General features: G+C 48.3%; 2 protein-coding genes across 2 annotated transcripts; one reads left to right on the plus strand and one right to left on the minus strand.

Moving 5' to 3' along the window:
* The first annotated feature begins 14,638 nt into the window (after positions 1–14,638).
* Positions 14,639–21,525, plus strand: LOC138351284 (trophinin-like). Its single transcript, XM_069302917.1, has 2 exons — positions 14,639–15,187; positions 21,490–21,525. Exons 1-2 carry the CDS (start codon positions 14,639–14,641, stop codon positions 21,523–21,525), a joined length of 585 nt encoding a protein of 194 aa, XP_069159018.1.
* Positions 21,526–21,622: 97 nt separating this feature from the next.
* On the minus strand, positions 21,623–57,080 carry LOC123763387 (serine/threonine-protein kinase WNK2-like). Its single transcript, XM_069302918.1, has 3 exons — positions 57,052–57,080; positions 56,049–56,553; positions 21,623–23,344 (listed from the first exon to the last, which is right to left on the minus strand). The coding sequence occupies exons 1-3, from the start codon at positions 57,078–57,080 to the stop codon at positions 21,623–21,625; spliced, it is 2,256 nt and encodes a 751-aa protein (XP_069159019.1).
* Positions 57,081–72,089: the final 15,009 nt, after the last annotated feature.

The raw sequence follows: 72,089 nt of genomic DNA on the forward strand, positions 1-72,089 counted from the left end.
CATCTATAATGATACATTTTCCAAAAATCTTCGACAAACATTCAAATTTCCCCATTGTCAAAATGGTGTTTTCCTCAGTAACCTGCTCGGCGCTGAGGCCACCGGGGGCCAGTTTCAGGCCACGTTGTGTCCCTTTGTGGCCTCCTTGAGAGGATTTCGGGGCTTAGCGTCCCCGCGGCCCGGTCCTCGACCAGGCCTCCACTTTATTACACCCTCCCCCACCCCAGGAAGCAGCTCGTAGCAGCTGTCTAACTCCCAGGTACCTATTGACTAATAGGTGAACAGGTACATCAGGGTGAAAGAAACTCATTTGTTTCCGCCTCCACCGGGGATCGAACCCGGAATCTTAGGACTACGAATCCCGAGCGCTGTCCACTCGGCCGTCAGGCCGCCAGGTCAGCTCGTCCTGCCTTTGGTATGGGTGTTCACCCATACCCATCCTGCCTACGGGATGGTGTATGGGTGAAGCATTATCAACATATGGTATCCATCCCATCAAGGAACCCACCTTATGGTAGCTCGTCCTTCACCTGCATGGTACTTCGCCTCTGACTTTCCTTATAGCACTTATAGGTAGCTGAGGTACTCTCCTTGGTACCCACCAGAGAGTACATAGCGTTTTGCACTATTACCACCATCATTGTAACCCTATCGTGTACACCCAGCCATGGTAACTCACTATCCCCCATCATGCTGCTCATTCATGGTCACTATCAAACTACCTCCGATCATGGGAAGCTCACCCATACTAGCCTCATTTTGTGTAGGCTGCGATCAGGGTTGCTGCTCGAGGTAGCCTCGACCATGGTGGCGCATATCAGGGTAGCCGGAACCATGGTAGAGCCAGCCATGGGAGCCCTGGTGATGGTGGTATGAGGGCATGAGGCAATGCAGCATGGGAGCCCTGGTGATGGTGGTATGAGGGCATGAGGCAATGCAGCATGGGAGCCCTGGTGATGGTGGTATGAGAGCATGAGGCAATGCAGCATGGGAGCCCTGGTGATGGTGGTATGAGGGCATGAGGCAAGGCAGCATGGGAGCCCTGGTGATGGTGGTATGAGGGCATGAGGCAATGCAGCATGGGAGCCCTGGTGATGGTGGTATGAGGGCATGAGGCAAGGCAGCATGGGAGCCCTGGTGATGGTGGTATGAGGGCATGAGGCAAGGCAGCATGGGAGCCCTGGTGATGGTGGTATGAGGGGCATGAGGCAAGGCAGCATGGGAGCCCTGGTGATGGTGGTATGAGGGCATGAGGCAAGGCAGCATGGGAGCCCTGGTGATGGTGGTATGAGGGCATGAGGCAAGGCAGCATGGGAGCCCTGGTGATGGTGGTATGAGGGCATGAGGGAAGGCAGCATGGGAGCCCAGGTGATGGTGGTATGAGGGCATGAGGCAAGGCAGCATGGGAGCCCTGGTGATGGTGGTGGTATCAGGGCATGAGGCAAGGCAGCATGGGAGCCCTGGTGATGGTGGTGGTATGAGGGCATGAGGCAAGGCAGCATGGGAGCCCTGGTGATGGTGATATGAGGGCATAAGGCAAGGCAGCATGGGAGCCCTGGTGATGGTGGTATGAGGGCATGAGGCAAGGCAGCATGGGAGCCCTGGTGATGGTGGTATGAGGGCATGAGGCAAGGCAGCATGGGAGCCCTGGTGATGGTGGTATGAGGGCATGAGGCAAGGCAGCATGGGAGCCCTGGTGATGGTGGTATGAGGGCATGAGGCAAGGCAGCATGGGAGCCCTGGTGATGATGGTGGTATGAGGGCATGAGGCAAGGCAGCATGGGAGCATTGGTGATGGTGGTATGAGGGCATGAGGCAAGGCAGCATGGGAGCCCTGGTGATGGTGGTATGAGGGCATGAGGCAAGGCAGCATGGGAGCCTTGGTGATGGTGGTAGTATGAGGGCATGAGGCAAGGCAGCATGGGAGCCCTGGTGATGGTGGTATGAGGGCATGAGGCAAGGCAGCATGAGAGCCTTGGTGATGGTGGTAGTATGAGGGCATGAGGCAAGGCAGCATGGGAGCCCTGGTGATGGTGGTATGAGGGCATGAGGCAAGGCAGCATGGGAGCCCTGGTGATGGTGGTAATATGAGGGCATGAGGCAAGGCAGCATGGGAGCCCTGGTGATGGTGGTATGAGGGCATGAGGCAAGGCAGCATGGGAGCCCTGGTGATGGTGGTATGAGGGCATGAGGCAAGGCAGCATGGGAGCCTTGGTGATGGTGGTAGTATGAGGGCATGAGGCAAGGCAGCATGGGAGCCCTGGTGATGGTGGTATGAGGGCATGAGGCAAGGCAGCATGGGAGCCCTGGTGATGGTGGTATGAGGGCATGAGGGAAGGCAGCATGGGAGCCCTGGTGATGGTGGTATAAGGGCATGAGGCAAGGCAGCATGGGAGCCCTGGTGATGGTGGTATGAGGGCATGAGGCAATGCAGCATGGGAGCCCTGGTGATGGTGGTATAAGGGCATGAGGCAAGGCAGCATGGGAGCCCTGGTGATGGTGGTGCTATGAGGGCATGAGGCAAGGCAGCATGGGAGCCCTGGTGATGGTGGTATGAGGGCATGAGGCAAGGCAGCATGGGAGCCCTGGTGATGGTGGTATGAGGGCATGAGGCAATGCAGCATGGGAGCCCTGGTGATGGTGGTATGAGGGCATGAGGCAAGGCAGCATGGGAGCCCTGGTGATGATGGTATGAGGGCATGAGGCAAGGCAGCATGGGAGCCCTGGTGATGGTGGTATGAGGGCATGAGGCAAGGCAGCATGGGAGCCCTGGTGATGATGGTATGAGGGCATGAGGCAAGGCAGCATGGGAGCCCTGGTGATGATGGTATGAGGGCATGAGGCAAGGCAGCATGGGAGCCCTGGTGATGGTGGTATGAGGGCATGAGGCAAGGCAGCATGGGAGCCCTGGTGATGGTGGTATGAGGGCATGAGGCAAGGCAGCATGGGAGCCCTGGTGATGGTGGTATGAGGGCATGAGGCAATGCAGCATGGGAGCCCTGGTGATGGTGGTATGAGGGCATGAGGCAAGGCAGCATGGGAGCCCTGGTGATGATGGTATGAGGGCATGAGGCAAGGCAGCTCAATATTAGCTCAGTGCGGGAGCGTGTGCCCGCCAGGAGAGGCAGAGCCTCCTGCTGCACACACGATTAAACTTTATCAATTAATTAAATACAAACACATATTTCAGGATTATGGAAATTAAATATTTGTGTTTCGTGAATGGCAGAGGAACTGTGAGTCGTGTGAGGGATTATAGAGGAACTGTGAGTCGTCTGAGGGATTATAAAGGGCGTTGCTGAGGGATGTATTGAATTATACGCATGTACTCTTGCCGGGGCGTTGCTGAGGGATGTATTGAATTATACGCATGTACTCTTGCCGGGGCGTTGCTGAGGGATGTATTGAATTATACGCATGTACTCTTGCCGGGGCGTTGCTGAGGGACGTATTGAATTATACGCATGTACTCTTGCCGGGGCGTTGCTGAGGGACGTATGGAATTATACGCATGTACTCTTGCCGGGGCGTTGCTGAGGGACGTATTGAATTATACGCATGTACTCTTGCCGGGGCGTTGCTGAGGGACGTATTGAATTATACGCATGTACTCTTGCCGGGGCGTTGCTGAGGGATGTATTGAATTATACGCATGTACTCTTGCCGGGGCGTTGCTGAGGGACGTATTGAATTATACGCATGTACTCTTGCCGGGGCGTTGCTGAGGGACGTATTGAATTATACGCATGTACTCTTGCCGGGGCGTTGCTGAGGGACGTATTGAATTATACGCATGTACTCTTGCCGGGGCGTTGCTGAGGGACGTATTGAATTATACGCATGTACTCTTGCCGGGGCGTTGCTGAGGGATGTATTGAATTATACGCATGTACTCTTGCCGGGGCGTTGCTGAGGGACGTATTGAATTATACGCATGTACTCTTGCCGGGGCGTTGCTGAGGGACGTATGGAATTATACGCATGTACTCTTGCCGGGGCGTTGCTGAGGGACGTATTGAATTATACGCATGTACTCTTGCCGGGGCGTTGCTGAGGGACGTATTGAATTATACGCATGTACTCTTGCCGGGGCGTTGCTGAGGGACGTATTGAATTATACGCATGTAGGCGATGAGTCACAATAACGTGGCTGAAGTATGATGACCAGACCACACACTAGAAATTGAAGAGACGACGACGTTTCGGTCCGTCCTGGACCATTCTCAAGTCGATTCTCAAGGCGATTGCACAATCGACTTGAGAATGGTCCAGGACGGACCGAAACGTCGTCGTCTCTTCAATTTCTAGTGTGTGGTCTGGTCATCATACGCGTGTACTCTTGCCGGGGCGTGAATACGTGCATGGACATAATAATAAAACCTTACGTCGCTGGAAGGCAGAAGAGTAAGAGGAGACATGATCACCACATACAAAATTCTCAAATAAATTAATAGGGTGGACAAAGTCAAACTTATTCAGCATGGATTGGAACACGAAGAAGGAGACACAGGAGGAAACTGAGTACCTAAATGAGCCACTGAGACATTAGAAAGAATATCTTCAGTGTCAGAGTAGTTAACAAATGGAATGCATTAGGCAGTGATGTGGTGGAGGCTGACGCCATTCACGGTTTCAAGTGTAGATATGATAGAGCCCAATTGGCTCAGAAACCTGTACACTAGGTGACTGACAATTAAGAGGCGGGACCAAAGAGCCGGAGCTCAACGCCCGCAAGCACAACTAGGTGAGTACCTGTATGAGTGGGAAGCGGGGAAGAGGTTCGAGCCTCCTATTGTCACATGGGATTTGAGAGTATACATGAAGGCGGAGTTGTACATGTATAAATACCCGTGAATGTATTCATGTATTCAGTGCTCCTTCAGTCATACATATTCGTACAACGTTGCTCTTCCACACACACACATGGCTCTACGAACTGTGTACGCTCTGCAGGAATTTAAGAATGGAAGATGTGTAGACGAGGCAGCAGCAGGAGAGGCAGGCACGTGAGGCAGCAGCAGGAGAGGCAGGCACGTGAGGCAGCAGGAGAGGCAGGCACGTGAGGCAGCAGCAGCAGCAGCAGGAGAGGCAGGCACGTGAGGCAGCAGCAGGAGAGGCAGGCACGTGAGGCAGCAGCAGCAGGAGAGGCAGGCACGTGAGGCAGCAGCAGCAGCAGCAGGAGAGGCAGGCACGTGAGGCAGCAGCAGCAGCAGCAGCAGCAGCAGCAGGAGAGGCAGGCACGTGAGGCAGCAGCAGCAGCAGCAGCAGCAGCAGCAGGAGAGGCAGGCACGTGAGGCAGCAGCAGGAGAGGCAGACCACTGCCACTCACTTCTTGTCGTCAAAAGACCTCAAGCCTCCGCTTCCCTCACTGGCTAGCTGCACGATAACTATTCCCTTCGTCAAGTTGATCAGCCAAGATAACCACCAGCAGGCACACCTGCGGTTGATATTGGTATTCCTTGAGATGAGGTACCGAGCCAGACACCTAGTATGTCTACCCTCCGCCAGGGGAAGTAAGTTGGCCCATAGCAGTACCTTCCCTGATGTACCAAGTCATCTAGCAGAACGGTAAAGCTGGCAAGTCCCCGTCTTACACTACACGCTAGTTGACTGAAAGCTAAGTGGTGAGACCATAGAGTACAGCTGCATTTTAACCCACACTCATACACTCCATCCACGCCCACATGCAGCCCCCGCCCCTCTACACGACCACAAGCAGCCCCCCCCCATCCCTCTACACGCCCACATGCAGCCCCCGCCCCTCTACACGACCACAAGCAGCCCCCCCCCCCATCCCTCTACACGCCCACATGCAGCCCCCGCCCCTCTACACGACCACGAGCAGCCCCCGCCCCTCTACACGACCACGAGCAGCCCCCGCCCCTCTACACGCCCACGAGCAGCCCCCCGCCCCTCTACACACCCACGAGCAGCCCCCCCCCCCGCCCCTCTACACGCCCACAAGCAGCCCCCCCCCCGCCCCTCTAAACGCCCACGAGCAGCCCCCCTCCCCGCCCCTCTACACGCCCACGAGCAGCCCCCCGCCCCTCTACACGCCCACGAGCAGCCCCCCCCCGCCCCTCTACACGCCCACGAGCAGTCCCCCGCCCCGCCCCTCTACACGCCCACGAGCAGCCCCCCCCCCCCCCCCCCGCCCCTCTACACGCCCACGAGCAGCCCCCCTCCCCGCCCCTCTACACGCCCACGAGCAGCCCCCCGCCCCTCTACACGCCCACGAGCAGCCCCCCCCCCCCGCCCCTCTACACGCCCACGAGCAGTCCCCCGCCCCGCCCCTCTACACGCCCACGAGCAGCCCCCCCCCCCGCCCCTCTACACGCCCACGAGCAGCCCCCCGCCCCTCCACACGCCCACACCGACAGACAAAACATTAAGGCATTACACACACGTCGCGATAATGAAAAACGGGATGAAGAGAAAATGGGAAAATGGCGTAAAACTCGCAAAAAGAGAAGACAATAGAGAGGAGGAGAAAGACATTAGGCTGAACTGGAAGAAACAGATGTGGTCTATTGTTCTATTGTCCGACGTCTATTGTCTGGTTGCCAACCCGTCCCTCACCCCCCCCCCTCACCCCCCCCCCCTCACCCCCCCTCACCCTCCCCCTCACCCCCCTCACCCCCCCCCCTCACCCCCCCCTCACCCCCCCCTCCACCCCCCCCCACCTCACCCCCCCTCACCCCCCCTCACCCCCCCCCCTCAGGTCGCTCCCAAACCCTTCACTCAAGACATTCTAATACAACTCTCCAACGTGAAAGTTAAAAATAAAAAAATTGATACAGTTTTGGGTTGGTTCGTGTGTGTACTCACCTATATGTACTCACCTATATGTGCTTGCAGGATCGAGCATTGACTCTTGGATCCCGCCTTTCGAGCATCGGTTGTTTACAGCAATGACTCCTGTCCCATTTCCCTATCATACCTGGTTTTAAAATTATGAATAGTATTTGCTTCCACAACCTGTTCCTGAAGTGCATTCCATTTCCCCACTACTCTCACGCTAAAAGAAAACTTCCTTACATCTCTGTGACTCATCTGAGTTTCAAGCTTCCATCCATGTCCTCTCGTTCTGTTACTATTCCGTGTGAACATTTCGTCTATGTCCACTCTGTCAATTCCTCTGAGTATCTTATACGTTCCTATCATGTCCCCCCTCTCCCTTCTTCTTTCTAGTGTCGTAAGGCACAGTTCCCTCAGGCGCTCTTCATACCCCATCCCTCGTAGCTCTGGGACGAGTCTCGTTGGAAACCTCTGAACCTTTTCCAGTTTCATTATATGCTTCTTCAGATGGGGACTCCATGATGAGGCGGCATACTCTAAGACTGGCCTTACGTAGGCAGTGTAAAGCGCCCTAAATGCCTCCATACTTAGGTTTCTGAATGATGTTCTAACTTTTGCCAGTGTAGAGTACGCTGCTGTCGTTATCCTATTTATATGTGCCTCAGGAGATAGATTAGGTGTTACGTCCACCCCCAGGTCTCTTTCACGCGTCGTTACAGGTAGGCTGTTCCCCTTCATCGTGTACTGTCCCTTTGGTCTCCTATCTCCTAGTCCCATTTCCATAACTTTACATTTGCTCGTGTTGAATTCCAGTAGCCATTTCTCTGACCATCTCTGCAACCTGTTCAGGTCCTCTTGGAGGATCCTGCAATCCTCCTCTGTCACAACTCTTCTCATCAACTTTGCGTCATCCCCAAACATCGACATGTAGAACTCTACGTCTGTAAACATGTCGTTAACATATACAAGAAATAGAATTGGTCCCAGCACCGATCCTTGAGGTACTCCACTTGTTACTGTTCGCCAGTCCGACTTCTCGCCCCTTACCGTAACTCTTTGGCTCCTTCCTGTTAGGTAGTTCCTTATCCATGCTAGGACCTTTCCCCCCACCCCCGCCTGCCTCTCGAGCTTGAACAGCAGTCTCATGTGCGGTACTGTATCAAAGGCTTTTTGGCAGTTCAGAAATATGCAGTCTGCGTGTGTGTGTGTGTACTCACCTAGTTGTACTCACCTAGTTGTGTTTGCGGGGGTTGAGCTCTGGCTCTTTGGTCCCGCCTCTCAACCGTCAATCAACAGGTGTACAGATTCCTGAGCCTATCGGGCTCTGTCATATCTACACTTGAAACTGTGTATGGAGTCAGCCTCCACCACATCACCCCCTAATGCATTCCATTTGTCAACCACTCTGACACTAAAAAAGTTCTTTCTAATATCTCTGTGGCTCATTTGGGCACTCAGTTTCCACCTGTGTCCCCTTGTGCGTGTTCCCCTTGTGTTAAATAGACTGTCTTTATCTACCCTATCAATCCCCTTCAGAATCTTGAATGTGGTGATCATGTCCCCCCTAACTCTTCTGTCTTCCAGCGAAGTGAGGTTTAATTCCCGTAGTCTCTCCTCGTAGCTCATACCTCTCAGCTCGGGTACTAGTCTGGTGGCAAACCTTTGAACCTTTTCCAGTTTAGTCTTATCCTTGACTAGATATGGACTCCATGCTGGGGCTGCATACTCCAGGATTGGCCTGACATATGTGGTATACAAAGTTCTGAATGATTCTTTACACAAGTTTCTGAATGCCGTTCGTATGTTGGCCAGCCTGGCATATGCCGCTGATGTTATCCGCTTGATATGTGCTGCAGGAGAAGGGTCTGGCGTGATATCAACCCCCAAGTCTTTTTCCTTCTCTGACTCCTGAAGAATTTCCTCTCCCAGATGATACCTTGTATCTGGCCTCCTGCTCCCTACACCTATCTTCATTACATTACATTTGGTTGGGTTAAACTCTAACAACCATTTGTTCGACCATTCCTTCAGCTTGTCTAGGTCTTCTTGAAGCCTCAAACAGTCCTCTTCTGTTTTAATCCTTCTCATAATTTTAGCATCGTCCGCAAACATTGAGAGAAATGAATCGATACCCTCCGGGAGATCATTTACATATATCAGAAACAAGATAGGACCGAGTACAGAGCCCTGTGGGACTCCACTGGTGACTTCACGCCAATCGGAGGTCTCACCCCTCACCGTAACTCTCTGCTTCCTATTGCTTAGATACTCCCTTATCCACTGGAGCACCTTACCAGCTACACCTGCCTGTCTCTCCAGCTTATGTACCAGCCTCTTATGCGGTACTGTGTCAAAGGCTTTCCGACAATCCAAGAAAATGCAGTCCGCCCAGCCCTCTCTTTCTTGCTTAATCTGTGTCACCTGATCGTAGAATTCTATCAAGCCTGTAAGACAAGATTTACCCTCCCTGAATCCATGTTGGCGATTTGTCACGAAGTCCCTTCTCTCCAGATGTGTTACCAGGTTTTTTCTCACGATCTTCTCCATCACCTTGCATGGTATACAAGTCAAGGACACTGGCCTGTAGTTCAGTGCCTCTTGTCTGTCGCCCTTTTTGTATATTGGGACCACATTCGCCGTCTTCCATATTTCTGGTAGGTCTCCCGTCTCTAGTGATTTACTATACACTATGGAGAGTGGCAAGCAAAGTGCCTCTGCACACTCTTTCAGTACCCATGGTGAGATCCCATCTGGACCAACCGCCTTTCTAACATCCAGATCCAGCAGGTGTCTCTTGACCTCCTCTCCCGTAATTTCGAACTCCTCCAAGGCCGCCTGGTTTACCTCCCTTTCTCCTAGCACAGTGACCTCACCCTGTTCTATTGTGAAGACCTCCTGGAACCTCTTGTTGAGTTCCTCACACACCTCTCTGTCATTCTCTGTATACCTGTCCTCGCCTGTTCTAAGTTTCAATACCTGTTCTTTCACTGTGGTTTTCCTTCTGATGTGACTGTGGAGTAGCTTTGGTTCGGTCTTGGCTTTGTTTGCTATATCATTTTCAAAAATTTTCTCTGCTTCTCTTCTCACCCTGACGTACTCATTCCTGGTTCTCTGGTATCTCTCCCTGCTTTCTGGTGTTCTGTTATTCCGGAAGTTCCTCCACGTCTTCTTGTTCAGTTTCTTCGCTTCCATACATGCCCTATTATACCATGGATTCTTTTGTTGCTTCTCGGATTTTTCCCTTTGGACCGGGATGAACCTGTTTACTGCCTCCTGACACTTTTGGGTAACATAGTCCATCATACCCTGTACAGACTTGTCTCTGAGGTCTGTGTCCCAAGGTATTTCACTTAGGAAACTTCTCATCTGTTCATAATTCCCCTTTCGGTATGCCAGCCTTTTGATTCCTAGTTCTTTTTGGGGGGAGATAAGTCCTAGCTCTACCAGGTACTCAAAGTGTGTGTGTGTGTGTGTGTGTGTGTGTGTGTGTGTGTGTGTGTGTGTGTGTGTGTGTGTGTGTGTGTGTGTGTGTGTGTGCATGTCTGTAATGTTCATCATTTTCATTATTATTTTGTCAAACCTTCATGCAAGTTGCAATCTCCCTTCCACCCCCCACCCCCCCCCCGCCTCTCATACCTCATGCAGCTTCTTTCCTTTCGTGTTTATTGCAAGTGTTGCACTGTACAGCATGTTGTATGATGCATTTTGTTGATATAATTATTGACACTAGTTCCAGTATTCTCTCTTGCAATTCCTCTGGCTTATTGTGAGCTCCATCAGCATTTGTACCGATTGGTCTTATTTATTATTACTGGAAGGTCGAGATCCATCCTGAGTGTCGCCAGGGTGTGTGTGTGTGTGTGTGTGTGTGGTGTCTCTCTTCCTTCTTGAGATGATTTCGGGGCTTTAGTGTCCCCGCGGGCCGGTCCTCGACCAGGCCTCTACCCCCAGGAAGCTGCCCGTGACAGCTGACTAACACCCATATACCTATTTTACTGCTAGGTAACAGGGGCATAGGGTGAAAGAAACTCTGCCCATTGTTTCTCGCCGGCGCCTGGGATCGAACCCAAAGCCACAGGATCACAAGTCCAGCGTGCTGTCCGCTCGGCCAACCAGCTCCCTTGTGTGGTAGTGTTAATTGCTACCATTAAGGTGGTCTTCATGTCTTCCGTGGCTCTGGCATTCTTTCAATGTTTCTCACTATTTCTTTAGTTGCCTTATCTAAGGCTACTAAATTTTCCTCTCTATGCTTTCGTCTTTGGTACACTACTCTCCTTCCTTTATATCTCGTTCCTTTATTGGTGTTTTCTTTATTTCTTTAGGATCTTATCTTCCTATCCTCCTTCTCCTCCTCCTCTACTGGAATTCTCTCCTTAGCTCTCAGAAGAGCCCATTACCTCCGCTGTCTCCTCTTGGAGGATCTTAATTACATCAAAGCTTTACTCATTTTATTCCATCCAAACTATCTCATATAATTTTCCTTGTTTAACAGTTATTTTTAGTTTTATCCTGTCTTATAATTTAGCTAGTTATTTCGTTTACTTATAATTTCCGTTATATCCATCATATATCCTATTTGTTTTTATACTTTTGTTCATTTTTGTTCATTTTTGTTCATTTTTGTTCATGCACTTCAGGCGAGCTGTGTGTTATGATTTTGAGGAGGTTGATGTTTTTTAATTCATTGTCTCAAGTTTCTAATATTTTTGTTCAAGTCTAGGTTTTATTTTCTAATTTTATGTTTGTTTGTTAGTTGCCTTATATTAGGTGGCACTCCTCCGCTCTGTCACTCCCCTCAGCCTGCCCTCAGTGCTCCTCCCCTCCAGCCTGCCCTCAGTGCCCCTCCCCTCAGCCTGCCCTCACTGCCCCTCCCCTCAGCCTGCCCTCACTGCCCCTCCCCTCAGCCTGCCCTCATTGCCCCTCCCCTCAGCCTGCCCTCACTGCCCCTCCCCCCAGCCTGCTCCTCCCCTCACTGTCCGTCTCCTCTCTGGCAATATCTTCCCAGGGCTCAGAAGGGGATCCCTGTATTAAATCATCCACAAAATTAAGTTATGCAGTCGACTCTGCCCTAGAACCATTATATCTCCCTCCTTCCCTTCCCTCTCTCCCTCTTTCCCTTCCCTTTCTCCCTCTCTCTCCCTCCTTCCACTCTCGCACTTTCTCTCCTTGCCTTGCTCCCTCCTTTCTTCTCTTCCTAGTTTCCTTCCTTCTCCTTCTTTCACTCCCTTCCTCCTCGTCTTATTTCCTAGGTCTTACTCTCTCTCTCTCTCTCTCTCTCTTGCCTTATCTCCCACTTACCTCTCTCTCTATATACTTAATTTTCTCTAACTCTTCTTCCTCAGTGCCCTACCTCTCCCCCCTCTAGCTTCTTTCCCTCTTCCTTCCCTCCGTCTATATAGTCCCCCCCCCCCCAGTTCCCCTCTCCCTCCTTCACGGATCATTTCCGGTTATTCTTCTCTCTCTATCTCTCTATCTCTCTCTTTCTCTCTCTCTCTCTCTCATCCACCCCCTCCTCCTCCTATCTTTCTTCTCCTGTTCTAAGGCTTCCTACTTCTTTTTCCTTGTGGGTTCTCTTCTACTTTTAGAACTGCGGAGTTTATTCACACATATACACAATGTTATATGTATATGTATATCTACATATGTATATCAATGTTCAATAAAGCTTTATGTTCAGTGATAACTGAAAGTTTGATGAGAAAATTCCTAGGAGGCATGATGAGGATTCGAACCTATGCGCTGGGTGTTCCCTGCACGCGCACACACGCGCGCGCTCTAGACCACTACGCCACGATATGGTCAAAAGAATTGCAACCTGGGGCGTCAGAGGTAGAATTCCTAGATGACAGAAGCCAGAGTGCATGGGGGGGGGCGGAATTATTTGAAGCTGGTGCAGCATACAGCATCACCAGCAGCTGGTGCAGCATACAGCATCACCAGCTGCTGGTGCAGCATACAGCATCACCAGCAGCTGGTGCAGCATACAGCATCACCAGCAGCTGGTGCAGCATACAGCATCACCAGCTGCTGGTGCAGCATACAGCATCACCAGCAGCTGGTGCAGCATACAGCATCACCAGCAGCTGGTGCAGCATACAGCATCACCAGCTGCTGGTGCAGCATACAGCATCACCAGCAGCTGGTGCAGCATACAGCATCACCAGCTGCTGGTGCAGCATACAGCATCACCAGCAGCTGGTGCAGCATACAGCATCAGCAGCTGGTGCAGCATACAGCATCACCGGCAGATGGAGCTGTATGTATTATGGATTCCAGGAAATATTATATACAGTTGGCTCCATATTTCTCACTTGCATCAACCCTTCTCTCTCTCTCTCTCTCTTTCTCATTTCTGCATCTCATTACTTTTTTCTATTTTTTCTTGTAAACATTAATCACGAACCTTACTTATTTTCCGCTATGGTTCACCCTCTCTCCCCTCCTCCTTCCCCTCTTCTTCCCCTCCTTCCCCTCTTCTTCCCCTTTTCGTCCAAGGATCCGGAGGGACGTGAATGATGGCAAGTAGAAAGGAGGGAAGTGGAGGATTGGGGAGAGGTTGATGAGAGAGGGGAAGGACGGTGGGAAGGAAGAGGGAGGGTGGTGAGAGATATAAAGAGGGGACTGGTGATCACTTCCCCTCTCCGCCAACTACACTACACTTCACGCCTCGGAGCTTCCTTCCCCCTTGACAACTCTTGTCCTGCCTCGTTGGTGGCTCCTCTGAGGGGTAGGATCCCCCCCTTCTGTGGTGTTCAGGACCCCCCCAACCCCCCCTTTTCTTATCCCTCCTCTCCTAACCCCTCCCCCCTTTCCCCCTTTGTGGTGGGTTCGTCTTCACTAATGGGTCTGTCACCGATAATAGGCGTCGTAACACTTATAAATGTACATTTTATGAATTAAGTTTTTTTATTTAGTTAGTGTGACCTCTCCAACAATGGGTTCCCTCTCCAACAATGGGTTCCCTCTCCAACAATGGGTTCCCTCTCCAACAATGGGTTCCCTCTCCAACAATGGGTTCCCTCTCCAACAATGGGCTCCCTCTCCAACAATGGGTTCCCTCTCCAACAATGGGTTCCCTCTCCAACAATGGGTTCCCTCTCCAACAATGGGTTCCCTCTCCAACAATGGGTTCTCTCTCCAACAATGGGTTCCCTCTCCAACAATGGGTTCCCTCTCCAACAATGGGTTCCCTCTCCAACAATGGGTTCTCTCTCCAACAATGGGTTCCCTCTCCAACAATGGGTTCCCTCTCCAACAATGGGTTCTCTCTCCAACAATGGGTTCCCTCTCCAACAATGGGTTCCCTCTCCAACAATGGGTTCCCTCTCCAACAATGGGTTCCCTCTCCAACAATGGGTTCCCTCTCCAACAATGGGTTCCCTCTCCAACAATGGGTTCCCTCTTCAACAATGGGTTCCCTCTCCAATAATGGGTTCCCTCTCCAACAATGGGTTCCCTCTCCAACAATGGGCTCCCTCTCCAACAATGGGTTCCCTCTCCAACAATGGGTTCCCTCTCCAACAATGGGTTCCCTCTCCAACAATGGGTTCCCTCTCCAACAATGGGTTCTCTCTCCAACAATGGGTTCCCTCTCCAACAATGGGTTCCCTCTCCAACAATGGGTTCCCTCCCCAATAGCGAGCCTTCTTCCATATATTTCCAGGATTGGTTTGTGTTCGTTAGTGTAGGAGGTTCAGGTCGACCCCATACTCAGAGTCTCAAGTTGTATGTATATAGCACTCGTGAATATCCTTTGTTCTAGGTGGTGAGGCTGTAGGCAGGTTTGTAAGTGTGTGCTGACGATGACAGTATGAAGTGGTTCCCTGGTGTTAGAGCAGTCATGTCGACTGTTCTCTTGATAGCTGCCCTCTTGATAGCTGCCCTCTTGATAGCTGCCCTCTTGATAGCTGCCCTCTTGATAGCTGCTCTCTTCACAGCTGCCCTCTTGATAGCTGCTCTCTTCACAGCTGTCCTCTTAACAGCTACCCTCTTCACTGCTGCCCTCTTCACAGCTGCCCTCTTCACAGCTGCCCTCTTCACAGCTGCCCTCTTCACAGCTGCCCTCTTCACTGCTGCCCTCTTCACATCTGCCCTCTTCACAGCTGCCCTCTTCACAGCTGCCCTCTTAACAGCTGCCCTCTTCACAGCTGCCCTCTTCACAGCTGCCCTCTTCACTGCTGCCCTCTTCACAGCTGCTCTCTTAACAGCTGCCCTCTTCACAGCTGCCCTCTTCACAGCTGCTCTCTTAACAGCTGCCCTCTTCACTGCTGCCCTCTTCACAGCTGCCCTCTTCACAGCTGCCCTCTTCACAGCTGCCCTCTTCACAGCTGCCCTCTTCACAGCTGCCCTCTTCACTGCTGCCCTCTTCACGGCTGTCTTCCTTCAATCTGTACTGTATTTGAGCTCTTGTCATTTGTTTTCCCAGACGACTGTGTGTGTGTGTGTGTGTGTGTGTGTGTGTGTGTGTGTGTGTGTGTGTGTGTGTGTGTGTGTGTGTGTGTGTGTGTGTGTGTACTCACCTAGTTATGTTTGCGGGGGTTGAGCTCTGGCTCTTTGGTCCCGCCTCTCAACCGTCAATCAACAGGTGTACAGGTTCCTGAGCCTATCGGGCTATATCATATCTACACTTGAAACTGTGTATGGAGTCAGCCTCCACCACATCACTTCCTAATGCATTCCATTTGTCAACCACTCTGACACTAAAAAAGTTCTTTCTAATATCTCTGTGGCTCATTTGGGCACTCAGTTTCCACCTGTGTCCCCTTGTGCGTGTTCCCCTTGTGTTAAATAGACTGTCTTTATCTACCCTATCAATTCCCTTCAGAATCTTGAATGTGGTGATCATGTCCCCCCCTAACTCTTCTGTCTTCCAGCGAAGTGAGGTTTAATTCCCGTAGTCTCTCCTCGTAGCTCATACCTCTCAGCTCGGGTACTAGTCTGGTGGCAAACCTTTGAACCTTTTCCAGTTTAGTCTTATCCTTGACTAGATATGGACTCCATGCTGGGGCTGCATACTCCAGGATTGGCCTGACATATGTGGTATACAAAGTTCTGAATGATTCTTTACACAAGTTTCTGAATGCCGTTCGTATGTTGGCCAGCCTGGCATATGCCGCTGATGTTATCCGCTTGATATGTGCTGCAGGAGACAGGTCTGGCGTGATATCAACCCCCAAGTCTTTTTCCTTCTCTGACTCCTGAAGAATTTCCTCTCCCAGATGAAACCTTGTATCTGGCCTCCTGCTCCCTACACCTATCTTCATTACATTACATTTGGTTGGGTTAAACTCTAACAACCATTTGTTCGACCATTCCTTCAGCTTGTCTAGGTCTTCTTGAAGCCTCAAACAGTCCTCTTCTGTTTTAATCCTTCTCATAATTTTAGCATCGTCCGCAAACATTGAGAGAAATGAATCGATACCCTCCGGGAGATCATTTACATATATCAGAAACAAGATAGGACCGAGTACAGAGCCCTGTGGGACTCCACTGGTGACTTCACGCCAATCGGAGGTCTCACCCTTCACCGTAACTCTCTGCTTCCTATTGCTTAGGTACTCCCTTATCCACTGGAGCACCTTACCAGCGTGTGTGTGTGTGTGTGTGCGTGTGCGTGTGTGTGTGTGTGTACTCACCTATATGTACTCACCTATATGTGCTTGCAGGATCGAGCATTGACTCTTGGATCCCGCCTTTCTAGCTATCGGTTGTTTACAGCAATGACTCCTGTCCCATTTCCCTATCATACCTAGTTTTAAAAGTATGAATAGTATTTGCTTCCACAACCTGTTCCCCAAGTGCATTCCATTTTTCTACTACTCTCACGCTAAAAGAAAACTTCCTAACATCTCTGTGACTCATCTGAGTTTCCAGTTTCCACCCATGTCCCCTCGTTCTGTTATTATTACGTGTGAACATTTCATCTATTTCCACTTTATCAATTCCCCTGAGTATTTTATATGTCCCTATCATATCTCCTCTCTCCCTTCTTTTCTCTAGTGTCGTTAGGTTCAGTTCCTTCAGCCGCTCTTCATATCCCATCCCTCGTAACTCTGGGACAAGCCTCGTCGCAAACCTCTGAACCTTCTCCAGTTTCTTTATGTGTTTCTTCAGGTGGGGGCTCCATGATGGCGCGGCATACTCTAAGACGGGTCTCACGTAGGCAGTGTAAAGTGCCCTAAAAGCTTCCTCATTTAGGTTCCTGAATGAAGTTCTAATTTTCGCCAGTGTAGAGTACGCTGCTGTCGTTATCCTATTTATATGTGCCTCAGGAGTTAGATTAGGTGTCACATCCACTCCCAGGTCTCTTTCTCGAATCGTTACAGGTAGGCTGTTCCCCTTCATTGTGTACTGTCCCTTTGGTCTCCTGTCACCTGATCCCATTTCCATAACTTTACATTTACTGGTGTTAAACTCCAGTAGCCATTTCCCTGACCATCTCTGCAGCCTGTTTAAGTCCTCTTGGAGGATCCTACAATCCTCGTCTGTCACAACTCTTCTCATTAATTTTGCGTCATCTGCAAACATTGACATGTATGATTCCACTCCTGTAAACATATCATTTACGTAAATTAGAAAGAGGATTGGTCCCAGCACCGATCCTTGAGGTACTCCACTTGTTACTGTTCGCCAGTCCGACTTTTCGCCCCTTACCATTACCCTCTGGCTCCTTCCTGTTAGGTAGTTCTTCACCCATACTAGGGCCTTTCCGCTTACTCCTGCCTGCCTCTCAAGTTTGTATAGCAGTCTCATGTGCGGTACCGTATCAAAGGCCTTTTGGCAGTCAAGAAATATGCAGTCTGCCCAGCCTTCTCTGTCCTGCCTTATCCTTCTTACTTTATCATAGAATTCTAAAAGGTTTGTTAGGCATGATTTCCCTGTCCAGAACCCATGTTGGTGCTGTGTGTGTGTGTGTGTGTGTGTGTGTGTGTGTGTGTGTGTGTGTACTCACCTAATTCCCCCCTTATTATGCTTACAGAGCCGGACGTGAGCTCCTGCTAATCTGTTTGTTTCATCTCTAAATCGTCTAATGCAATGGCTGCCAACCACTGGATTTCTGACATATCCAATTTTAAACCAGCGAATATAGTTAGGCTGGACTACTTCCTCTTCCGTCGACCAGGAGGCCTGGTCGACGACCGGGCCGCGGGGACACTAAGCCCCGGAAGCACCTCAAGGTAGCCTCAAGGTAGGTAGGTAGCCGCATAATTCCTTTTTCCTCACAAAAGTAAATCTTAACAAAAGTAACTATTTCTCTCGCCTGAGTTTCTAAAGTCCATCCACACCATGCAAATATTTTGGATGGATTTCTAGCCAAAATATAATAATGTATAATGAATATATAATGATATAATAATGTTTAAACAAGCGTTCCAAAGCAATTTGTATAATGTAACTAGATTTTTATTTGCAATGTTGTTGTCTTATGCTGTAGCAATTCGAGAAAACTGTGTTTTTGTTTAACAAGTTTTAAATGCTTGTATAAATTAGCAATCTTTAAGTCTAGAAACTTTAAAGTAACTTTAAAATACACATTTGTTATACATTTTATTCACTGTATAACTCATTTAGTATAACTTTTGTATTGTATATATAACGTTTCTTATCGTTTCAGTTTTATGTATTTAATTATTTTTTAACTTTTATTATAAACTCAATTTGTAAAATATTGAATAAGTTTATGCAACATTTGGCGAATATATTGTTGTAGAGGAAATAAATGAGTGAACCATAAGAGGGAAGACAGTGAGGGAAATGAAGATATGAGGGGAGAGTATGAGAGGGGAGAGTGTATGGGAAGGGAGAAGGAAGAGAGGAGAAAAGGGAGACATTATGAAAGGAAAGGTTAAAATAAATAAGATTGGGAGGGGGGGGGATATGGGTAAAGAGAGGAGATTAAATAAGGAACAGAAGAAGCAAATAATTGGAGTGAGAGAGGAGTAAAGAGAGGCGGAGGAAGTGTAGAAGAGAGAAGACATAATAAGAGAAGAAGAAGAGATAGAGACGGGGAAAAATCAAGTGATGGTTAGTCACCAGGAAAGGGGCCACGACTCACCAGGGGAGCACCCATGATTCACCAGGGGAGGAACTGTCACACACAAAGGGTCGGGGGAAACGTATCATGGGAGGGGATGCAAGGGGCCCCCATGATATGACATGAGGGGAAGCTCACTTGCCCCATTACTCATCTGCCCATTCCTCCCCCCATCTTCCCCTCAGTAATGTCTTAAGTCATTCTGGGGATTCCTGATTTTTTCTGAGAAGGGAGAGAGAGAGAGGGGGAGATATGGGGGAGTGTCAGGGGTTGATGGGGAGTGTCAGGGGGGGATGGGGAGTGTCAGAGAGTGATGGGAGAGTGTCAGGGGGGTGATGGGGGAGTGTCAGGGGGTGATGGGGGAGTGTCAGGGGGTGATGGGGAGTGTTAGGGGTGATGGGGAAGTGTCAGGGGGTGATGGGGAGTGTCAGGGGGTGATGGGGGAGTGTCAGGGGGTGATGGGGAGTGTTAGGGGTGATGGGGAAGTGTCAGGGGGTGATGGGGAGTGTTAGGGGTGATGGGGAGTGTCAGGGGGTGATGGGGAGTGTCAGGGGGTGATGGGGGAGTGTCAGTGGGTGATGGGGGAGTGTCAGAGGGTGATGGGAGAATGTCAGGGGGGTGATGGGGGAGTGTCAGGGGTTGATGGGGAGTGTCAGGGGGTGATGGGGGAGTGTCAGAGGGTGATGGGAGAGTGTCAGGGGGGTGATGGGGGAGTGTCAGGGGGTGATGGGGGAGTGTCAGGGGGTGATGGGGAGTGTTAGGGGTGATGGGGAAGTGTCAGGGGGTGATGGGGAGTGTCAGGGGGTGATGGGGGAGTGTCAGGGGGTGATGGGGAGTGTTAGGGGTGATGGGGAAGTGTCAGGGGGTGATGGGGAGTGTTAGGGGTGATGGGGAGTGTCAGGGGGTGATGGGGAGTGTCAGGGGGTGATGGGGGAGTGTCAGTGGGTGATGGGGGAGTGTCAGGGGGGTGATGGGGGAGTGTCAGGGGTGATGGGGAGAGTGTCAGGGGGGTGATGGGGGAGTGTCAGGGAGTGATGGGGAAGTGTCAGGGGGTGATGGGGAGTGTCAGGGGGTGATGGGGAGTGTCAGGGGTGATGGGGGAGTGTCAGGGGGTGATGGGGAGTGTCAGGGGTGATGGAGGAGTGTCAGGGGGTGATGGGGGGAGTGTCAGGTGGTGATGGGGAGTGTCAGGGGGTGATGGGGAGGGGCGTGGCAAGAGTTATTTACGCTAGACCAACGACGAGACAGTAATGGGGAAAGTTAAGTGACATGGGTGAGGGGACGAGGGTGAGGGGACGAGGGGACGAGGGGGTGAGGGGACGAGGGTGAGGGGGCGAGGGGTGAGGGGACGAGGGGTGAGGGGACGAGGGTGAGGGGACGAGGGGACGAGGGGGTGAGGGGACGAGGGGTGAGGGGACGAGGGGACGAGGGGTGAGGGGACGAGGGGTGAGGGGACGAGGGGTGAGGGGACGAGTGTCGCCGACACAATCACGGGGGGGGGGTGAGGATGTCGTTATTACTGCTTAATGCAGGAGGGGGAAGCGTAGTGAGGCTCCTGGGGGGAGGGGGAGAGGGGGGAGGGGGAGAGGGGGGGAGGGGAGGGGGGGTTAGAGGGGTGAGGATGAAGGGGTTTCGTGCTAGTAGAGGGGATCGCAGCTGTGATGGTCGTGTTGGTTAGGGGATGGAAGGGGGAGGGAGGATAGAGTAAAGGGGAGGCAGGATAGAGTAAGGGGGAGGGAAGATAGAGTAAGAGGGAGGGAGGATAGAGTAAAGGGGAGGGAGGATAGAGTAAAGGGGAGGCAGGATAGAGTAAGAGGGAGGGAGGATAGAGTAAAGGGGAGGGAGGATAGAGTAAAGGGGAGGGAGGATAGAGTAAAGGGGAGGCAGGATAGAGTAAAGGGGAGGCAGGATAGAGTAAAGGGGAGGGAGGATAGAGTAAAGGGGGAGGGAGGATTGAGTAAGGGGTGGTGAGTGATGGGTAGGAGAGGAAGGAGGAAGCGGAAGGGGCGGATAAAACGAAGGAAGGGAAGTGTGGGGGAGGAGGATAGGCAAGTAAGAATAATAGAATAAATGGCTCGATAGAGAACCTGAATAACAGTACTGAAAAGTAGGAGAATGGACAGCAAAGTATGGCTTAGTCGCTCCTGTTTTAAATTGTCGAATATCGCTGTAAGAGACAAATTAGTACCAAATTGGAAATTCTCGTCCAAAATAGGTTATTATCACGAATATTTCCTCCCCTGCTCCCCCTATTACCCTACTGAAGCTAACTGAAATTACATTTTTGTATATAACGAAAATGTGAGTTAAAAACTGTAGTTTTCTCTAAGTAAATACGTAGCAATATATATACCTCAAAATCACTGTTTTTTTTTTTAGGTCTAGTTATCTATGTTGTTTTAAAATCATCTCACCCTTTTGAATAATAAATTGAATTTAAACAAATAGGACAAAATATTAAAATATAATTAAAGGTAAAATTACCTGTAATCATATTTATAAAAATGCAACAAGCTGTATAAGATTGAATGTAAAAATGCATCACACGAACTCTGTAACAGCCGGAGTCAATTACTCTGTAACAAGGAGAAAATCATGAAGTTGTAATCCCTTTTATACTAGTGAAAATAGTATTAAATTGTACAATTGGCAATTAGTCGTCTCATACGGTTGAAGACCTAAGGGTCGTTTAGTCACGTCAACACTAAGTTAAAAAGCTGTAAATTGCTTTTGTGGTGTCTATTAAGACTGGTTCATCTGTGGGTCACTCTGGAGCTACGGTGTGACGTTCTAGGTTGGTGCTGTTACACTGTGGTTTGTCTTCATGCGTGGGCTGGCGTACAGGGCTGGCGTACAGGGCTTCGAGGGCTGGCGTACAGGGCTGGCGTACAGGGCTGCGAGGGCTGGCGTACAGGGCAGCGAGGGCTGGCGTACAGGGCTGCGAGGGCTGGCGTACAGGGCTGCGAGGGCTGGCGTACAGGGCTGCGAGGGCTGGCGTACAGGGCAGCGAGGGCTGGCGTACAGGGCTGCGAGGGCTGGCGTACAGGGCAGCGAGGGCTGGCGTACAGGGCAGCGAGGGCTGGCGTACAGGGCAGCGAGGGCTGGCGTACAGGGCTGCGAGGGCTGGCGTACAGGGCAGCGAGGGCTGGCGTACAGGGCTGCGAGGGCTGGCGTACAGGGCTGCGAGGGCTGGCGTACAGGGCTGCGAGGGCTGGCGTACAGGGCAGCGAGGGCTGGCGTACAGGGCAGCGAGGGCTGGCGTACAGGGCTGCGAGGGCTGGCGTACAGGGCAGCGAGGGCTGGCGTACAGGGCTGCGAGGGCTGGCGTACAGGGCAGCGAGGGCTGGCGTACAGGGCTGCGAGGGCTGGCGTACAGGGCTGCGAGGGCTGGCGTACAGGGCTGCGAGGGCTGGCGTACAGGGCAGCGAGGGCTGGCGTACAGGGCTGCGAGGGCTGGCGTACAGGGCTGCGAGGGCTGGCGTACAGGGCTGCGAGGGCTGGCGTACAGGGCAGCGAGGGCTGGCGTACAGGGCAGCGAGGGCTGGCGTACAGGGCTGCGAGGGCTGGCGTACAGGGCAGCGAGGGCTGGCGTACAGGGCTGCGAGGGCTGGCGTACAGGGCAGCGAGGGCTGGCGTACAGGGCTGCGAGGGCTGGCGTACAGGGCAGCGAGGGCTGGCGTACAGGGCTGCGAGGGCTGGCGTACAGGGCAGCGAGGGCTGGCGTACAGGGCAGCGAGGGCTGGCGTACAGGGCAGCGAGGGCTGGCGTACAGGGCTGCGAGGGCTGGCGTACAGGGCTGCGAGGGCTGGCGTACAGGGCTGCGAGGGCTGGCGTACAGGGCTGCGAGGGCTGGCGTACAGGGCTGCGAGGGCTGGCGTACAGGGCAGCGAGGGCTGGCGTACAGGGCAGCGAGGGCTGGCGTACAGGGCAGCGAGGGCTGGCGTACAGGGCAGCGAGGGCTGGCGTACAGGGCAGCGAGGGCTGGCGTACAGGGCTGCGAGGGCTGGCGTACAGGGCTGCGAGGGCTGGCGTACAGGGCTGCGAGGGCTGGCGTACAGGGCTGCGAGGGCTGGCGTACAGGGCAGCGAGGGCTGGCGTACAGGGCTGCGAGGGCTGGCGTACAGGGCTGCGAGGGCTGGCGTACAGGGCTGCGAGGGCTGGCGTACAGGGCTGCGAGGGCTGGCGTACAGGGCTGCGAGGGCTGGCGTACAGGGCAGCGAGGGCTGGCGTACAGGGCTGCGAGGGCTGGCGTACAGGGCAGCGAGGGCTGGCGTACAGGGCTGCGAGGGCTGGCGTACAGGGCAGCGAGGGCTGGCGTACAGGGCAGCGAGGGCTGGCGTACAGGGCAGCGAGGGCTGGCGTACAGGGCTGCGAGGGCTGGCGTACAGGGCTGCGAGGGCTGGCGTACAGGGCTGCGAGGGCTGGCGTACAGGGCTGCGAGGGCTGGCGTACAGGGCTGCGAAGGCTGGCGTACAGGGCTGCGAGGGCTGGCGTACAGGGCAGCTTGATCGTCTGTCAGTGAGTTATTAACAGACAAACACGCTTAGGACCACACACACAGCAGTATGCTGCTGCCCTTTAGTATTTAAGGGATTACAGAATATAGATCAAGAACCAGCTGCGAGTTCATCTAACATCACCATCTCACAGGATGGTTAGTCAAGCTTGGAATCGGGAGAATACATTAGATCCGCGTGTAATCAACTAGCCTGCACTAGCACACTCTTGGGTAAACACGAGAAGATCTTCCAATATTCGTGAATGCATGAAGATACAAAGTGTATGAAGCAGCTCTAAGTGTCTCATCCCGTTTGGTCATGTTATTGTTAACAAGACACTCATGTAGTGCAGGAGAGTGTATCCCAGCTCCTGTTCACAAAGTTTACAACTGGAATGTTCACCTTTGTGGGAACTCATTACCTTAAGCCACTTGCCATAAGTATATATATCCCAGCCTAATTCTGGTAATGCAGGCGATGAGTCACAATAACGTGGCTAAAGTATGTTGAGCAGACCACACACTAGAAGGTGAAGGGACGACGACGTTTCGGTCCGTCCTGGACCATTCTCAAGTCGATTGTCTTGACTTGAGAATGGTCCAGGACGGACCGAAACGTCGTCGTCCCTTCACCTTCTAGTATGTGGTCTGGTCAACTAATTCTGGTAATGACAGTGTCACACTGTCATTACCAGAATTATTGTCATCTTATTATTGAATTATTGTCATTACCGTTATTGTCATCTGACAACTATAGTTGTCCGGACATAACGTTCTCGGTTCTAGACATATCATAACTCTATATACCCGTCCTTTCCGCACTAGCAGTGTCAGTGATTGCTTCTTTGTCAGCCGTAGTTTCTTGAAATAGTACAGTTTTAACGAGAGGAATTGTAATGCCTAGAGGTATGATGTGGGGAGGTGGCTGCCTTGTTCGTGTCATCACGTTCGACAACACCTGTGTGAGATGGTGGCCACACCCAGGTACAGGTAGCCACACCCAGGTACAGGTAGCCACACCCAGGTACAGGTAGCCACACCCAGGTACAGGTAGCCACACCCAGGTACAGGTAGCCACACCCAGGTACAGGTAGCCACACCCAGGTACAGGTAGCCACACCTAGGTACAGGTAGCCACACCCAGGTACAGGTAGCCACACCCAGGTACAGATAGCCACACCCAGGTACAGATAGCCACACCCAGGTACAGATAGCCACACCCGGGTACAGATAGCCACACCCAGGTACAGGTAGCCACATCCAGGTACAGATAGCCACACCCAAGTACAGGTAGCCACACCCAGGTACAGATAGCCACACCCAGGTACAGGTAGCCACACCCAGGTACAGGTAGCCACACCCAGGTACAGGTAGCCACACCCAGGTACAGGTAGCCACACCCAGGTACAGGTAGCTACACCCAGGTACAGATAGCCACACCCAGGTACAGATAGCCACACCCAGGTACAGATAGCCACACCCAGGTACAGATAGCCACACCCGGGTACAGATAGCCACACCCAGGTACAGGTAGCCACATCCAGGTACAGATAGCCACACCCAAGTACAGGTAGCCACACCCAGGTACAGGTAGCCACACCCAGGTACAGGTAGCCACACCCAGGTACAGGTAGCCACACCCAGGTACAGGTAGCCATACCCAGGTACAGGTAGCTACACCCAGGTACAGGTAGCCACACCCAGGTACAGGTAGCCACACCCAAGTACAGGTAGCCACACCCAGGTACAGATAGCCACACCCAGGTACAGATAGCCACACCCGGGTACAGATAGCCACACCCAGGTACAGGTAGCCACACCCAGGTACAGGTAGCCACACCCAGGTACAGATAGCCACACCCAGGTACAGGTAGCCACACCCAGGTACAGGTAGCCACACCCAGGTACAGGTAGCCACACCCAGGTACAGATAGCCACACCCAGGTACAGGTAGCCACACCCAGGTACAGGTAGCCACACCCAGGTACAGGTAGCCACACCCAAGTACAGGTAGCCACACCCAGGTACAGATAGCCACACCCAGGTACAGATAGCCACACCCAGGTACAGATAGCCACACCCAGGTACAGATAGCCACATCCATGTAGCGAAACCACACCAGTATTCCCGAGTACCATAGCAGTCTACATGTCCCTATATCCGTATAACAAGAACTACGGGCTCGCCATAGACCGTACTACTTGGAGCTTTTTGTTCCGAGTAGCCAATCTTTAACAACAACGTATAACAAGTGTACCAAAGCTGCACTATACCTGCCGGTACACTCGTATACTCGTGTACCGTACCAGCACTGTACCGCACCAGCACTGTACCGCACCAGCACTGTACCGCACCAGCACTGTACCGCACCAGCACTGTACCGCACCAGCACTGTACCGCACCAGCACTGTACCGTACCAGCACTGTACCGTACGAGCACTGTACCGCATCAGCACTGTATCGTACCAGCACTGTACCGTACCAGCACTGTACCGCATCAGCACTGTACCGTACCAGCACTGTACCGCACCAGCACTGTACCGCATCAGCACTGTATCGTACCAGCACTGTACCGTACCAGCACTGTACCGCATCAGCACTGTATCGTACCAGCACTGTACCGTACCAGCACTGTACCGTACCAGCACTGTACCGTACCAGCACTGTACCGTACGAGCACTGTACCGCATCAGCACTGTATCGTACCAGCACTGTACCGTACCAGCACTGTACCGTACCAGCACTGTACCGTACCAGCACTGTACCGTACGAGCACTGTACCGCATCAGCACTGTATCGTACCAGCACTGTACCGTACCAGCACTGTACCGTACCAGCACTGTACCGTACCAGCACTGTATCGTACCAGCACTGTACCGTACCAGCACTGTACCGTACCAGCACTGTACCGTACCAGCACTGTACCGTACCAGCACTGTATCGTACCAGCACTGTACCGTACCAGCACTGTACCGTACCAGCACTGTTCCGTACCAGCACTGTACCGTACCAGCACTGTACCGTACCAGCACTGTACCGCACCAGCACTGTACCGTACCAGCACTGTACCGTACCAGCACTGTACCGTACCAGCACTGTACCGTACCAGCACTGTATCGTACCAGCACTGTACCGTACGAGCACTGTACCGTACCAGCACTGTACCGTACCAGCACTGTACCGTACCAGCACTGTACCGTACCAGCACTGTACCGTACCAGCACTGTACCGTACCAGCACTGTATCGTACCAGCACTGTACCGTACGAGCACTGTACCGTACCAGCACTGTACCGTACCAGCACTGTATCGTACCAGCAAGTTTATCTCCTCTACTTTTCCTGCAAAAATTGGTTATTCCCCTGAGAGGCATTTCCCTCCGAGTAAGGTAACGTGGTATATATATGCTTGTTCCTCTTCCTCAGCAAGAATTTATGTAGCAAGAGGTCACATATCAGGCCATGGGCGCGTGCCCTAATGACCTCCCTCGGGGCCCGATCATTGAATACAAGAGAATAAATAAATAAATTTTCCGTTTAGTCAGGAAGGTGAAACACCTTAATATTTTCTGAGGGCCGTTTTCTTGACAGTTAAGGCTCCTGGAGTTCTTTACCTACAACACCTGTTTTTCACGTGGATTATCGTGTAGCGTTTTCTTAATCTTCAAGAGCTCTAATAGAAATATGTGGTAAAGATTAGGGAAGGGATTGGGACCATTGATAACTAAGGCGTAGGTCCAGTAGTTGACAATAACGAAGTATTCGTTTACAGGCGATGAGTCACAATAACGTGGCTAAAGTAAGTTGACCAGACCACACGCTAGAAGGTGAAGGGACGATGACGTTTCGGTCCGTCCTGGACCATTTTCAAGTCGATTGTGAGAATGGTCCAGGACGGACCGAAACGTCGTCGTCGTCCCTTCACCTTCTAGTGTGTTGGTCTGGTCAAGTATTCGTTTAGATCGATGTTCTCTAAATGAATACTTCCTCACGGTATTCAGCTGTGACAATTTACATCCACCTCAACTTACTATTAAGGAACAAATCCACAAGGGCCGTGACGAGGATTCGAACCTACGTCCGAGAGGTATTGTAACCTACGTTACTATGAAGGTGTTGAAAAGGACGGACTAGTCTTGTGTTTACCAGCAAGATCCCCCACATATCCCCAGACGAACGACTTCTTACTCCTGGAGAAAATGTAATTTCTAGCCTTCTCATCCCATGCAATGCATATTTAATAAATTAAAGTTGAGCAGCGTTGCAGAGACACAGACGGTGGTGTGTGTGGGCCGTGTAATGTTAAACAGAAGGATAGCTCACTGGAATCACAGTATTAACCAATTAGTTCGCTGCCTTTTGTGTGATAAGTGATTGATTCCGTAATTACAAACACCAATGCTGCTCATCTTGAAAAACACAGATTATTGTAGGATTTACAGCATGGCTGTACCAGGGGTAGATTATGTAGCAGGGGGTAGACTGTGTACCATGGGTAGATTATGAACAAGGGCTACATTATGTACCAGGGGTAGATTATGTACCAGGGGGTAGATTATGTACCATGTGTACATTATGTACCAGGGGGGGTAGATTGTGTACCAGGGGGGTAGATTATGTACCAGGGGTAGATTTTGTACCAGGGGTAGATGATGTACCAGGGGGGGGTAGATTGTGTACCAAGGGGGTAGATTATGTACCAGGGATAGATCATGTTATCAAATCTACACCACAGTTGTACCCGAAGACTGTGTCAAAATATTGCAAAATTATCTACCAAGAATATAACAAAGACCTTGTCACTGTTTCTCAACCAAGTATGTTCACTGTACACTGTAACTCCCTGAACACTGTATCACCATCATTCTCCGTTGGCCATTACAGAGACACCACGCGATCATCACTCACTGTAATCACCACAGTTCACGGTATAATTACATTACTTCGCACACTTCTGCAATAGACTGTAGAGTGGTGTCACAAGCACTTATATGGTGAGGCAGGGTCGTGTGTGTGTGAGGCAGGGTCGTGTGTGTGAGGCAGGGTCGTGTGTGTGTGAGGCAGGGTCGTGTGTGTGTGTGTGAGGCAGGGTCGTGTGTGTGAGGCAGGGTCGTGTGTGTGAGGCAGGGTCGTGTGTGTGAGGCAGGGTCGTGTGTGTGTGTGTGAGGCAGGGTCGTGTTTGTGAGGCAGGGTCGTGTGTGAGACAGGGTCGTGTGTGTGTGTGTGTGTGAGGCAGGGTCGTGTTTGCGTGAGGCAGGGTCGTGCATGAGGCAGGGTCGTGAATGAGGCAGGGTCGTGCATGAGTCAGGGTCGTGCATGAAGAGGGGTCGTGCATGAGGCAGGGTCGTGCATGAGGCAGGGTCGTGCATGAGGCAGGGTCGTGAATGAGGCAGGGTCGTGCATGAGTCAGGGTCGTGCATGAAGAGGGGTCGTGCATGAGGCAGGGTCGTGCATGAGGCAGGGTCGTGCATGAAGCAGGGTCGTGTGTGTGAGGCAGGGTCGTGCATGAGGCAGAGTCGTGCATGAGGCAGGGTCGTGCATGAGGCAGGGTCGTGCATGAGGCAGGAATTAATAAAGAAGAAAATAAGCTGGAAAAAGGGAAAGTTTTTATTAGAGAAAGTTTGAGGTGTTCGCTGTTTGCGAGAGAAAGCTGCGAGGAAGTGAGAATTAGTGAGAGAGAATTAGTGAGAGATTACTAGTGTAGAGGTGAGAGAAACGTAGACTTCTACCAGAGTGGGAGTGTTAATGACTGGAAAGTGTAATGGGGTGTAGAGTGACTCCGTGACTGGCTGAGGGTGTTCGGGGTCTCGGGTTGGATACTGAACACTGCACACACACTCCCTCGGTGACTCAAAGTGCCTAGTGAGTTCAGGCGAGTTCCAGGTTGTGTAACTTTTAGCACATCATGGGTGCGGCGCGGGTCTGGAGGGTGACCTTAGGACGCAGGTTCGATACCGCTGTCCTGCTCAAAGGATTTCGTCATGGTGCGCGAGTTACAAAGTGGGTAAAGTGGTGGGTTACCCACTTTGTGACTGGTGGGATGTGGTAAGAACAATAATTTCTGTTTAGAATAGATTCTGGAGTGAGATTAGAGTGATACTAAGAAGCTTAATTCTGGCTGTTGACTCGTGTCGTTCTCGGTACGTAGTTAACTGATCTAACCTTCTTAAGAACCGTAATCTGACTCAGTTTTATTCCCTCTAGACCCTATTGTTATCTCCTATGTTGCTCCATCTTTTGTCTCTTTTTCACAACTTTCTCTACGCCATTAAACCTTCTGCAGTTATTGATACGTTATTATCTACTATTCTTGAGGTTATCTTGAGATGATTTCGGGGCTTTTTAGTGCCCCCGCGGCCCGGTCCTCGACCAGGCCTCCACCCCCAGGAAGCAGCCCGTGACAGCTGACTAACACCCAGGTACCTATTTTACTGCTAGGTATCAGGGGCATAGGGTGAAAGAAACTCTGCCCATTGTTTCTCGCCGGCGCCTGGGATCGAACCCAGGACCACAGGATCACAAGTCCAGCGTGCTGTCCGCTCGGCCGACCGGCTCCCCAAATATATTTATTAACATATATTATAAACTATGATATATTTCCTACCTTCTCGCCTCACTTTATGTATTGATGATCTCTGCCACTCATTCCTTACATGACGTGATGATGGACACTTCCTTGTCTCTGTAGTGTGGGGTTGTGGGTCCGTAACAACACGTTGCTGTATACGTGGGTTTGTGGAGAGGCTGAGAGTATGGTGTAGTGGTGGGGGGTGCTGGGTGCTCTGGGTCCCCCCTCACCAAAGTGATCACAATGATCCTATTTCACTGAGCTTCGCTACTCCTCCCTCTCTCATACCCGACACTTAGCTTCGCTACTCCTCCCTCTCTCATACCCGACACTTAGCTTCGCTACACCCGCCTCTCTCATACCCGACACTTAGCTTCGCTACACCCGCCTCTCTCATACCCGACACTTAGCTTCACTACACCCGCCTCTCTCATACCCGACACTTAGCTTCACTACTCCTCCCTCTCTCATACCCGACACTTAGCTTCGCTACTCCTCCCTCTCTCATACCCGACACTTAGCTTCGCTACACCCGCCTCTCTCATACCCGACACTTAGCTTCACTACTCCTCCCTCTCTCATACCCGACACTTAGCTTCGCTACACCCGCCTCTCTCATACCCGACACTTAGCTTCGCTACTCCTCCCTCTCTCATACCCGACACTTAGCTTCACTACTCCTCCCTCTCTCATACCCGACACTTAGCTTCGCTACTCCTCCCTCTCTCATACCCGACACTTAGCTTCACTACTCCTCCCTCTCTCATACCCGACACTTAGCTTCGCTACTCCTCCCTCTCTCATACCCGACACTTAGTTTCACTACTCCTCCCTCTCTCATACCCGACACTTAGCTTCGCTACTCCTCCCTCGAGAGTAACTTTTGAAGCGAATGGTGCTTCGAATGAATAACAATTATGAATAATGTGAATAACACTTGTTAGGAAAGTGTTATTCACACCTGTGAATAACAAGTGTGAACAACACCCAACACACTGCTTGAGGCATCACCTGCTGGGGTTTAGATAAATGTATACACAAAGTTTAGCTCCATCTTCCATGTGTATATTTTAGAGTTATTGTCTTATGTATGATCCTGTGTTGTGTGTGTGAGAGAATATGAGCAGCATCCTCACAGTCATGTTCTCACATAGATGTATTTGCGGAGCCACGGCTCTTGGGTTCCGCCTCTCAACTTTGTATCGACTGGTGTATATGTTCCCAGAAGCTATTCGCATTTACTCTTAAAGGTGTTTATGAAGTCTGTCACTTAGGCAGTGTAAGTGTAAGTCTGTCACTTAGGAGTTTAAGTGTAAGTCTGTCACTTAGGCAGTGTAAATGTAAGTCTGTCACTTAGGCAGTGTAAATGTAAGTCTGTCACTTAGGAGTTTAAGTGTAAGTCTGTCACTTAGGTAGTGTAAGTGTAAGTCTGTCACTTAGGCAGTGTAAGTGTAAGTCTGTCACTTAGGCAGTGTAAGTGTAAGTCTGTCACTTAGGAGTTTAAGTGTAAGTCTGTCACTTAGGCAGTGTAAGTGTAAGTCTGTCACTTAGGAGTTTAAGTGTAAGTCTGTCACTTAGGCAGTGTAAATGTAAGTCTGTCACTTAGGCAGTGTAAATGTAAGTCTGTCACTTAGGAGTTTAAGTGTAAGTCTGTCACTTAGGTAGTGTAAGTGTAAGTCTGTCACTTAGGCAGTGTAAGTGTAAGTCTGTCACTTAGGCAGTGTAAGTGTAAGTCTGTCACTTAGGAGTTTAAGTGTAAGTCTGTCACTTAGGCAGTGTAAGTGTAAGTCTGTCACTTATGCAGTGTAAGTATAAATCTGTCACTTAGGCAGTGTAAGTGTAAGTCTGTCACTTTACTTCTTAAGTAATTCCAATTGTTGACAACTCTGACACTGAAACATTCTTCCCAGTGTATCTGTGACTCATGTGGGTATCTAGTTCCCATCTGAGTCCCATTGTTCGTACATTGTCCTTGCTACATTGTCTGTCCTTGTCTGCCTTGTATGATTCTCTGAGTATTGTGTACGTGGTGATCATGTCCCCCTTATTTCTTCTCTCTGTATGGCAGTAAATGTGTGTAGCATCATCACTGCAGTAATTTTGTAAATAAAGATCTTGTAAATAAAACTTTCAACATCTTTATTAATACAAAAATTTTATACTACAAAAATCATCAACAAAAGTGATGTGTAAAAATAATATATTATGATAATAAGAGTAACGATGGTTATAATACAATACATTTATTAATAATAAAAATATTAATACGGAAATCAGCTCATAATATCCAGTAAAATATATAAATACAGTAAGAAGAACTTAACACTTGTAAGAACTTAACACTTATAAGAACTTAACACTTGTAAGAACTTAACACTTGTAAGAACTTAACACTTATAAGAACTTAACACCTATAAGAACTTAACACTTGTAAGAACTTAACACTTGTAAGAACTTAACACTTATAAGAACTTAACACCTATAAGAACTTAACACTTTAAGAACTTAACACTTGCAAGAACTTAACACCTATAAGAACTTAACACTTGTAAGAACTTAACACTTGTAAGAACTTAACACTTGTAAGAACTTAATACTTGTAAGAACTTAACACTTATCAAGAAATTTAAAAAAAGCAGCGAAAACCATTTCAACAAATAAGATTTTTTTCTCTCTTCAAGAGCGAGACGATGTTATCACCTCATTACCTGAGAGCCGTCACCTGCCACGCCACCCCCCCCCCTGCTGGGCTGGGATCGAACCCTGGCTTTGACATGGTGGAGGCGGGTGTGCACCCCCTTATACCGCCGCTACCTGGGATCGAACCCTGGCTCTGACATGGAGGAGGAGCGTGTCACCTACACCTACACGCCCGCCACTCACCACATCTCATTGTTAGTGGAAATTGGAATTGATATCACAAGTGAAATTGAATCGAAAGATCGAAGGATTTTTACCCAAAAAAGTTTCCAGTGAAGCAGCCAGCCGGTGGTGGCGTCTGTGTCAGACGTGGGACGTGTCAGCCAGTGGTGGTGGCGTTTGTGTCAGACGTGGGACGTGTCAGCCAGTGGTGGTGGCGTCTGTGTCAGACGGGGGACGTGTCAGCCAGTGGTGGTGGTGTCTGTGTCAGACGGGGGACGTGTCAGCCAGTGGTGGTGGCGTCTGTGTCAGACGGGGGACGTGTCAGCCAGTGGTGGTGGCGTTTGTGTCAGACGTGGGACGTGTCAGCCAGTGGTGGTGGCGTTTGTGTCAGACGTGGGACGTGTCAGCCAGTGGTGGTGGCGTTTGTGTTAGACGGGGGACGTGTCAGCCAGTGGTGGTGGTGTCTGTGTCAGACGTGGGACGTGTCAGCCAGTGGTGGTGGTGTCAGACGTGGGACGTGTCAGCCAGTGGTGGTGGCGTTTGTGTTAGACGGGGGACGTGTCAGCCAGTGGTGGTGGCGTTTGTGTTAGACGGGGGACGTGTCAGCCAGTGGTGGTGGTGTCTGTGTCAGCCGTGGGACGTGTCAGCCAGTGGTGGTGGCGTTTGTGTTAGACGGGGGACGTGTCAGCCAGTGGTGGTGGCGTTTGTGTCAGACGTGGGACGTGTCAGCCAGTGGTGGTGGCGTTTGTGTCAGACGTGGGACGTGTCAGCCAGTGGTGGTGGTGTCAGACGTGGGACGTGTCAGCCAGTGGTGGTGGCGTTTGTGTCAGACGTGGGACGTGTCAGACGTGGGACGTGTCAGACGTGGGACATATCAGACGTGGGACGTGTCAGACGTGGGACGTGGTCTTCACTCCCAATTGGAATTTATTACAATTAACAATCAAATAAAAGCGAGGATAGTTAAGAATAACAATTATATAATGTTTACAACAGAGATAAACTAAATAATTTGTATGACCTGTGGTGGGTGTGATGTGTATGTGTACTCACCTAGTTGAGCTTGTACGCTCAAGCATCTTGAGGTTATCTTGAGATGATTTCGGAGCTTTAGTGTCCCCGCGGCCCGGTCCTCGGCCAGGCCTCCACCCCCAGGAAGTAGCCCGTGACAGCTGACTAACACCCAGGTACCTATTTTACTGCTAGGTAACAGGGGCATAGGGTGAAAGAAACTCTGGCCATTGTTTCTCGCTGGCGCCCGGGATCGAACCCGGGACCACAGGCTCACAAGTCCAGCGTGCTGTCCGCTCGGCCGACCGGCTCCCATCTATGTCCAAGTTCCTGAAGGACAACCCGAACTGGAGGTCTGGTCGAGGACCGAGCCGCGGGGACACTGCAAAGCCCCGAAATCATCTCAAGATAACCTCAAGATAGCCAGTATGGCATATATATACTGGCCTCATTATTCTGCTGATATGTGATCCTAGTCTTAAATCTCCAGTTAAGTCTTTTTCAGAAGTTGGAAACTGGTTTCCTTTCATCTTGTTATGTTTCTGAGGTCTTCTTGCTATATCTCTTATCGTCATAACTTTGCGTTTCTATATCTATACCTTACGATTACTTTCTTGTGATCCCAAGATCTTTTTCTTCAGCTTTTTACCTCTGTGCCTATGTGTTTGTGTGCGTGTGTGTGGTGTTGTGTGTGTGTGTGTGTGTGGCCCCCTCGTATGTGTGCGTGTGTGTGTGTGGGCGCTCGTATTTGTGCGTGTGTGTGTGTGGTGTGGAATGTGTGTGTGTGTGGCGCATATGTGTGCGTGTGTGTGTGTGTGTGTGTGTGTGTGTGTGTGTGTGTGTGTGTGTGTGTTGTGTGTGTGTGTGTGTGTGGCCCCCTCGTATGTGTGCGTGTGTGTGTGTGGGCGCGCGTATGTGTGCGTGCGTGTGTGTGTGTGTGTGTGTGTGGGCGCGCGTATGTGTGTGTGTGTATTTAAATCACAGCCAAAACAACGAAAACAAAAGCGCTTTGTGACTGTCTCCTCTTCATTTCGTCCCAGTGAACGAAACGTGGATGTCAAAGTGAACGAAACGCTGACAATTTCCCCCGGCTAATTGAGTTGATTATAGGCAGCGCTGCCATAAAAGTTCGTTTGGTTGATGTAATTGTTACTTGCTTTGATGCCCATACACAGCTAATTGCCAGAGAGGCGCCGGCATCCCGCCCACACTACTCAAACAATTACAAGAAAATCAATAAATATTAAATAAATATAAAATGACAATAGATATTAAATAAAAATGATAATTTGATAAAATAATAATAGTGAATTTGCAGGTCTTGCTTCTCCTAACTTGGAGAGATTATGGTGTATAGTGCTGGGGTATAGTGAGGCTGGTTCTGGGGGTATAGTGAGGCTGGTTCTGGGGTATAGTGAGGCTGGTTCTGGGGGTATAGTGAGGCTGGTTCTCGGGGTATAGTGAGGCTGGTTCTGGGGGTATAGTGAGGCTGGTTCTCGGGGTATAGTGAGGCTGGTTCTCGGGGTATAGTGAGGCTGGCCCTGGGGTATAGTGAGGCTGGCCCTGGGGTATAGTGAGGCCGGACCTGGGTATAGTGAGGCCGGACCTGGGGTATAGTGAGAACATGAAAGATGCTAATAGGCTCACCACATGCATCAACTGGAGAGGAATGTGAGAGAACGGAAGAATTGTTGAATAAAGAGAAGGAATAGAAAAATGAGAAGTACAGAATAAAATGGCGGCGGGTTCGAACAGGTGAGAGTCTGTCTATCCTCCAGTCTGACATCCGAGACCTACCTTAGCAGTATTGCCTTACTGACTATACTGACAGTATTGAGAGAGAAATGTGTCAAGGCATTAATTTAAGAACGTTCGGAAGGCGGGGCTAGAACACCACCTCTAACCCCCCCCCCCCACACACACACACATTAAAGGGCGTACAAACACACAATAGAGCCCAATAGGCTCAGGAACCTATACACCTGTTGATTGATGGTTGAGAGGCATGACCAAAGAGCCAGAACCAATCCCCGCAAACACAACTAGGTGAGTACACACACACACACACACACACACACACACACACACACACACACACTCAGAGGATACCTTTGTGTGTGCGTGTGTATGTGTTGAATAGGAGAGTGCACACACACACACACACACACACTCAGAGGATACCTTTGTGTGTGCGTGTGTATGTGTTGAATAGGAGAGTGCACACACACACACACACACACACACTCAGAGGATACCTTTGTGTGTGCGTGTGTATGTGTTGAATAGGAGAGTGCACACACACACACACACACGAACTCTGCTTAATATAACAATAATATTATTTCCGAATATACGAGTTTGAATATAACACTTTAATAATCTACTTCGCAGAAAAATATTATCAGATCATTCATATCAAAATCAGAACTGTCATAATATGTGTGATAGGTAATGTAATATGTGTGTGTGTGTGTGTGTGTGTGTGTGTGTGTGTGTTGTCTCCCAGTTGTGCTTGCGGGGGCTGAGTTGAGCTTCGGCTCTTTGATCCTGCCTCTCAACTGTTACTCAACTGGTGTACAGGTTCTTGAGTCTATTGAGCTCTATCTGGGATCATCTGGAACCCCAGATGATCATCTGGGATTGTCTGGGATCATCCCGGACTTAGGTTCGAACCCTCATCACGGCGCTTGTGGATTTGTTCTACATTTGAAACTGTGTATGGAGTCAGCCTCCTCCACATCACTGCTTAATGCATTCCATCTGTTAACTATTCTGACACTGAAAAAGTTCTTTCTAACGTCCCTGTGGCTCATTTGGGTACTCAGGTTCCACCTGTGTCCCCTTGTTCGCGAACCGCCCGTGTTAAACTGTTTATCCATATCTACCCTGTCAATTACTCTGAGAATTTTGTAGGTAGTTATCATGTCTCCCCTGAGCTCTCCTGTTTTCCTGCGACGTGAGGTGCATTTCACCTCACGTGAAACACACACACACACACACACACACACAACACACTGTGTGTGTGTGTGTGTGTGTGTGTGTGTGTGTGTGTGTGTGTGTGTGTGTGTGTATGTGTGTGTGTGTGCGTGTATGTGTGTGTGTGTGTGTGTGTGTGTGTGTGTGTGTGAGTGTGTGTGTGAAGGGCAGTGTCGCTTCAACTAATCGAAACACATCAGCTGTAATGCCCTCTCGCCTAACACATTTCAGCCGGAAGTTCAGAACATTCTCCGGTCGACTCCGCGTCTAACGTGGACTGCGTCTACTAGGAAAGTTAGCCAAGCTCCCCGCCAACACTTCACGCGAGAACATCAAATAAACCGCCAAAAACCCGCATTGTTAGTGACGGTTCTCCTATCCTGCCTACCTCCTTTTCTTCCCCCTATTCTGTCTGTTTTTCCTTTTCACTTTCCTCTCTCTCTCACCCCTCTCCTCTCCCTCTCACCCCATCCTCTCTCCCTCTTACTACTCGCTCGCCGCAGACATTTCCGACAAAATAATGTTATTTAAGGACGAGGACGTTTGCCAATTGAGTTAAGAAGCCGTCGGCAGAGATAAGAAATTCCTGATTCAACACACACTAGCTTTTCCAGTCCTTTCTTCCTTTGTTATTTTTATGCAAATGTCTTCAGTTTGTTTTTTCACACTTTTCTTTCATTCTCTGTCGAGAATTTCGACTTTAATTTGGCATGGGAATGAAAGATGAATAACATTATGCATGCAGAGAAACTGTCACAATTAATTAGTTTAGTGAGGAGGCAGGTGGAGTTGAGATCATTTTGTGGGTTATGATGAGATGGTGGAGCCTGGTGGACCCTGTCAAGAGGTTGGTGGAGCCAGGTGCACCTTGTCAAGAGGTTGTTGGAGCCACGTGCACCTTGTCAAGAGGTTGGTGGAGCCAGGTGCACCTTGTCAAGAGGTTGGTGGAGCCAGGTGCACCTTGTCAAGAGGTTGGTGGAGCCTGGTGCACCTTGTCAAGAGGTTGGTGGAGCCAGGTGCACCTTGTCAAGAGGTTGGTGGAGCCAGGTGCACCTTGTCAAGAGGTTGGTGGGTACAAGTGCACCTTGTCAAGAGGTTGGTGGGTACAAGTGCACCTTGTCAAGAGGTTGGTGGGTACAGGGGCACCTTGTCAAGAGGTTGGTGGGTACAGGGGCACCTTGTCAAGAGGGTGGTGAGTACAAGTGCACCTTGTCAAGAGGGTGGTGAGTACAAATGCACCTTGTCAAGAGGGTGGTGAGTACAGGTGGACCTTGTCAAGAGGGTGGTGAGTACAAGTGCACCTTGTCAAGAGGGTGGTGAGTACAAGTGCACCTTGTCAAGAGGGTGGTGAGTACAAGTGCACCTTGTCAAGAGGTTGGTGAGTACAAGTGCACCTTGTCAAGAGTGTGGTGAGTACAAGTGCACCTTGTCAAGAGGTTGGTGGGTACAGGGGCACCTTGTCAAGAGGTTGGTGAGTACAAGTGCACCTTGTCAAGAGGTTGGTGGGTACAGGGGCACCTTGTCAAGAGGTTTGTGAGTACAAGTGGACCTTGTCAAGAGGTTGGTGGGTACAGGGGCACCTTGTCAAGAGGTTTGTGAGTACAAGTGGACCTTGTCAAGAGGTTGGTGGGTACAGGTGGACCTTGTCAAGAGGTTGGTGGATACAGGTGGACCTTGTCAAGAGGTTGGTGGGTACAAGTGCACCTTGTCAAGAGGGTGGTGAGTACAAGTGCACCTTGTCAAGAGGTTGGTGGGTACAGGGGCACCTTGTCAAGAGGTTGGTGAGTACAAGTGCACCTTGTCAAGAGGTTGGTGGGTACAGGGGCACCTTGTCAAGAGGTTTGTGAGTACAAGTGGACCTTGTCAAGAGGTTGGTGGGTACAGGGGCACCTTGTCAAGAGGTTTGTGAGTACAAGTGGACCTTGTCAAGAGGTTGGTGGGTACAGGTGGACCTTGTCAAGAGGTTGGTGGGTACAGGTGGACCTTGTCAAGAGGTTGGTGGGTACAAGTGCACCTTGTCAAGAGGGTGGTGAGTACAAGTGCACCTTGTCAAGAGGGTGGTGAGTACAAGTGCACCTTGTCAAGAGGGTGGTGAGTACAAGTGCACCTTGTCAAGAGGGTGGTGGGTACAAGTGCACCTTGTCAAGAGGGTGGTGGGTACAAGTGCACCTTGTCAAGAGGGTGGTGAGTACAAGTGCACCTTGTCAAGAGGGTGGTGGGTACAAGTGCACCTTGTCAAGAGGGTGGTGGGTACAAGTGCACCTTGGGAACTCTATCAAGAGCATAATATGGTACTTAATAAGTCTTGTGTCATCGTGTCTCCTTCAGCAATCTCTATATGTCTCTATTACGAATGGGCTTCGGAGTTTTTAAATTCTCTTTTAACACCGTGCAGAAGTTAATGGTCTAATTATTTTCTAAATCTAAATTTTATGATGCTGGGTCAAAAAAAAATTCAATGGCCTTGTTCTGTATTGGAGCGCTCACATTAATACTAAATTTTTTATTTGAAATCTTGGGCTGGTAATTTATGGTCTTGTAAGACGTCATTTTTCATACAAGTTTATTATAGATAATTTTGAATCATTCTGCTCTATTTTAACACAGGTGGGTATAGGAGTAGACGACTTCTGACTCCTGATAGCAAGGGAAGGGAACTATCAGGGGAGAAAGCGCCGAGCCATTATGACTATATAGCACTGGGAAGGGGTCAGGATAATGATTTGGGATGGGACGGGGGAAAGGAATGGTGCCCAACCACTTGGATGGTCGGGGGTGAAACGTCGACCTGCATGAAGCGAGACCGTCGCATTACCGTCCAGCCCAAGTGGTAGCAAGCTACAAGCTATCTCTTACCATTGCTTAGGGAAAGCCTTGCCCTGCTAATTTTACCCGGAACACGACTCGTCTACTGATTTACAACCTGGTCAGCAGTTACTGCCGCAGTAAATATCCCCATTTTCTATAAACCGGTTAAGTTAGGTTAGGTGGGGAGCTTGGGTTCGTACGTTCCTAGTTAGATTAGCCTTTCTATTATGTACGTTGTGACGCACTAAGACACACGGCTGGTAGCGCAGTGGGCTTCGTCTCTGACGTCATAAATCGAAAATGTTCATGAATAATAATAGTAATTAAGAATCTTTTAATATTAATAGGCATTCAATACGCGTTTTCGTAGGTAAGATATGTACATGAATTGGACTTGACAGTCATAATGTAATTGCTGTCGGAGTGAAAAATGGAACACGGGCAGACTCAAGAGAAGCGACCACATGACAAATTTCAAAGCGAACATAAAAAAAATTATGAATGCTCTGGACGCGTGCAATTGCGATTCGTCATAATTTCCAATGAAGGGTTTAAGTCATTAGTGATATTGGTAGAGAGACAAGACTGACGGAGTCTTGATATTTGGAAAGATGGTGCAAGTCTTGCACCATCTGTTGTTGATGGTGTAAGTTGCACCATCTACATCAGCAAGGTAAGATGGTGCAAGTTGCACCATCAACAACATTACAGTGCCCGGATATCCCTTCATCTTCGTCTCTCTGTTATCTCCCCAATATCTCCTCATTCTCTCCCTTCCCACTTTCATATCTTTATCCCACCTCTTTCCCTTTGCCCTCTCCCTCAATCCCTACCCTCCTTCTTTCCCTTCTCTTTCCTTTCTCTCCCTTTTTCTTCCCTATTTCTCTCTCTGTCTCAAAAATAATAATACTGTAACGAGAAGAAGTTCACGTTCATCATTTTTATGTAACACATACAATTGTGCAGGTAAACAGTGGGAACAAGAATCGAAACTCTACGGAAAACACGACCAACATTTCATTTCAGACTTTATGAAAATCACAAGGAGAGACCACTATAGACGTCGATATTTTTTTAAGGGGTAGCACTTGGGTTAACCCTAATTGGCCTATGGCACTCCCACACCCCCCATGTTTCATTTTGCAAAGTTGGGTGAGGGGTAGATCTAATTATCTAGCCTCTTAATCTGAACAGACAGAAAGATAAACATATATGACATTTTATATATAATAATAATAGAGTATATCTGATATTAATGACTTTATGAAAGATATTTATTTTTTAAATAAACCTATATGACTAAAATATATATATAATAAGCAGCCTTTTCATATTGATATAAAAATATTTATCTATATATAGTTCAAGATATAAATAAATTATATATTTATATGAATACACAATGAAATAAAAATGAAATAAAAAATTATATATATATATATATATATATATATATATATATATATATATATATATATACATATATATATATATATATATATATATATATATATATATATATATATAACTGAAAACTCACACCCCAGAAGTGACTCGAACCCATACTCAAACAACTGGTATGTACAGGGACGCCTTAATCCGCTTGACCATCACGACCGGACATAAGGAAGTGATAGCCGAGGCTATATGAACCACTTCCCCGCCGGCACTCGGATGGTAATCTTGGGCATAGCATTTTATCAAATCACCTCATTCTTTGGGGCACACGTGAGGAACACAAATGCAAACAAGCCTGAATGGTCCCCAGGACTATATACAACTGAAAACTCACACCCCAGAAGTGACTCGAACCCATACTCCCACAACTGGTATGTACAGGGACGCCTTAATCCGCTTGACCATCACGACCGGACATAAGGAAGTGATAGCCGAGGCTATATGAACCACTTCCCCGCCGGCACTCGGATGGTAATCTTGGGCATAGCATTTTATCAAATCACCTCATTCTTTGGGGCACACGTGAGGAACACAAATGCAAACAAGCCTGAATGGTCCCCAGGACTATATACAACTGAAAACTCACACCCCAGAAGTGACTCGAACCCATACTCCCACAACTGGTATGTACAGGGACGCCTTAATCCGCTTGACCATCACGACCGGACATAAGGAAGTGATAGCCGAGGCTATATGAACCACTTCCCCGCCGGCACTCGGATGGTAATCTTGGGCATAGCATTTTATCAAATCACCTCATTCTTTGGGGCACACGTGAGGAACACAAATGCAAACAAGCCTGAATGGTCCCCAGGACTATATACAACTGAAAACTCACACCCCAGAAGTGACTCGAACCCATACTCCCACAACTGGTATGTACAGGGACGCCTTAATCCGCTTGACCATCACGACCGGACATAAGGAAGTGATAGCCGAGGCTATATGAACCACTTCCCCGCCGGCACTCGGATGGTAATCTTGGGCATAGCATTTTATCAAATCACCTCATTCTTTGGGGCACACGTGAGGAACACAAATGCAAACAAGCCTGAATGGTCCCCAGGACTATATACAACTGATTAAGGCGTCCCTGTACATACCAGTTGTGGGAGTATGGGTTCGAGTCACTTCTGGGGTGTGAGTTTTCAGTTGTATATAGTCCTGGGGACCATTCAGGCTTGTTTGCATTTGTGTTCCTCACGTGTGCCCCAAAGAATGAGGTGATTTGATAAAATGCTATGCCCAAGATTACCATCCGAGTGCCGGCGGGGAAGTGGTTCATATAGCCTCGGCTATCACTTCCTTATGTCCGGTCGTGATGGTCAAGCGGATTAAGGCGTCCCTGTACATACCAGTTGTGGGAGTATGGGTTCGAGTCACTTCTGGGGTGTGAGTTTTCAGTTGTATATAGTCCTGGGGACCATTCAGGCTTGTTTGCATATATATATATATATATATATTAGTATATTTTGGTAGCAGTCTTTCCTGTAGACATATATTATTAAATATGACCGAAAAAGTAAGATTAATAATTCTAACACGAATTTTCTCAATCTTTCGTACATTACGCTTCACTGTTGGAGGTAAATCAAAAATCACTTCTCCAAAATTCATTTTTATTTCTAGTCTGACGCGACACGGGCGCGTTTCGTAAAACTTATTACATTTTCAAAGACTTCACAAATACACAACTGATTAGAACGTATCTCTGATTTTATATCTACATTTGAGTGAGGTGGGAAGGGTGATGTGGCATTAACACAAGACAGAACAGGAGGGGATATTAATAGGGTATTAAAAGTATCAACACAAGACAGAACAGAAACAATGGGTATTGAATAGAAGTGTTTGTAGAAAGCCTATTGGTCCATATTTCTTGATGCTTCTATATTGGAGCGGAGTCTTGAGGTGGGTAGAATATAGTTGTGCAATAATTGGCTGTTGATTGCTGGTGTTGACTTCTTGATGTGTAGTGCCTCGCAAACGTCAAGCCGCCTGCTATCGCTGTATCTATCGATGATTTCTGTGTTGTTTACTAGGATTTCTCTGGCGATGGTTTGGTTATGGGAAGAGATTATATGTTCCTTAATGGAGCCCTGTTGCTTATGCATCGTTAAACGCCTAGAAAGAGATGTTGTTGTCTTGCCTATATACTGGGTTTTTTGGAGCTTACAGTCCCCAAGTGGGCATTTGAAGGCATAGACGACATTAGTCTCTTTTAAAGCGTTCTGTTTTGTGTCTGGAGAGTTTCTCATGAGTAGGCTGGCCGTTTTTCTGGTTTTATAGTAAATCGTCAGTTGTATCCTCTGATTTTTGTCTGTAGGGATAACGTTTCTATTAACAATATCTTTCAGGACCCTTTCCTCCGTTTTATGAGCTGTGGAAAAGAAGTTCCTGTAAAATAGTCTAATAGGGGGTATAGGTGTTGTGTTAGTTGTCTCTTCAGAGGTTGCATGGCTTTTCACTTTCCTTCTTATGATGTCTTCGATGAAACCATTGGAGAAGCCGTTATTGACTAGGACCTGCCTTACCCTACAGAGTTCTTCGTCGACTTGCTTCCATTCTGAGCTGTGGCTGAGAGCACGGTCGACGTGCTCGACCGTGCACGAGTATATATATATATATATATATATATATATATATATATATATATATATATATATATATATATATATATATATATGTATATATGTATATATATATGTATATATGTATATATATATATATATATATATATATATATATATATATATATATATATATAATATATATATTGGTGTATACTGGCAGCAGGTTTTCTTTCAAACATGTTTCATTGAATATGACAGCATATTCTGTATTTATTATTTTCTGGTTTAGGGCTTCTATCCCTCTAACTATTTTCTTAATTAAGCCCTGATGCTAAGAAAATAGTTAGAGGGATAGAAGCCCTAAACCAGAAAATAATAAATACAGAATATGCGGTCATATTCAATGAAACATATATATATATATATATATATATATATATATATATATATATATATATATATATATATATATATATATATATATATATATATAATATGGTATTTTCTAAGAGTCTTTAGTACCAAAACATAACAGAGCGAAATTAGGTTCACTAATTATGTTGTTGTAAAGTTATGTTTAGATGTATAAGTAACATTTGGTTTGTTTTGCCAGAATGGTTCTGGGAGAAGCCTCCCACTGAGGTGTCTGCTGGTGGTTAGTATAGAAGCCTTGCTGACGGAACTGTGTCTCAAAGCTTGCTATGGAAACGTGGTATTACCGATGTACCACACTTTGCATCACTGTGGGTCACATTGCGTCACTGCATGTGGCACTGTGCATCACACTGTGCGTCATACTGTGCATCACACTCTGCTAGCCCAAACAACCGTCTATATTGGACATAGAAATCACGTGATGCATCAAATTAACAAATCCACAAGGGCCGTGACGCTAGTTCTTTTACCATGTCGTAGCGCAGTTCGATTAAGGCAGCGTCTGGGATGCTCTCGGACTTAGGTTCGAACCCTCGTCACGGCCCTTGTGGATTTGTTCGTCTATATTGGTTTCATTACCGGTGGGATATCCCCAGCTCGAGCGCCGTCCCTGGGAACAAGTGCTCTGAGGACACCACGTCACGGCCTCACCAACCAGCGAACTGAGGTGTTCGCTAAGAACCCTTCCGAAGTGATGACAACGTGATCTCTCGGTGAATACAAAGTACTCGAGATGGAATCTTGGAGAAAGCCGCCGCAAGACCCCCAAAGACCTCTTAACCGTGGTCTTGTGCAACGCGGAATAAAGAGACAATCCTGGAGTTTCCCTTCCACAAAGAGGAAACTTTTTTTAAAACTCATTCGTGAAGTTTTTGATGTCGTATTTGCTGTAAAGGTGACATCGTTCGCGCCATTTCCTCGATCATTACCCCTTGCGCCTTCCCTTCCTTGTGTCGTCTGGTCCTCTAACCACCATCTTCGTAGTCTACATTTTTTTCCCTCTCTCTCTTTTGGCTGCTTTCCCCCTCTCTACCCGGATGCTCTTATCGTGCTCCTCCATTCTTCCTTTCGTGTTCTTTGCCCCTTCTCCTACTCCCTTCTCTCTCTCTTTTCCTCGCCTCTCCCAAGTCGCTCAGCTCATCATATTGGCGCTTATTTTGTCAGACTTTTTTATTTTTGCGTGTTCTTCCTCAGACAATAATTATTTTGACCCATTTGCCTCCCCATGATGCACTCAGTCGCCTGATGCACTCAGATGTCTGATGCACTCAGATGTCTGATGCACTCAGATGTCTGATGCACTCAGTCGCCTGATGCACTCAGACGACTGATGCACTCACATGTCTGATGCACTCAGCCGCCTGATGCACTCAGACGTCTGATGCACTCAGATGTCTGATGCACTCAGTCGCCTGATGCACTCAGACGACTGATGCACTCAGATGTCTGATGCACTCAGCCGCCTGATGCACTCAGACGTCTGATGCACTCAGATGTCTGATGCACTCAGTCGCCTGATGCACTCAGACGACTGATGCACTCAGATGTCTGATGCACTCAGCCGCCTGATGCACTCAGACGTCTGATGCACTCAGACGTCTGATGCACTCAGATGTCTGATGCACTCAGCCGCCTGATGCACTCAGACGTCTGATGCACTCAGATGTCTGATGCACTCAGCCGACTCATGCACTCAGCCACCTGATGCACTCAGTACCCTGATGCACTCAGCCACCTACGTGATATAGGTCGTTAACATGTGCTCACCAAATTGTATTCACTTAGCTGAATTTGAGGTGGATAAGCTGAGGCTCTTGGGTCCCGTCTCTCAACCCTTAATCAAATACATTTCGACGTGAAATTGAAACTGAGTTTATTTAGGTATAAATACACACAAAGGGGATGAGGATAGCTCAAGCTATTCTAACCTAATTCAGTACAAAGTGTTCCTATATACAAACATCACAAACAAGCAACCTACCAAACATTCTGGTAGACAAGCATACACAGTTCTTCATGTATATATATGTAGGAAGAACATTAGTATTATTTACAACTAAGTACATAGACATAAGTAGCCATAAAGAGACTACAAATAGAAATTCAGATTAAACAGTAAAAGATTACAATCTTGGTCCTGATCAACCAGGCTGTGACTCATACGTCAGGCTGCGAGCAGCCGCGTCTAACAGCCTGGTTGATCAGTCCAGCAACCAGGAGGCCTGGTCGACGACCGGGCCGCGGGGACGCTAAGCCCCGGAAGCACCTCAAGGTAACCTCAAGGTAGGTAACCATGGTGGAAATTTCGTATCTCCAGAAGATCATTAGGAGAGATGTAAGAATTTCGCGCCAAGATTGTAACCTCTTGTTATATGTGTGAGGTTATATGTGTGAGGCTATATGTGTGAGGCTATATGTGTGAGGCTATATGTGAGATCTGGATATTCTTGAATATGTGGAAAAACTCGTGGATATGTTCCTGAGATCAGTTCTGTTCTTTGACACGTCGAACTCCTCCAATGATGTGTTTAAAGCGATTTGAGAATGGTCCAGGACGGACCGAAACGTCGTCGTCCCTTCACCTTCTAGTGTGTGGTCTGGTCAACATGTGTTTTAAGATACAAAACTCCTCAAATAAATGTTTTAACGTTTATAAGTTTTTTTATGCCATGCCACAACTAATTATATCATTGTACACACGTTATTCTTCGTGATAAGCTATACTTTAATGTACTTAAAACTATTAGGCCTTTTCCAGGGAAAATTTTCCATTCTCCAGTACGGAGAATCTTCCGTAAAATCTGGCAAAGGAAGAGTCTCCAGGAAGACGAAATATATCAGCTTGCGACACCACCCAATGAGGGCGACGTTAGACTCGTTTCTAACAGACTCTCGTCGGCACTTCCCCTCCACTCCTGTGTTAGACTCCACCCTTCCATCTCCCCCTCTGTTGCTAACTTTCCCCTCTCGATAGTTAGAACCCCTCCGTCTCTGTTAGAAAGTTTACCCCTGGCTGGTGTAAGCCACCGGCCCCTTGCCCCCCCTGGCTGGTGTAAGCCACCGGCCCCTTGCCCCCCCCCCCCCTGGCTGGTGTAAGCCACTGCCCCTTGCCCCTGTCCTTGATGACACACAGGAAGCCGCCAATGGCTGTTTGTTTACCGGGGATTTAGACTGACGTTTGACCAGCCATAAATATGCCTCAAGGAGGAGTTGGCGGTATAGATCTATATTAGCACTGATACCGTCCCGCCAGAACCCAGGAAATGTGATCACCATCAGCAGTGATATCTCACCAGGTGCACGTCACTGTTCTCACCAGGTGCTCGTCACTGTTCTCACCAGGTGCTCGTCACTGTTCTCACCAGGTGCTCGTCACTGTTCTCACCAGGTGCTCGTCACTGTGTCTCACCAGGTGCTCGTCACTGTTCTCACCAGGTGCTCGTCACTGTTCTCACCAGGTGCTCGTCACTGTTCTCACCAGGTGCTCGTCACTGCTCACAGATCCTCAACACCTACAGTAACAGATGCACGAACGCCACACTATGCCCCAGCTGGACGCCACACTATGCCCCCAGCAGGACGCCACACTATGCCCCCAGCAGGACGCCACACTATGCCCCCAGCAGGACGCCACACTATGCCCCCAGCAGGACGTCACACTATGCCCCCAGCTGGACGCCACACTATGCCCCCAGCAGGACGCCACACTATGCCCCCAGCAGGACGCCACACTATGCCCCCAGCAGGACGCCACACTATGCCCCCAGCAGGACGTCACACTATGCCCCCAGCAGAACACCACACTATGCCCCCAGCAGGACGCCACACTATGCCCCCAGCAGGACGACACACTATGCCCCCAGCAGGACGCCACACTATGCCCCCAGCAGGACGCCACACTATGCCCCCAGCAGAACACCACACTATGCCCCCAGCAGGACGCCACACTATGCCCCCAGCAGGACGCCACACTATGCCCCCAGCAGAACACCACACTATGCCCCCAGCAGAACGCCACACTATGCCCCCAGCAGAACACCACACTATGCCCCCAGCAGAACGCCACACTATGCCCCCAGCAGAACGCCACACTATGCCCCCAGCAGGACGCCACACTATGCCCCCAGCAGGACGTCACACTATGCCCCCAGCAGGACGCCACACTATGCCCCCAGCAGAACACCACACTATGCCCCCAGCAGGACGCCACACTATGCCCCCAGCAAGACGCCACACTATGCCCCCAGCAGGACGCCACACTATGCCCCCAGCAGGACGCCACACTATGCCCCCAGCAGGACGCCACACTATGCCCCCAGCAGAACACCACACTATGCCCCCAGCAAGACGCCACACTATGCCCCCAGCAGAACACCACACTATGCCCCCAGCAAGACGCCACACTATGCCCCCAGCAGAACACCACACTATGCCCCCAGCAGGACGCCACACTATGCCCCCAGCAAGACGCCACACTATGCCCCCAGCAGGACGCCACACTATGCCCCCAGCAGAACACCACACTATGCCCCCAGCAAGACGCCACACTATGCCCCCAGCAGAACACCACACTATGCCCCCAGCAGGACGCCACACTATGCCCCCAGCAAGACGCCACACTATGCCCCCAGCAGGACGCCACGAGTTAAAGATCAATATCAGCAGTGATATCAACCCAGACAGCTCTCTCATAAGCTTCCAGACAATGACTCCAAACTGGATTTACACAATGGAACTGGCGGCAGCATGAGCAGTGATGCTCAGACATGTACCCTCCCGAGGATACACAGTCACGAGGGCGGTGCTGGTGGACTATACAGCATGGATATCATAGGACACATGTTACAACTGTTGTGTACACAGAGACACTTCTCTCATATAAAGCAAATACAAAAAATACAAAAAATACTGTTTCCGTGAACTAATCCACAAGGGCCGTGATGAGGGGTTCGAACTTACGTCCGGGATGATCCCAGACGCTGGCTTAGTCGACTCTGGGATCCTCAGCGTCTGGGATCATCCCGGGCGTAAGTTCGAATCCTCATCACGGCCCTTGTGGATTTGTTCATTTGATGCATCACGCTATTGTGATTTCTGTGTGTATATTATTTACATTTAATGTATGAAAGGAGATACAAGGTATCTAGCTAGTTGTACTTACATAGTTGTGCTTGCGGGGGTCGAGCTCTGGCTCTTTGGTCCCGCCTCAGGTGAGGTGATGGGCGCGTGGCTCAACAACAATCCGGTCTCATGGGCGCCCAAACACACATTTACGTGGAATTATTCAACTTTATTTCAAGGTGTATAATATTAATGTGAGAGCGTGAGGGAAAGAACAAGGGAGGGGAGTGCGTGGAGAGGGGAGGACGAGGGGGGACAGGTCCGTGAACAGGAGGAGGGAGGGGGGGACAAGAGTGTGAGGGGAAGGGGGGACAAGTATGGGGAGGGAAGAAGTGTGAGGAGGGAGAAGAGTGGTGAGGAGAGGTGTTAAAATATTTTAAACAAATTGTCTCTCCCGAACGCCAAGACAAATGCTCTTCCCTTGATCACTTGTATATATATTAATTACAATAATTATTCCATATGATGGCATAGAACGAAGCTCGTTGAACGTCATTTAATCTTAATTTCCATCAAATTAAACGATATTTTAATCAGTAACAATTACACGTTTATTTACAAAATCAATATAATCACCTCGAGTTACTTATGGCATCATAAGGAAGGGAATAGGGAAAGAAGGATAAAGATGGGAAAAAAAAGACACGAAGCAATTAATCTAATCTCGTACATAACACAACTTGATAAACTTCATCAACGGCAGCGAGCCAGTGATCAATGGGACTTGCTGGAGTATTCTCCAGCTGTCATCAATCTTGCGTCATGCGTGTTGCGTCATGCGTGTTGCGTCATGCGTGTTGCGTCATGCGTAGGCTCTTTGATTGAGCCTAATGTTATTCACGTCCACTTTTCCTTCACTGATCTCACTCGGTCTCTGCTTCATTGTGGTCATCTTGCCTGCTCAAGCACCATCTCTGCCTCCTCATTCATTCCTTCAGCCAGACATCAACGTCGCAATATTTTGTGATTTAATCTTACACCTTAAGTTCTCTTCTTATGTTGATAGGTGAGGTGACCCCTGTATTAGGATATCATGCAATGTTTGCCTCGTCATGCAGTTTCTGTCAATGTTTCAATCCATCTTCTGACTTCTGTCAACGTTTCGACCCGTCCCCTGGCTTCTGTCAACGTTTCGACCCGTCCTCTGGCTTCTGTCAACGTTTCGACCCGTCCTCTGGCTTCTGTTAACGTTTCGACCCGTTCTCTGGCATCTCTCATTAATTCCGCCTGTCCTTTGGCATATCAATAAACAGTTTCACTGAGTAAGGATCGAAGGATACCTCCGTGCCCAGAGGCAGCTGATAGATGTTTCTTTCAAGTGGATCGCTGAGTAATAACACATGTCCTACATTTCCCCACATTAGTTATATCCTCCCACTTCAGTTATATCCTGAGGCCGAGGCTGTGTAAGTAATAACCCACGAAGACCATCAGAGAACTGCGCTTGGAGATCTGTTCTTGAGTGAGAGTTTCAGAAGAGGAAGTTTCGGGCAATTGCATTCCTCCATTCGCCTTGACAGCTTTACCTGCGATGCTGTGGGTGTTGGCTGGGTGGAGGGACTTGAGAGTGGAGGTGTGTGCTCAGTAGTCTATAGTTTGAGACTACCAGGGACAATTCTTGGCTTCAGTACATTTGGACTTATTTCTGTAGGACTCTGCGTAGTTCGTTGGCCTATATTTTAAGAGTTGTGGGCAAAAAAAGAGCTTCTGGAGAGCTTCACGTGAGCTCTCAGGATACCGTTGACCTCGAGGACAAGTGTAAGTCTTCCTTTAAGTGATTTCATGAGACACTGTGAAAGACTTGGCAGAGTTTCAATGAATATTATAAACACTGAACTAAGCTTCGTATTTTTATGGTTAATTTGTACAGGTTCTTATATCAACCAACGTACACAACCTTAGCACTGGAACAGACCTTATACCATGCTAGAAAAGACCATCAACAAAAATAAGAAGTAAATCGAATGTCAACAAAAATTTCCGACAAGCCGTAAAAGGTTCGTATATCATCAGAGGTTCAGCCTTCAACGGGTTCAAGTGTTCATGTGTATTGAATATACACCGCGAGAGACGTCGCTTGCACCGGATCTTTCCCTAATGATGTCTGACACCAACTCGTCCTCAGACCAAGTCCATTCCATCCAGCGGTCGACCCCAAGGACGCATTCACCAATTTTAACATTCTGCTCATTCAAAATAGGAATTTTCTCAGATATAAATTAATTTTGTTATATATTAACATATTGCGCATATTTAGGCACTGGTTAGGTTTGGTTTGGTGTTAAGGTTTTGTTGCCTGATGAAGGATAAGCCCCCCAAGATGTGGCACGGGCATGAATAGCCCGTAAGTTCCGTTAGTGATTATTTGTATTTGTAGTTCGTAGGTCAAGCATTTACAGCGTTGTAGTTCGAACACAAGTCGTCAACGAAGCATTTTCCGAGAAATGATTAAATGTCATCAGTTGTGAGTCCTGTGTAAACCAATTTTCATTTAAAAACACAAAGGGGTTTGGCGGGTGCATGGAATAGACGTTTGCCTTTGTTTATGAGAACAGGCTGCGTCATGAGCCCATTAATCCATACTAAGCACTCATTCCCTCATTGCTATTCACATTTATGCAACTAAAATCTATAAAACTAATTTGCATTCAAACGTTAGGAATTATAACTACACTGTATAAAAAAAGAAATAATTATCACCGTCAAGATTGCTGGAACACGTAAGGTAAACTCAACACACCCATGAGTCAGACGGATGTAAACTGCGTCCTTTATAAACGGCTGTCCACTCTCCCCGAGGGGTTTACAGTGCAGTGTCAAAGGCTTTATGGTAGTCTAAAAATATATCCAGTCCGTCAATACTGGCTTCTCCTGGCTGACGTTTGTCATCCTGTCACACGACGGTGTTAAAGTTTGGCCGGCAGTATTTGCCGCCCCTGGAGCCTTTGTTACTCTCCCGTTGCTACAACGTTGGAACGAACTTTTAACACCTGTTGTAACAACCAACACAACATGTTGTAACAACGTTCTAATGCGTCATAAAAATCTTATAACAAGATGTAACAACTTTATTACAAGTTGTAACAGGGGGGGAATCATAGGGAGCGTTACGTTGTGTGTTTGTTGGGTTATGGCCTTGATAAAACTGTCTTCTGTCTCCTTGCTGTGAGGACGGGAGCCCGTCCTCACAGTGGAAGGTGATGACTACAATTATTGCAGTCATCAACCAGTCTTTATATTTATATTCATGTATATATACAGATATGTAATAACACACACAAACACACACACACACACACACACACACACACACACACACACACGCACACACACACAGTAGTTAGTAACAGTTGATTGACAGTTGAGAGGCGGGCCGAATGAGTAGAGCTCAACCCCCGCAAGCACGACTAGGTGAGTACACACCTCATGTCCCTGGCAAACAGAAGAGTAAGGGGAGACATGATAACCACCTACAAAATTCTCAGGGGTATTGACAGGATGAACAAAGACAAACTCTGTAGCACGGGTAGAACACGAACAAGGGGACACAGGTGGAAATTTAGAACCCAAATGAGCCACAGAGACATTAGAAAGAATTTTTTCAGTGGCAGAGTAGTTAACAAACGTAATGCATTAGGCAGTGATGTGGTGGAGGCTGACTCCATACACAGTTTCAAATGTAGATATGATAGAGCCCAGTAGGCTCAGGAATCTGAACCCCAGTTGATTGACGTTTGAGAGGCGGGTCCAAAGAGCCAAAGCTCAACCCCCGCAAGTACCACCACTAGTGAGTACACACACAGGAAGCCACAACACGGCCCGATATGGACCAGGGTCACTCTGATACTCTCATTAAAACCTCGTACGTAATTGGGTTTGCACAGGTCACTGGCATTTTTATCAATTTGCATCAATTTGTCCGCTTTTGAAATAACAACAATTACACTGTGACTGAATTTAATTGATCACAACGGTGTTGCCTGAGTGTTGAACCAGTGCGTTCAACAGTGTTGCCTGGGTGGGGAACACAGTGTGTTCAACGGTGTTGCCTGAGTGCTGAACCAGTGTGTTCAACGGTGTTGCCTGAGTGTTGAACCAGTGCGTTCAACAGTGTTGCCTGGGTGGTGAACCAGTGTGTTCAACGGTGTTGCCTGGGTGGTGAACCAGTGTGTTCAACGGTGTTGCCTGGGTGGTGAACCAGTGTGTTCAACGGTGTTGCCTGAGTGCTGAACCAGTGCGTTCAACGGTGTTGCCTGGGTGGTGAACCAGTGTGTTCAACGGTGTTGCCTGAGTGCTGAACCAGTGTGTTCAACGGTGTTGCCTGAGTGCTGAACCAGTGTGTTCAACGGTGTTGCCTGAGTGTTGAACCAGTGTGTTCAACGGTGTTGCCTGAGTGCTGAACACAGTGAGTTCAACGGTGTTGTGTGGAGGATGAATGTGCTGAATGTGATATTCAGCACCCAGCATGAATGTGCTGAGTGCTGAACACAGTGGGTTCACGAGTGTGGTCAACGACACAACGTGAGGAAAGTGTGTGTTCAACGACATAAAATACGCAGGTGAAGGTCAGCGGATCAATGAGGCTGTGATGGTGTCACAGATCACTTCCCCCGTGACGCCAGTTCCTCCGTAATGACTAGCTTGGCAAGAGAAACGTCACAGAATGAGGTCACAGAGTTAACTACCCACAATCACAGCGTCACAGAGTTAACTACCCACAATCACAGCGTCACAGAGTTAACTACCCACAATCACAGCGTCACAGAGTTAACTACCCACAATCACAGCGTCACAGAGTTAACTACCCACAATCACAGCGTCACAGAGTTAACTACCCACAATCACAGCGTCACAGAGTTAACTACCCACAATCACAGCGTCACAGAGTTAACTACCCACAATCACAGCGTCACAGGGTTAACTACCCACAATCACAGCGTCACAGAGTTTACTACCCACAATCACAGCGTCACAGAGTTAACTACCCACAATCACAGCGTCACAGAGTTAACTACCCACAATCACAGCGTCACAGAGTTAACTACCCACAATCACAGCGTCACAGAGTTAACTACCCACAATCACAGCGTCACAGAGTTAACTACCCCACAATCACAGCGTCACAGAGCTAACTACCCACAATCACAGCGTCACAGGGTTAACTACCCACAATCACAGCGTCACAGAGTTAACTACCCACAATCACAGCGTCACAGAGTTAACTACCCACAATCACAGCGTCACAGAGTTAACTACCCACAATCACAGCGTCACAGAGTTAACTACCCACAATCACAGCGTCACAGAGTTAACTACCCACAATCACAGCGTCACAGAGTTAACTACCCACAATCACAGCGTCACAGAGTTAACTACCCACAATCACAGCGTCACAGAGTTTACTACCCACAATCACAGCGTCACAGAGTTAACTACCCACAATCACAGCGTCACAGAGTTAACTACCCACAATCGCAGCGTCACAGAGTTAACTACCCCACAATCACAGCGTCACAGAGTTAACTACCCACAATCACAGCGTCACTACCACAACACTCTGTGACCTGATGGTTTATAAGGTTCATGAACAACTAATTAACATGTAAATATTACTATGTTCTGGCCTCTCGTAGCTGTGTGTTTTCAGGTGTTCACATGTGATCTATTGTGTGTTCACAGGTGTACTTACGTAATAAACACACACATATATGTGTGTGTGTTTAAGCTCGTAGGCTATTGTGTGCTTACTCGTGTACATATGAGAAATGAATAAATGTGTGTCTGTGACAATCTGTCTGCGATCGCGTGGGCGCAAGCGCATACATACATTCATACATATACACGAGCATGCATTTGGAAGTGAGTGTGTCTGAGTACGTGTCTGAGTGCGCGTCTGAGTGCCCCGTCTGAGTGCGTGCGAATTTGTACACATGTCGCAAAAGCAATGCTGAGAACCTTGGGCAAGAGAGCTCAAGGGAGCTGGAGAGAACCTGGAGATGTTGAGCCTTATCGCCAGCCGTCACCGGAGACTGGACACCCTCGCCTGGAAGCTCCGAAGCAATAGGATCTGGAGCCTCCTATTTCAGGCTTCCAGGAGAGCAAATGAGAGAATTCCAGCCTGAGAAATCGCAATTTGCAATAATTCTTCTTGTTTATTCAGGATAAACGTGTGAAAGGCAGAATTCCTTTTAGCGGGAGATATACTCCTAATGTTTGGGGAATATTGTAAGCAAAAATGTCTGTGTAGAAGATCTGTACACAGAGAGAGAGAGAGAGAGAGAGAGAGAGAGAGAGAGAGAGAGAGAGAGAGAGAGAGAGAGAGAGAGAGAGAGAGAGAGAGAGGGGGGGGGAGGGAGGGGGGGGAGTAATAGAGGACGAGGGAAACACGGAGATGTTCCACAAAGAAGAAAAAGATAGAGGCCAATGATAAAAAGAGTTAATCTGAGCTCATGAACTTGGTGGACGGGTAATTGAAAATCCATAATTTACACTTCTGGCCATTGTGCCATGGTTGCACCCCCTCTCTCAGGGAAGATCTCAACCTTTTTAACATCCAACTTCAGTACCAGCACCAGTACCAACACCTGCTCCAGTACCTACACCTGCACCAGTACCAACACCTGCTCCAGTACCTACACCTGCTCCAGTACCAACACCTGCTCCAGTACCACCACCATTACCAACACCTGCTCCAGTACCAACACCTGCTCCAGTACCAACACCTGCTCCAGTAGCAACACTAGTACCAACACCTGCTCCAGTAGCAACACCTGCTACAGTTCCAACACCAGTACCAGCATCAGTACCAACACCTGCTCCAGTACCTACACCTGCACCAGTACCAACACCTGCTCCAGTACCTACACCTGCTCCAGTACCAACACCTGCTCCAGTACCAACACCATTACCAACACCTGCTCCAGTACCAACACCTGCTCCAGTACCAACACTAGTACCAACACCTGCTCCAGTAGCAACACCTGCTCCAGTACCAACACCTGCACCAGTACCAGCACCAGTACCAACACCTGCTCCAGTACCAACACCTGCTCCAGTACCAACACCAGCACCAGTACCAACACGTGCTCCAGTACCAACACCAGCACCAGTACCAGCACCAGTACCAACACCTGCTCCAGTACCAACACCTGCTCCAGTACCAACACCTGTTCCAGTACCAACACCTGCTCCAGTACCAACACCTGCTCCAGTAGCAACACCTGCTCCAGTACCAACACCTGCTCCAGTAGCAACACCTGCTCCAGTACCAACACCTGCACCAGTACCAGCACCATTACCAACACCTGCTCCAGTACCAACACCTGCACCAGTACCAGCACCATTACCAACACCAGCTCCAGTAGCAACAACTGCTCCAGTACCAGCACCAGTACCAGTTTGTTATTAATTCTTCTGAGTAAGAATGGGGCAGATTGATAAAAATATATTTAAATAATTAGTTATATTGCAGAACTTCAACACCGTTGAATATAAAGTTGGACTTGTGACCGACACCACAAGTCCTCACACTACTGAGGTCAACATCAACACACTGGAATATATTCTAAGATCCTCAGGAAAACTTCTCAGTTTCCTGATTCTTATGAATTATAATGAAGAGAAATTATATTATAAATGTATCTGTGTGAAATTTAGCTGAATTTACCTGAAGGTACCTAACATTCTACTGGCCTCGAGGAGTACAGGAAGGCAGAGGCTTGTCAAAGGTTCCCCCAGTTGCAATAATGATTTTTCCGAGCTGGATTAAAAAATTATTATTTTGTCATTTACTGCTTCGGCGGATAGGCAGTTCCATGGGTGCGAAACCCTACGTTGGTAAACACATCTCCTGTTTTCAGTCCTGCACTGTGGTTTGCTGAGCCTGAATCCGGTGCTACTTGTTTGTGTCACCTTCTGAAGAAAATTGTCTGGATCCCCATCGTCTAAATTTTTTAGTATTGTGTAAGTTTCGACGAGATCCGCCCCGTCATGTCTGGCCTGTTAGCCCCGTGGCCCTCAACCCTTCCCTGAAATGTATAATTATTTCCTGATAAAAGTAATATTTTGTAAATATGAGAGGAAAGCGTTAAGCCAGTACTACTGTATAATACTTTGGGAGGGATATGAGGGCAAGGAGCTGGGATATGAGGGCAAGGAGCTGGGATATGAGGGCAAGGAGCTGGGATATGAGGACAAGGAGCTGTTTTATAAGGACAAAGAGCTGGACTATGAAAACAAGGAGTTGGAATATGAGAAAAAGGATCGAGGATATGGTTGAGGGAAGAAAAGATGCCCAGCAACTTCAATCGTCGAGGATCGAACGCTGGCCTGCAAAAATCGAATACGTCCAGTCCAAGTTATTGGGTTATATGTATAATATATCTAAGCTATCTAATATTACAATAAATCAACACATATATTAAGTTTTCGGGAAAAATACGGTTTTATATAAATACTCTTAATCTGAAATCCACAACATTAGGAAAGTCTACTAAACGAACGGCATTTGATAGGGCGAAACTCTGTCGCTCTCTCTCTCTCTCTCTCTCTCTCTCTCTCTCTCTCTCTCTTCTCTCTCTCTCTCTCTCTCTCTCTCTCTCTCTCTCTCTCTCTCTCTCTCTCTCTCTCTCTCTCTCTCTCTCTCTCTCTCTCTCTGTCTCTCTCTCTCTCTCTCTCTCTCTACTCTCTCTCTCTCTCTCTCTCTCTCTCTCTCTCTCTCTCTCTCTCTCTCTCTCTCTCTCTCTCTCTCTCTCTCTCTCTCTCTCTCTCTCTCTCTCTCTCTCTCTCTCTCTCTTCTCTCTCTCTCTCTCTCTCTCTCTCTCTCTCTCTCTCTCTCTCTTTCATGCTCCTGAAGAGGAAGAAGGAGTTATCGTCTCGCGATGGCCAGCACGAACTTGAGAATCTTTTCAGAATTGAAGTGGTCCTTTGAGAGCCTTGGAGACGGTTCCCGCCCCCTCCATCTCCCACACCCTCCCCCCCCCCCTTTTCCACACCACTTCCACACTTCCTCTTCTACTATGCTCCATTTTCCACATCCCTTCCGCACCTCCTATATTCCTACCTCTCTTCTCTACCTCTGACGCAATTTCCTCTCCGATCATACGCCGCCCTCTTCATCACACACTGTTTCACTACTCTTCTTCATCCCATTCATTGTTTAATCCAAACTCGACACCCCTTTTCATTCTCTCCTTCTACTCTATTTCCCTTACCACTCATTCCAGTCTCCTTCTCTTTAAACCACCTCCTCTCTCTTCTCCGCTCATCCCCACGATTCCCTTCCTTTCTAACCTCTTCGTGGTATTCTATGCCCAAGGTAGAACAGGAAACAATGGATTCAAGTTCAATACTTTAAGATTAACAACCATTTAGGCAAACAGGGAACTGAACACCTGCTGCAGGTCAGTGGACAGGTTACTCATGTTGTGCCTCAGACGCACACACAGTGAAGGACTTTAAGCGTAGGATGGATTGCTTGGTGAGATGGAGTTGAAGGATATGCAAGGAAGGTGGCCTCCATGGATCAGTAAGCCTTGGATATATATATATATATATATATATATATATATATATATATATATATATATATATATATATATATATATATATATATATTATATAATTTCTTACGTTTTTACCTAATGCTCGACCCACTCATCTGTTCCACCTCATATTTTCTGTCTTATCCCACCTCACACCTTTCCTCCTATCCCAGGAGCAGAAACCCCCTCTTATAAGTGAAAAAATAATAGTAATATTATCAATAATAATAAAACTGACCCGTAAACAGAACATCAATAAATAAATAAATATATATATATATATATATATATATATATATATATATATATATATATATATATATATATATATATATATATATGTGTATATCACGAAAATAAACACGTGATTAAGAATGTGACAATGTCAGACCACGGAGGAAAAATGAAACAGGAAATTTCCTTAAGTACTTTCGTATATTAAATACATCTTCAGAAGGAGATGTATTTAATATACGAAAGTACTTAAGGAAATTTCCTGTTTCATTTTTCCTCCGTGGTCTGACATTGTCATATATATATATATATATATATATATATATATATATATATATATATATATATATATATATATATATATATATATATATATAATATATATATAATATATATATATATATACTGGCTGCCTGTCCCCCAACAATATGATTTATTATATGAAGCCCTACCTACTAGTTTCCCCCCTGGAACACGACTCGCTAATCGATTAACAACCAGGTATCCAATTACTGCTGGGTGAACAGAGGCGTTTAGTTAAGGACTGAAGCCTAGAAAATCCTATTTGGCCAGGACTCGAACCTAGACACATCGCTCGCGAGTGTGTAACCACTGAGCCATCCTACACTCTCTCTCTCTCTCTCTCTCTCTCTCTCTCTCTCTCTCTCTCTCTCTCTCTCTCTCTCTCTCTCTCTCTCATTTTCTTGCTCTCCCATTTCCCCTTTCTCTTGTTCGTCATTATTATATTATTGCGTTTTCGTAGTCCGTCGTTCATCTTTCCTCCTCTTATGCCCTTTCTTATGTCTGCAACATCTTCGAGTCTGCTTCTCCTCTTTCTCTCTTCTGTCTTTCATGTTGCCTGCTTTTGTCTCTTCTTCATGCCTGCCCGCCTGCCTGCCTGCCTGCCCGCCTGCCTGCCCGCCTGCCCACCTGCCCGCCTGCCTGCCTGCCTGCCCGCCTGCCCGCCTGCCCGCCTGCCTGCCTGCCTGCCCGCCTGCCTGCCCGCCTGCCCACCTGCCCGCCTACCTGCCTGCCTGCCCGCCTGCCCGCCTGCCCGCCTGCCCGCCTGCCCGGCTGCCCACCTGCCTGCCTGCCTGCCCGCCTGCCCACCTGCCCGGCTGCCCGCCTGCCCGGCTGCCCGCCTGCCCACCTGCCTGCCCGCCTGCCCGCCTGCCCACCTGCCTGCCCGCCCCTGTCCGCCTGCCCACCTGCCTGCCCGCCTGCCCACCTGCCCACCTGCCTGCCCACCTGCCCACCTGCCCACCAGCCCACCTGCCCGCCCGCCTGCCCACCTGCCCGCCCGCCTGCCCACCTGCCCGCCCGCCTGCCCGCCTGCCCACCTGCCCACCTGCCTGCCCACCTGCCCGCCTGCCCGCCTGCCCGCCTGCCCGCCTGCCCGCCTGCCCGCCTGCCCGCCTGCCCGCCTGCCCGCCTGCCCGCCTGCCCGCCTGCCCGCCCCAAGAACCATAACACTCACGGTGTGCAGATGAGACGGCTTTTTCTGGTAGTCATTAAGCGGGAGCTGTTTGTATTACACTCGCAGCCGGAAATGTGATGTCATTTTTCTCCCGCTTTAGTTTTACGGCCTCAGTTTACACGCTCGTCTCTGGATTAAATACCCTTGTTTGCTTTTCATGTGCATGGTGAGAGGGCTGGAGGAGCGGGGATAGCAGGGAGGAGAGGGATAGGTGGTGGGGGTTAGGAGGGGGAGGGGGAGGGACATGAGGAGTGGGGGGGAGCGTCATGAGGAGGGGGGATGAGAGCCATGAGGAAATAGACACGGTAGGAGAGCCACACATGAGTATGTGAATGATTGTTGATATCACTCATCTTTCTCTTCCTCTCTTGCTCTGTCTGCCCCCTCTCACTCTCCCTCTCTCACTCTGTCTGCCCTCTCACTCTTCCTCTCTCACTGTGTCTGCCCCCTCTCACTCTCCTTCTCTCACTCTGTCTGCCCTCTCACTCTTCCTCTTTCACTGTGTCTGCCCCCTCTCACTCTCCCTCTCTCACTCTGTCTGCCCTCTCACTCTTCCTCTCTCACTGTGTCTGCCCCCTCTCACTCTCCCTCTCACTCTCCCTCTCTCACTCTGCCCTCTCACTCTTCCTCTCTCGCTCTGTCTGCCCCCTCTCACTCTCCCTCTCTCACTCTGTCTGCCCTCTCACTCTTCCTCTCTCGCTCTGTCTGCCCCCTCTCACTCTCCCTCTCTCACTCTGTTCCCTCTCACTCTCCCTCTCTCACTCTGTCTGCCCCCTCTCACTCTCCCTCTCTCACTCTGTCTGCCCCCTCTCACTCTTCCTCTCTCGCTCTGTCTGCCCCCTCTCACTCTCCCTCTCTCTTATACATATGAATATTGCTGGAGGGAATATGTATTTTTGGTTCAGCTATCTCTGAATTCAGAATTTCTTTATGCGACTACACGTAAAAATATGCAATTCTATGTGTGTTTCAGGTGTAAAACCTGGCGACTGTGTCACCTGTGGCACCTGTGTCACCTGTGGCACCTGTGCATACGTCGCCCCCTTCTCCCCCTCGCAGGAATGAGAGGGGGTGTCCCTGCGACCAAGCAATACTCCTCACAGATCTCCTCTTCTCTGAGAAAATGGGTCATACGAAGGAGCTTAGAATTTCACGACAGGAGGAAGTCCATACTTCACTGCTCAGACAGATGGAGCGGTAATTTTACTGGCTGATGAGACTCTTGTTGTTGGTATTTTGCAGAGCAGAGAATGTGCGGCATTCCTCTTTCTTATACTCTCATAAACATAAACATTTAATTTATGTGTAATCCTTCACATATTGCATTTCAATTCGGGTTTTTACAAATGTGTGTCGTGACTAAGGCTGACTCCCTGGAGGAGTCTTGTGTAGGGAGGACGGAGTCTCCAGTGAACTCCAGAGGGAGAGGTGTTGTCTGAGAGGCAGCATCTCCTCTCTTGGCTGCCTGCCTGCCTGTCTCTCTGTCTCTTCCCTTATCTTCCCTCCTCCTCCTCCTCCTCCTCTCTGCCGGCCTCATATTTTATTCTCTCGTTTCTATCGTTCTACTATCTTCCTTTTCTTATGTTTTTTTTTCCTCAATCAATAAATTTTATCAGTGTGCATAGGCGAGCCGTTCGTCATTTTCATGTCAATTATGTTCTAAGGTTGGATGAGTCTCGATCACATTTGGTAGTTAGACTGGGCAATTAATGGCTATTTAGGGCAATTGCTATCCATAACCAATTCAATATTCATTACCTACTTGAACAATATTAAAAGTTTAATGTATATACTTTAGGGATGAGGAATATTGCCCTCTGGCAGGTGAGTTGATATTGTCAAGTTCGCTGGAAGGAATTGCTTATGATTTCTCAGAGTTTAACTGCCCCTAAGAGTGAGGGGGAAGGTTACAAGGAAAGGAAACTCTGAAGGAGAAATTAGCAAGGAAAATATATTGGAGGAAATTTTGAGAATAGCGAATAGGTGGATTATTTTGTGGTATAATAATTATCTGGGGATGTTGGAAATGTCTTTGACGGTTAGTCAATGTTCTTTCATCCCGTCCGCATGTCCCAGCTCCTTGTTCTCATATCCCAGCTGCTTGTCTTCATATCCCAGCTCCTTGACCTCATATTCCAGCTCCTTGTCTTCATATCCCAGCTCCTTGACCTCATATTCCAGCTCCTTGTCTTCATATCCCAGCTCCTTGTCCTCACATCCCAGTTCCTTGTCCTCACATCCCAGCTCCTTGTCCTCACATCCCAGTTCCTTGTCCTCACATCCCAGCTCCTTGTCCTCACATCTCAGCTCCTTGTCCTCACATCCCAGTTCCTTGTCCTCATATCCCAGCTCCTTGTCCTCACATCCCAGCTCCTTGTTGTCATATCCCAGCTCCTTGTCCTCATATCCCAGCTCCTTGTCCTCACATCCCAGTTCCTTGTCCTCATATCCCAGCTCCTTGTCCTCATATCCCAGCTCCTTGTCCTCACATCCCAGCTCCTTGTCCTCATATTCCAGCTCCTTGTCCTCACATCCCAGTTCCTTGTCCTCACACCCCAGCTCCTTGTCCTCACATCCCTTGCAAGTGCTCTATGGTCGCACTGGATAAGCTCTTTCTTTTCATAATTACCTTAACTGCAGCTTAGATCATGGCGTTATAGTCGAAGCTGGATGGGCCGTTCTCTTGGTCAATATGTGGTTCACTCTGTTGGACGCCCGTCTGTTGCGTTCTGTTGGTGTCGTTGCGAGTGCCAGTACGAGAGTGCTTGTGCGAGTGAGTGCAAACGAGTGGGTACGAGAGTAAATGCAAGTGAATGTTTGACATGAGAGAGCTTGAGTGCAAAACTATAGTCTATAAAACTCACGATTTGCATATGACTTGGCGGTCAAAGGTTCAGCAGAAGGCTGAGTAAACCCCGGCGTCAAGTGTCTCAGAAGCACTGAGGCTCCGGAACGTCTCTGGGTACACGGACAGCTTAAAGCCTCGAGTGAGTGAGAGATGACACGTACCGCTGACGTGCCTCTCTTTGACGTGGCTCCCCCTTGACGTGGCTCCCCCCTTGACGTGGCTCCCCCCTTGACGTGGCTCCCCCTTGAAGTGGCTCCCCCTTGACGTGGCTCCCCCTTGACGTGGCTCCCCCTTGACGTGGCTCCCCCTTGACGTGGCTCCCCCTTGACGTGGCTCCCCCTTGACGTGGCCCTCATCGACGTGTCTACCCCCTTGATCTGACTAACCTTGCCGTGGTTTCTCTTGCCGTGGTTCCTCTTGGCGTGGCCCCTAGGGTGGTGTCTGGGCCCCATGGAGACTGGTGTCCGTGTCACCTCGTGCACGTGTCTACGAGGCCGTGACAGAAGCAGCCCAACTGCTTCGTAAGGATTGTCTGCCTCTGACAGAACTCATGTTCAATAAATAGACAATTTAACAATTAAAACAACAAGGAACTATAAAACTAGTAGCAACGCTCAGTGGCTTTGTATTTATTGATTGAAATGTTTCTGGTAATTATTAAATATTTAGCTTTTTGAGTTTACAATTTTGCTGTGGAACACAGGTTGGCAGATACTTCCTGTTCTCAGGTTGGCAGATACTTCCTGTTCACAGGTCGGCAGATACTTGCTGTTCTCAGGTCGGCAGATACTTCCTGTTCTCAGGTCGGCAGATACTCCCTGTTCTCAGGTCGGCAGATACTCCCTGTTCTCAGGTCGGCAGATACTCCCTGTTCTCAGGTCGGCAGATACTTCCTGTTCACAGGTCGGCAGATACTTCCTGTTCTCAGGTCGGCAGATACTCCCTGTTCTCAGGTCTGGATATACTTGCTGTTCAACCTCAGGTAATGAGTCCTGCATATCAATAACGTTGGAAGATTGTGGTGATTGTGATAAATTATTGTTGATAATTAAATCAATGAATCGCTTGATAAATTCTACGCCTGAATCCCCCAAGGATCCCGCCACTCTTCACTCCGTCCTCTCCACTCGTATATCATCTCATTTTGACCAGAAACTAATGTAGTCAAAATCATACAATTGGCGTGATGCCCTGTTTTATATTCGAAGGTCTTCCGTTAGGTTAGGTTCAGGCAATTTAGCACATCAGTTTAGCGACGTTGTGAGCCCTCGACAGGACGCGGGGGGGGGGGGGGGAATATTATGCTACCCGGTAATTGCTTCCACAAATCAGCAAACCTGTTCCTTAAACCGGTACTTAGCAAGCTATTTTCTATACCAAAATCTTTTCTTAATCTATTTATATCCATAAATGTTTGACAACACGGGGGAGGATTATGGGAGGGGAAGGAATAGAGTAAAGGTATACACAATATTAAGAGAGATTTACTAATTGGATAAAGATGAGATGTTTTACGGGATAAAGAGAAGACGGTGAGATGTTTGTTGGGGTCAGATAAGCCACACTCACAGCAGGAAGAACTTCTCCATTATCTTGAGCTGTTTACACTTGTGACAAGTTGAAATGTATTTTTAGTCACCCTAAATCATTAAATTTACTATTTGAGTTATTATGGTATATGAAAGATGATTGCAATCACACACACACACACACACACACACACACACACACACACACACACACACACACACACACACACACACACACACACACATACACACACATACACACACACACATACACACACACATACACACACACATACACACACACACATACACACACACACATACACACACACACACACACACACACACACACACACACACACACACACACATACACACACACACACACACACACACACACACACACACACACATACACACTAGGTTAGGACCTCCGGAGGTGACGACCACTAGCCAGTGTGTCAGGGACAGACTGCTGGTACATCAGAGCCCGAGATGACGCCAGATATTTTCACTCCCGGTCAATGTAGCTGGCCAATGTACAGGTCAATATGACCGTTGTTCACCTAAAGTGAAGCTGGTCTTGCTGGTGTCAGGGAAGTTGAGGAGGTGAAGACTGACGCAAAGTGGCTCACTTTGCTTTGTCTTGAAACATTGTTGTTTAGTGTTTTATCATTGTTTTCCTTGTGGGACATTTAAATTACTTTTCTTTGCCTTTGGAAGACCAATGTAAACGTTCGGATCATTAATATTAATTAGAAATAGCCTGGAGTGTGTATAGGGTTGACACCCTACTCTCACCCTTCCAGATCACCTTATCTTACCAAGATATCAACACCTGCAACATACAATACCCTAAAGGGAGTTCCCCCACACCTGCAGCGTCTTGTGCTGGAGGCCAAGGTGTCGTCTCAGACTCCCTGAAGGGTCCAACACCCATTACTAAATTGGCCAAAACCACCGGGCCATTGCATCTACCGCTCGTTATTGCTGTCACAACTACACTCGCTAACTACCCATCAGAAGCAAGTGTCCGGTCGGAGCCGTAACGGCCTCGTTACGGCGAGTGTGACTGCCAGTTAACGAGAAAAATAAAAGCTGGATCAGTCCTTGCAGACTCGTGGAGCTTCCCACCGCAATGGCAGGAAAGAGGAAGGCGTGGGGGTTATATATATATATATATATATATATATATATATATATATATATATATATATATATATATATATATATATATATATATATATATATATATGTATATAATCACCCAGAGTGTCAGAGTGATCTGACACTCTGGGCCATATTCAGTGTTACAAGTGGTTGAGAACGACGACTACAATATATATATATATATATATATATATATATATATATATATATATATATATATATATATATATATATATATATATATATATATATTTATATTTATATCTAAAGAAAGAAAAAGCTTTTCTATGTAAAAAACCAGGAGAGTCGTGATGAGGGTTCGAACTTACGTCCGAGAGGATCCCAGACGATACCTAAATCGACTGTGCTACGACACAGAAAAGAGTTACAATTGAACAGATGAACCGGGATTTCATCTGCCCTCACACGGATTCTTCCCCCTTCTTCCTCTGTCCACCCATTTCACCCGTGTACCCCGTGTAAACGGGGGGAGCAAGTTTCAGTAAGCATAACATTCTTTGGTTTCACAATCTCAGATTTGATTTCTGACTTTACTCATATAAAACGGTGGGGGGGGGGGCACTTAAGAGGCCGATATATCTGAAAGCATGACACCTGGGCCAACCCACCCGACCCCGACCCCAACTGGACTTTAACACTCACCTTTTACACGATGCTAACCTCAACTGTTTGGTCGCCAGCCTCGCACAGAGAGACAAGCATATTCACCTTTTCAGATACAGATAGATTTAAAATATAGTTTGTAAACACATCCATAAAATTTAATAGGTGTCATGAGAAAGTTTACAAAAATTGAAATTTAAGTGAAACTAATATATTTAGTGCAACACAATTACACAAGTGTAATACAATGCTATGTTCAACAACAAACACAATATCTTCGTTATTGGGAAAGTTTTGTATACCAACACTCAAGGCAAAAGAGAAAGAGAGAGAGAGAGAGACAGACAGAGAGACAGACAGAGAGACTGACAGACAGAGAGAGAGACAGACAGAGACACACAGAGAGAGACAGACAGAGACAGACAGACAGAGAGAGAGACAGACAGAGAGAGACAGACAGAGAGACACAGAGAGAGACAGACAGAGACAGACAGACAGAGAGACAGACAGAGAGACACAGAGAGAGACAGACAGAGAGACAGAGATACCATCCTTCACTAACTTGGGTCGCCTGCGAGCTGGCGACATTATATAACACAAGGTATAAATGGAAGTCATATTTGCTCTATATTGCTCAGATGTTCCCGTGAAGAGACGAGGCTGTAGTTGATGGAAGAGTTGTTTGAACGGCAGCGGCGCCTCTCACCGCGATGAATCCCTCCACCAGCTGGATGCCCGGAGGAGTCCTGCTCCAGCTGGATGCCCGGAGGAGTCCTGCTCCAGCTGGATGCCCGGAGGAGTCCTGCTCCAGCTGGATGCCCGGAAGAGTCCTGCTCCAGCTGGATGAGAGCAGGATTATGGCACCAGCTTGATGAGAGGATTTCTACAGCAGTTTGGGCAGAGGAGGATTCTTGTACCTGATTTCTTAGAGGAGAATTCCTGCAGTCATGACGACAACGGTAGACATGACAACAACACGGACACACACGGTAGACATGACAACAACACGGACACACACGGTAGACATGACAACAACACGGACACACACGGTAGACATGACAACAACACGGACACACACGGTAGACATGACAACAACACGGACACACACGGTAGACATGACAACAACACGGACACACACGGTAGACATGACAACAACACGGACACACACGGTAGACATGACGACAACACGGACACACACGGTAGACATGATGACAACACGGACACACACGGTAGACATGACAACAACACGGACACACACGGTAGACATGACAACAACACGGACACACACGGTAGACATGACAACAACACGGACACACACGGTAGACATGACGACAACACGGACACACACGGTAGACATGACAACAACACGGACACACACGGTAGACATGACAACAACACGGACACACACGGTAGACATGAGAACAACACGGACACACACGGTAGACATGAGAACAACACGGACACACACGGTAGACATGACAACAACACGGACACACACGGTAGACATGACAACAACACGGACACACACGGTAGACATGACAACAACACGGACACACACGGTAGACATGACAACAACACGGACACACACGGTAGACATGACGACAACACGGACACACACGGTAGACATGACAACAACACGGACACACACGGTAGACATGACAACAACACGGACACACACGGTAGACATGAGAACAACACGGACACACACGGTAGACATGAGAACAACACGGACACACACGGTAGACATGAGAACACTAACAATAACAACACAATAACATGCCCAGATCATTCTCCAGCTTTAAGCCGTCTGTGATTTACGCAACAACAATAATCTGCTCCAGTTGAGCAAAAAGTCTACAAGCTTTATATAGAGCAGTCAAAACAAAATATTAATAATTCTAATAAAATCAGTAATAGCGAACGATCCTCTAAATAATATATTAAGACTAACAACCTCAAGCAGGTCGAGGCACTCACACACACACACACACTCAACTGAGTGCAGTTGTTTGAGGGTTAATGAACCTCTGGCCGGCAAGAACGTCTCTGGTGCTAATGGGTTCAGGTCACTGGTTGAGGCACCAGCCGGCCTTGTTGACCAGTTCAGACGAGGTCACACGGCACCTTCGTCGAGCTGTGACAGTCGGGAGACGGAGCTCCAGGGGCGGCTGGAGCAACCATTATCTTGCCAGTGCTGTAATATACACATAATTGGACGCCAGATGGGGCAGCCTCGAAGTCTGTCCAACAGATGAAAGGGATTTACTCCTAACACCGAATGAGGGATTGGGGATTGGTAAGTGGGAGGCGTGGGATGGTAAGGGATGGATGGAGATGGATTATGAGTACAATGTATGGCATCTTTCTCTTGGCCCATCCCCCCATCCCTTCTTTATTCCGCCTTATCAATTCCCCTGCCTCCTATCTATTGCTATTTCAACTGCTACTCCCCTAACAAGTTCTGCTGCTACTTCCACTGCAACTATTTATACCTCACATAGGACAATTAGCGCTCTGTATCACACTGCTTTGTAAATTGCATTTATTGCGTAATTGCAACGAAGATTTCCATGTTGCAACTATGAGGTCATTGGTGCCGCTGGAAAAAATTGAAAGAATTTTAAGTAGAAGTGATAACCTACTTTAAATATCTTAACTTACACGATATGTCATGCACTAGATATGTACACCAGTATACAGATGTCATACACTAGACATATACACCAGTATACAGATGTCATGCACTAGACATATACACAAGTATACAGATGTCATACACTAGACATATACACCAGTATACAGATGTCATACACTAGACATATACACCAGTATACAGATGCAAGGGCTCTCACATCGTAACCAAATATATTGTTGACTTATCAATACACCTAACGGTGGTGCTGACCTTTGGTATTGTATTGAAATAACATTCATAGTCATACAATATGTAAACCACTTTTTCTTTGGTGTATATATATTGTATTTCCGCCTAGAAATCAGTGGACAATAAACTCCTGTATTTTGAAATTGTTGACTAGAAATCTATTAATACTTTCCATGAGTGTCCTTGTCCTGACACGTCACCCCCCGTCACACGTCACACGTCACACCCCCGTCACACAGGGCCTCACGTCACACCCCCGTCACACACAGTAAGATACTAAAAACAAACGTAATGTGTCTTCGAGGGATTTGAAGCTCTTACTTTCATATGAATCGTATTGGCTTACACATCTCTGATTCTTGTGCATAATACCTCTCCTTCTCTCTCTCTCTCTCTCTCTCTCCCTCTCCCTCTCCCTCTCCCTCTGGCCTATAACCAAGCCTACAGGAAACATCAAGATAGCAATAAAGATTATTAGCTTTATTTCGGTACAACTTCCGTATCAAGGTTGAGCCTCTCAGCCTTGTATAACGGGAACACTAAGCGCAGTCTCAGGGCACAACCACAACACTGCACAACTCTTTTACAACCTCTCACACATCTTGTAAAAGATTTAAATGCTCCCAGGGATGTAAATGCTGGCCTTGAAGGTATTCATCAGCTCAGAATGTCCAGCATCTTACCACAAGAGTCGTAATTCGTAAATTTAGAATTACTTTTAGTCCGGTTTCGTGGTCATCAAAGCCTGGATAATCCCAGTTTGGGATAATGGGATAACCTGCGTTGCTAGGTATGGAAGCCGACTCTCCTTCATATTCAATTTCGGATCATTTATTCAGAATAATTGAAAATGCTGGAAGTGTTTCTTTGTATTCATCTGGTTGTGCTTGCGAGGGTTGAGCTCTGGCTCTTTGTTCCCGCCTCTCAACTGCCAATCAACTGGTGTACAGATTTCTGAGCCTACTGGGCTCTATTATATCTATTCTGAGACTGAAAAAAGTTATTTCTAACGTATCTATGGCCCATTTGGGTATTCCGTTTCCATCTGTGTCCCCCTGTTCGCGTACCACCGGTGTTAAATAGTTTATCTTTATCTATCCTGTCAATTTCCGTGAAAATTTTGTATGTAGTGATCATTTCTCCCCTAAGTCTTGTGTCTTACAGAAAATGAGACGTGTGTGTGTGTGTATGTATTCACCCAATTGTAATTACATGGTCGAGCGATAGCTCCTAAGCCCTGCCTTTACATCTGCTGGTCGATGAATTAAATGACTTTCATTCCGTCTGCATCTCATCGCATTTGATATTTGTAAATTTGTATTGTTTTTTACTCGATGCTTACCTCTTGTAACCGGTTCCAGTTGCTCGTGACTTATGCTGAAGAAGCTTCCCTGACGTCTCTCAAGCTCACCTGTGTCCGTGTTCTCTTGACACCTTGATCACTTTACACAGTGACCTTGATCACTTTACACAGTGACCCTCTCTCCACCCTGTTATACTTCCTTATCTTACAGGTTGTTATCATGTCTCCCTCTGATGTATCTTTCTTCTAACGTGGTGAGTGTGAGTCCCCTCAGCCTCTCACTGCACGAGAGTCCCCTCAACTCTGGGACGTGTTTACTCGTCTGTCTCTACTTTTTGTGTTATAAACTGTAAACTCCATTCTAGGACTGCATTCTCGAGAGTGCGTCTTACGTACGTTATTGGTAGTGTTCTGGAGGCCTTGTGTCTAGTTTCCTGAAGGTTATTCTCCTATTTCCCAGTTTGCCGTGTACCACCACCACCACTACCACCACCATTACCACCACCACCACCACCACCACCACCATCACTACCACCACCACCATCACTACCACCACCACCATCACCACTACTACCACCATCACCACCACCACCACCACCACCACCACCACCATAAGGAGACCTTGGTGAGGCCCGAGCAAGACAGGAGGGAGAACAGCACACCCCCCTGCAGGCAGCCCGCCTCCACCACTTGTGAAATAAAATTAAAAGAGAAACTGGTAGTTACTGTGGGAGTAGTGGGAGTAGGCCGAGGTGAGCCTGGGAGTGGACGGGAGAGGATAGGGATGACTGAAGGAACTGATGTAGAGCAGTTAAACTGTTGACTGTTTCAGTGAGGAATGTATAGAGTTTAGGAATATGAGTGTGAGAGAGTGTGGGAGGGTGTGAGAGGGTGTGGGGAGAGTGTGTGAGGGTGTGAGAGAGTGTGTGAGGTGTGGGAGAGTGTGTGAGGGTGTGAGAGAATGTGAGGGTGTGGGAGAGTGTGTGAGGGTGTGAGAGAGTGTGTGAGGGTGTGGGAGAGTGTGTGAGGGTGTGAGAGAGTGTGTGAGGGTGTGGGAGAGTGTGTGTGAGGGTGTGAGAGAGTGTGTGAGTGTGTGGGGTGGTGTGTGAGTGTGTGGGGTGGTGTGTGAGGGTGTGAGAGAGTGTGGATGAGTGTTGGAGGGGGAAATTCAACAGAAATATGCCAGACATGCATAACTGAATGGAGGGAGGGACAGGGTTGGAATGTAAAGAATTTCTATGTTACTTTAGCGAGATATATATATATATATATATATATATATATATATATATATATATATATATATATATATATATATATATATATATATATATATAT

This window comes from Procambarus clarkii, chromosome 49 (assembly GCF_040958095.1).
Source record: "Procambarus clarkii isolate CNS0578487 chromosome 49, FALCON_Pclarkii_2.0, whole genome shotgun sequence".
Lineage (NCBI taxonomy): Eukaryota > Metazoa > Arthropoda > Malacostraca > Decapoda > Cambaridae > Procambarus > Procambarus clarkii.

What these genes read in the sequence shown, in the direction of transcription:
- LOC123763387 (XM_069302918.1), bottom strand. Translation starts at nt 57,080, where the DNA reads ATGGGGATCCAGACAATTTTCTTCAGAAG. An exon ending in CAGACAATTTTCTTCAGAAG is followed by an intron (nt 56,554 to 57,051) that starts GTGACACAAACA and finishes ATTCTTACTCAG; the next exon opens with AAGAATTAATAACAAACTGG. An exon ending in TGGTACTGGAGCAGGTGTTG is followed by an intron (nt 23,345 to 56,048) that starts GTAATGGTGTTG and finishes ACTCACTGACAG; the next exon opens with ACGATCAAGCTGCCCTGTAC.
- LOC138351284 (XM_069302917.1), top strand. Translation starts at nt 14,639, where the DNA reads ATGTCGACTGTTCTCTTGATAGCTGCCCTCTTGATAGCTGCCCTCTTG. An exon ending in CGGCTGTCTTCCTTCAATCT is followed by an intron (nt 15,188 to 21,489) that starts GTACTGTATTTG and finishes ATTGGCAATTAG; the next exon opens with TCGTCTCATACGGTTGAAGA.